The sequence below is a fragment of the Drosophila serrata genome, unplaced genomic scaffold (assembly GCF_035046125.1).
Source record: "Drosophila serrata isolate PLE 108 unplaced genomic scaffold, ASM3504612v1 contig_112, whole genome shotgun sequence".
Classification (NCBI taxonomy): Eukaryota; Metazoa; Arthropoda; class Insecta; order Diptera; family Drosophilidae; genus Drosophila; species Drosophila serrata.
In genome coordinates this window covers 26283-98371 of record NW_028257010.1, presented here as the reverse complement: position 1 = coordinate 98371, position 72089 = coordinate 26283, and the positions used below count along the sequence as shown (strand labels likewise).

The 72089-nt window shown below is 38.3% G+C and overlaps 3 protein-coding genes, 2 long non-coding RNA genes and 1 pseudogene across 33 annotated transcripts; 5 read left to right on the top strand and 1 right to left on the bottom strand.

Moving 5' to 3' along the window:
- The first annotated feature begins 7718 nt into the window (after positions 1-7718).
- On the top strand, positions 7719-10818 carry LOC147644699 (uncharacterized). The gene is made up of 3 exons (XR_015273559.1): positions 7719-10041; positions 10111-10295; positions 10355-10818. It is a non-coding gene; the product is annotated as an uncharacterized LOC147644699 (long non-coding RNA).
- Positions 10819-14696: 3878 nt separating this feature from the next.
- Ir40a (Ionotropic receptor 40a) lies at positions 14697-30193 on the top strand. 5 transcript variants are annotated; one of them, XM_086841237.1, is made up of 7 exons: positions 14697-15184; positions 15244-15815; positions 15879-16142; positions 16203-16632; positions 20623-21127; positions 28731-28993; positions 29050-29213. In XM_086841237.1, the coding sequence occupies exons 1-7, from the start codon at positions 15025-15027 to the stop codon at positions 29211-29213; spliced, it is 2358 nt and encodes a 785-aa protein (XP_086697363.1). In that variant the 5' UTR covers positions 14697-15024. The 5 variants fall into 5 exon arrangements, with proteins under 5 accessions (XP_086697363.1, XP_086697364.1, XP_086697365.1 ...); XM_086841238.1 differs by lacking the exons at positions 28731-28993; positions 29050-29213 and adding an exon at positions 29981-30193 and having other exon boundaries at positions 14699-15184; XM_086841239.1 differs by lacking the exon at positions 29050-29213 and having other exon boundaries at positions 14699-15184; positions 28751-28946.
- A 5123-nt stretch (positions 30194-35316) lies between these two features.
- On the top strand, positions 35317-40666 carry LOC147644698 (uncharacterized; annotated as a pseudogene).
- An 8504-nt stretch (positions 40667-49170) lies between these two features.
- Positions 49171-50252, top strand: LOC147644697 (uncharacterized). The gene is given in 4 exon segments (XM_086841265.1): positions 49171-49177; positions 49890-50039; positions 50042-50128; positions 50131-50252. Coding segments are annotated over 4 exon segments (366 nt in total).
- A 221-nt stretch (positions 50253-50473) lies between these two features.
- LOC147644696 (uncharacterized) lies at positions 50474-52363 on the bottom strand. The gene is made up of 2 exons (XR_015273557.1): positions 52292-52363; positions 50474-50622 (listed from the first exon to the last, which is right to left on the bottom strand). It is a non-coding gene; the product is annotated as an uncharacterized LOC147644696 (long non-coding RNA).
- Positions 51674-66983, top strand: LOC110185046 (lipase 3). Of its 25 annotated transcripts, none has more exons than XM_020953701.2 (5): positions 51674-52202; positions 52261-52293; positions 52384-52913; positions 65480-66208; positions 66258-66983. In XM_020953701.2, exons 3-5 carry the CDS (start codon positions 52800-52802, stop codon positions 66660-66662), a joined length of 1248 nt encoding a protein of 415 aa, XP_020809360.1. In that variant the 5' UTR covers positions 51674-52202; positions 52261-52293; positions 52384-52799; the 3' UTR covers positions 66663-66983. The 25 variants fall into 25 exon arrangements, with proteins under 25 accessions (XP_020809360.1, XP_020809357.1, XP_086697339.1 ...); XM_086841213.1 differs by having other exon boundaries at positions 51874-52198; XM_086841227.1 differs by having other exon boundaries at positions 51880-52198; positions 52395-52474.
- The last annotated feature ends 5106 nt before the right edge of the window (positions 66984-72089 follow it).

Below are 72089 nucleotides of genomic sequence, written 5' to 3'. Positions count from 1 at the left end.
CTCGAAGGTTAATAATTCTGACGTGAGTGAGGAGTCCGCCGCTATAAGAACTCCATACCCGCGTCTGATAAGGCGATCTAACCGATATACTGTGAACACAGCTGGAAAAACTTCTTACACCCTGGGTAGATATATCGATATACACGGGACTTTGAGGGGTCAATATTTGCGACCCCCCAGGGGACAAAACAGAAATCACCGGCGGTACGGCCACTCCCGCTGCACATTCGGGTACCGAATCTTTTCTAGCGCTCGATCTCAGCACTCTTGGAATTAATGCTGGGGTCGAGGGCTGTGCCGAGGGAGGCTGCTGCTGAGAGCCCGTTGCAGGTAGTTGGGGTCCGTCTGCAGGCTGCCCACCAATAGCAGTTTTTTTGCGCCTAGGGGACTCATTTAATAGCGTGAGGCTATTAAATTGGGTGTCCAGCGCCAAGAACATATCAAGAGTTTTACGAAAACTCGTTAAAATGGCCTTAAAACCGTTTTTGGTTTGCCGCATGAAAGACATCATTTCCCTTTTCACATCGCGACAGGTCTTACAAATACAGATACCAATACACTTGACGTGCATGATGTTATCGCACAGCTAGCAGCCGATTGTAGGGTCACCGTCAGAAATAGCCTTTTTGCAGGTTTTGGCGAAACATTGTAAGGACTTACCACTGTACTTGTACTTGAAAAAAAAGAGGAAAAAAAAAAACAACAGAGCTATGAAGATAAGAAGTGAAGAGTCACAGCGAGAGCGAGAGAGTGGGAGAGCGTGGGAGATAAATAGCAAAAACGTTTAGCTGTTGCGACGGCGCAAACAAAAGCTAAACGAAGAAGGAACAAAAAAAAAATGCAAAATATGCAAAAGCTAGCACTAGTAGCACAACTAAATTCGGAAATAAAACCAATTATAAACACAAATCAGAATAGATGCAAACACACGCGAAGTGAACGGGAAGTTAATAACACAAAATAGAAAATTTAAGTGGTTATTTTCAAACTTTAACACAAAACGAGAGCGCAAGAAAAAGACACGTCCGTTCACTTGGAAAGATGATTGATTTGTGACAATAACATGTCATCAGGGATATAAATATCTCCTAGGACTACCAAATGTTTGAAAGTCTATTAGAAGACTTGCTCTCCGTTTAATCTAATTTAAAAAGAAAATTGTTGTTCAAATAAAATATCATGTTGTGTTGATCGCAACGAAAAATTTTGGGTATACAACATTAGAATTGCAAATAAATTTTAAATCAAAATTGCAAATTAAAAATAGCAAGGAAAACAACGCTGTGCATGGGTGTGTTCACTAGTCTCCAACATTAAACTTGCTTCAAACTTATTTGCTTATTTACTGCCCACACCTCTATAAACTGATACTATCAAGCACACTACTCCAATACACCGAAAAAAGCTACACTGAAGATATCACTCAAATTTTTCAAAGCTTTTCTTGGTTAAGCGCACGCCCTGATGGCTCCAACTGTTCCCGTTCCACTAGTTACACAAGCTAAGAATCGCGAGAACACCAATGGCGATGTAAAAACCGGCGTAACCACCAGGAAAGGTGGTTTGGCAGCCAAGCTAACCGAGCTGATAAACCAGTAATTCAAGAAGCCGACTGACCTTATCACTGCCAGCAAGCGCTTTGATGAAGAGGTAATCATGACGGCGTCGGAAATCAAAGAGTCAACTTAAACTAGCTTGCTGGGCTTGGATTCGGAAGCTTCGCTCTATCTAAACGAGCAGCTGACGCGCCTTAAAGAAGCAATGAAACTTAAAAAGCTCAAACATCTGCAGGTTGCTTTTACGCGCAAAGGCGTTGTGCTCGTGAAAAACGGCGAGATTTACAGCATATCGGAAAAGCATGACCTATATGGATTTCCGAGAATGAGACAAGTTAAACTGCCGGAACCATCCGATGATGTCTCTCTTTTTTATATTTTGTTTTATGTTAATGTTAATTATTATTATCTCTCAAGTTTCCTATTATTAATTTGTGCGCTTTCATAACTCTAGTATTAAATTATGTCTTCTTTTACAAGTAGAAATTGGAAGTTGAAGGTTCAAAAAATTTCTGATTTTGACACTCAGTACTACGACTTAACTAACTAATCTACTCGCTTAAAAGACAGTAGATTGACATAATAAAAGCTGAATATTTAGACAATAATATGCTGACAAACAAATGCCCGAATCTTTCAAAGCGCTTTGTCTTGTTAACTCACTTGTCCCACTCATTTTAGTAACACAAATAACTCATTTCTTGTTGTCTTTTTTGTAAGCAATGCAACTAAAACTTCACTCTTTGACCAAGTTTCTGTCCCAGTTTTCTCTAAGGACGACCTGATTTTCATAACGTATTGAATTCCATTTCACCATATAAAACATGAACATGAAAACAGAGATTTTAAGAATATTAACAATTATGCAAAAAATAAAGCAAGCCAAATCTACATATTACAACGAAAAAAGTATTCAATACTTTAAATAGTTAAAACCTAGCTTAGTGATCGGTATGAGAAAACAGACTGAGAAAGTTAATGTCAAAATTGATGACGTAAACGACAAATCAAATTGACAAATCAAGTACCTGGAGCGACGGAAAATACGTACCTGAACTAATCCCGAATAAACTGCTACTGCTATATCTATCTCCAAATCGAGTTCGAATTACCGACCAATATCCATTCTCCCTTTCCTGTCAAAGGTTTTTGAGCAACCTATGGCCGAGCAAATAAATAAATTTGTAAAAAGAGAATCTCTTTTAAACTCCTATCAATCAGGCTTTTGCAAAAACTGAAGCTGCACCATTGCAGTAATAAAAATCAAAGATGACATTCGTGGGCAGAGTGACAAAATAATATTACTTTCCTTATCCTTCTAGACTTTAGCAAGGCCTTTGACTCTGTAAACCACGAGATGCTCTCCTCAATACATTAAAACATATAATTTCGAGTGATATGCCCTGAATCTTTTGACCTCGTACTTAAGTGGGCAAAGTTAGGCAATTGTGACTCAGTATGCGACATCAACGTTTCAGTCTCTAAAAAGAAGAATTTCCCAGGGATCTATTCTTTTTCTGGGCTTTTTTCATTGTATTTAAATTACCTTCTAAATGTATTGTAAAACGGTCTAGTTCATATGTATGCCGTAGACGTCCAAATATATGTAACGGACTGTTACTTAACCCCTTGAACACGAAGTGTTCCTGAACTACCAAGACACAAAATATATATATGTACATATGTATGTTGCAGCACAGCTGTTTTCCGACATCGTAATAGCACAGCGAGTTTCGGTTTCGCACACACGACGATCTATATATACGCAACTGCCTGCGTCGTCCTTTCGTCTTTCTATGCTTACCACCAAACCACACTCGGCGATAGCGACACTACGCTGTCGCCCTGCTAAAACGACGCTTCTTAAAGCGACAACATACACAAATCCAACCATAGCACAATTAGTGACTGATGCAATATCTCTATTATGATGAAATTAAGCTTCTATTCCAACAACAGCAAACCCATACACTCATACCAACATCCACACACTCTTAGTGTGCGCCGACATATACAATAATTATATAGACTATGTGTTAAAGACAGAAAATCTTGGTTTTACACTAAAGAGCACACCTCCACATAAATAAAACCTCAGACAGAACATACAGTGTCTTTAGGCACATGGGCCCTAATTCAGCAAACACACCTAAACCAAATAAATTTAAATAAAAAACAAGAAAGGAAACTTTGGCACTTCGATTACTATTTAAATTATATATGTCGGCGGCAAGGGTATGTCGGTCGGCGGCAAGGGTATTTTATCCATGTTGATACTTTTGATGATTAACGCAGCTGCACAGCGAGTTCCGATCGGTTCGAATACCCAAGCTCAACTTAACTGACCATTTCAGCATACGCGCTCATGTCATAAACTCACTCAAGTCGAGCGTATGCAGCCATCTCTGTCTTACTCAAGACTCTTGGTATCTTACCATCGAACCTCACTCAGCAGCAGAGCGTCTCTACTGCCGTGCTTTCGCTCAATATCAGCTAGTAAAGCAGAAGCAGGGAATTCCCCGAATTCCTAAATTACCAGAATGCTACATTTACTAGGAATCACACTGCGACACGGCCTTCCTGACCTATCACACGTCCTCGTGTGCTACATCCACCACCCATGTCCAAGTCACATACCAGACTCTTTTAATTATGGTATCCTTTGTTTTAATAACATAATTTTCTCTAACAATTTACAAACTTACAGAGCCGCTTACACAAGCATTAACTGACAATTTTTCTTATCTAGGAAACACAATTTCCTTTCGTTTACAAACATAATACATTTTCAACTTCATGATCTAATTCATATCATTTAATTCTAATCAGAATTTTCCAATAATTCAGATTTTACATAACTTAGATTTGTCTCTTAGTTTCTCAATTTAATTTGGTGTGCACACTTACACCCAATCACCTTGACCCCCGCCATAACACTTCTCATCCCTGTGAGACAGCCATCACTTAGGGCATCGAATTCTTCGTTTAATTCGTTAATTATTTGTCTGCTTGGTAGCGCTCTTAGCCACTCATATGAATATTTATACGTTCGCTTATTAACTAATGATTTTAGTTCATATCGATCGCCGTCTAAGACTTTGATCACCTCAAATGGACCTTTAAATTTGGGGTCGAGCTTTGTCTGATGCCGTTCTTCGTTTTTCAGCAAAACATGATCACCTACGTTATGCTTCATAATCTTTGCCTTATTTTTGTCAAATCTTTGTTTGTCATATCTTGCATTATTTTCCATGTTTTCCTTGGCTTGAATTCTAATCTGTTCTCTATCTACATTATTGTCTTCTTCGTTTATCGACAATAAACCAAAAGGCCTAGCTTCTTTTCCTATTATTAGCTCTAAAGCGCTAAACTTAGAGACTCGATTTGCAGTACAATTCATGGCCAGTTGTACTTCAGCCAATGTCTCCTGCCATGATCTCTGACTCGTTTCAACTGCTGTCAGCATTGTTTTGGGTGTGCTCATCACGCGTTCAACCTGTCCATTTGCCCTACTAGCTCCCGTAGCGATCAAATGCAGCTGAATCTTTTGAGCGGGACAGAAATTGCGAAGGCCTGAGCTAGCAAAACAACGACCTTGATCCGCTATTATTCTAGTTGGCAATCCAAAAAGCGCCACAACCGATTTCATAGCTTTAATACAGCTTTCGGTGTCTATATTCAGTGTGTAGTAAAAATAAATGTGATAAATGTGGTGAATGCATCTATTAAAACAATGACGTATTCCTTTAAGTCGTTTTTGACACTCATTTTACCCGCCATGTCGATGTGAACTCTGTGCCATGGTATCTCTATCTTAGGAATTGGATGCAATTCTGCCTGGACCTTTCCATTTGGGGGTTTTGCTAGTTTGCACGTGATACAATTTTCCACAAATCTACGTACATACTTGGTCATATTCTCGAACCAGTAATATCCATATACCTTATCTAATGTTTTTTCCCATCCCAAATGCATAACAGATTCGTGTACTTGGTTGATCACTGCCCTCCTAAACGCCCTTGGAATTACCGGCAAGCACCTTGTTTTACCATTCCTCTGTATTTTCTTATGCAATATACCCTTTCTTAATTCAAATGTTTTATTTAAATTTTCCGGTAACTCGTTATTGCGTAACTTGGATGAAATATTGATTATTTCAGGATCGCGCTGCTGTTCGGACACCAACCAATTGTCGGTCACTTCAGTAAGATTAATACGCTTCTCAATAATTTTATCCACACACTTTTTTCCTTCTGACAGTGGATTTCGGGAAAGGAAATCGACATGCGCCATTCGCTCCCCTTTTCTATATTCAAGATCGAAATCAAATGACTGTAAAAACCCCCACCATCTATGCACTCTTGGTGTTAATTCCATTTTGGTGCGGCTGGCCTTTAAAGAGTTACAATCAGTGTAAACGACAAATTTACGACCTTGTAAAATGCTTCATAGCATTGACAACTGCTAAAGTCTCGAGTTCGTACGAGTGGTATTTTGCTTCTGCCGGAGAAGTACATTTGCTATAACACTCCACTACATAGGATTTATTTTCGATTTTATGTAACAATATCGCCCCGTAACGAATGGAGCTGGCATCTGTGTGCAATTCTATTGGATATTGTGGATCAAATATAGTTAATACTGGGGCCTGTGTCAATACACCTATTATTTTCAAACGTATTTGTTCATGTTCTGACAACCAGACAAAATTAGCATTATTTTTTGAAGTAAGCGTAAACAATGGTTTTGATATTTCGGAAAATTTTGGATTGAATTGTCGGAAGTAAGAAGCTAAACCAATGAACTGTCGTAATTGAGTAACAGTTTCCGGAGGTGGCAACCCTATCGATGCCTGGATCTTTTGTGCATTTGGCCGAATTTCTCCATTCGTTATTTCAAACCCAAGGTACTAGATTTGAGTTTTAAGAAACGAACATTTCGTTATATTAAATGAAAATCCGGCTTTACTTAAGGTGTCCAACACTATCTCTAGTCGTTCTAACGCTTCATCTTTCGTTTTAGCTACTACCATAACATCGTCAATGTAAACAATTGCGAATGTGTGTGCCAACGGACCCAGGGCTTTTATTATTGCACGCTGAAACACAGAAGGTGCGTTCTCCAGACCAAAGGGAATGGTTAAGAATTCGTACTGTCCATCAGGTGTAACGGAGGCCGTTCGCTCAATTGAATCTGGGTGTACAGGGATTTGGTTAAATCTACTTGCCATATCTATACACGAAAAGTACCTTGCACCACGAAGACGAGCTATTTGATCCGAAATAAGAGGCAAAGGATATTTATCGGCAATTGTTTAAAACGCGGTAATCTACATAAAGGTGATCTGTGCCATTTTTCTTCTTAACCAGCATCATGGGACTAGCGAATGGTGAGCAGCTGGGACGAATAATTTTTGATGTAAGCAATTCATCAATTTTGCACCGAACGTGCTTCCTCTCATCTTCGCTAAGCCTATAAGGTCGGCCTTGCACAGTCTTTTGTGGATATATTAGCTTAATTTCTAATTGACCTGTCGTCACACGAGTCATTGGAATTCCGTCAATAAACTTATCAGAGTGACATCTCAACATATTGTTTAATATCGTCTTATCAGAATCGTTTAAATTGGTATACTTCACTAGGCTCAGAACATTTACTCTTTTTGTCTTATAAAAGCAAAATTTATCTGCATCAATTGATACACCAAAGCCCAGGCTTAAAACTTCACGGCCAATCAACACGTCATGCTTCAAATATTTGTCCATAACTACATGTAATAAAAATTCTAAACAATATTGTTCAATATTAATATTACTCAGAACTTGCAATGTGCTACAAATTGAATCGTTACTTATGCCATTTAAAGATACAATATTGTTAAATCGTTTTCCGGTGAATTTATCCTCAACACTCTCCTTGACCAGTGAACATTCGGCTCCAGAATCAAAACAATATGGAATAGACTCACCGGATTTGTAATTGTTCCTCTTGGTGGAGCTACTGTACAAACGTCAACTCGCCTCTCGTAGCTCTTGCTGTTTCCACAAGTACGATTTTTGGGGCATACAGAAGCCACATGTCCGTTTTCACCGCACTTAAAACATTTAATTTTTGATCGATCTTTCACTCCAGCCGTGCTGCTCACGCTATAACTCCTTTCTGTTGGGGCTGATACTTTCTCCATTCGAGAGCGGCATTCTGCATATTTGTGGCCAGCCTTTCCACAAAATTGGCACTTCACCTGCGACTGCATTCTTGTTTTCTTCTTATCCGGACCCGTCGAATATCCATCCTCCTCGTTGTTACGCTTCTTGAAAGCGTAAGCCTGTAGCTGCAGCTCATTACGAGTCGTCACATTCGTTGTAAACAGCCAACGCAACAAATTATTGTCAATTTGAGCCATGTGAGCTAACGCTACTGATACCGCAATCTCCTCAAAATTCTTTTCCTTCCACTTAGAGAGCAATAGGGTGACAATGCGACTGCCGTACTCAGCGAAACTCTCTCCAGTTTTGGGACGTCCGTTCAAAATGTTCATCAGTGTGGCAGAAGTTGTCTCAATGCCCACGAAACGTTGGATGAAGAGTTCTTTAAACTGCGGCCATGTGATGCCAGCGAAGCATATTTGGGACAGCCATTGCGATGCACTGCCTTCTAATGCTTAGCTTAACGCAATCACAAGCGCACTGCCTTCGAGAGCATTATCCGCAAAAATTAAGTCCACTGTAGTACACCAAGCTGATGCATCTGCTCCAGCGATGTCACGGCAAAACTTGGGTAGAGTGACGTGGAGTGCTCTCAAGCCTATTGCCGGTGCTCTTGGTGCCTGCATGGATTTTATTATTTCCATTAAATTGCGATTTTGCTCTTCTAAGGCTGCCCTATATAAGCTACAGCTGTCCTTTTTTGGCGGAGCCAATCCCACTTCTGATGTCGGCGGCAAGGGTATGTCGGTCGGCGGCAAGGGTATGTTATCCATTTGATACTTTTGATGATTGACGCAGCTGCACAGCGAGTTCCGATCGGTTCGAATACCCAAGCTCAACTTAACTGACCATTTCAGCATACGCGCTCACGTCATAAACTCACTCAAGTCGAGCGTATGCAGCCATCTCTGTCTTACTCAAGACTCTTGGTATCTTACCATCGAACCTCACTCAGCAGCAGAGCGTCTCTACTGCCGTGCTTTCGCTCAATATCAGCTAGTAAAGCAGAAGCAGGGAATTCCCCGAATTCCTAAATTACCAGAATGCTACATTTACTAGGAATCACACTGCGACATGTATAATTATGTTGAACACCAATGAAGTAATATCTGATTTCATTTCATTTACATATACATATTATATTTACAGTTTTACATTCACAGATTTGCATTTTTCCTATCATTTATATCTATCGATCGTTCCTATGGGAGCTTTATGATATAGTAGTCCGATTTTTTTAAAATTTAACACAAAATTGTAGAATGATATGAAATGGCTATATCTTAAATTTTATGAAAATCTGTTGACAACTGAAAAGTTCTAATTATACCCTTGCAGGGTATTATAATTTCAGTTAGAAGTTTGCAACGCAGTGAAGGAGGCACCTCCGACCATATAAAGTGTATATGATCAGGATCAACAGCCGAGTCAGTCTAGACATGTCCGTCTGTCCGACTGTCCGTTTCTACGCAAACTAGTCTCTCAGTTTTGAAGCTATCTGAATGAAAATTTGTAGTTAGCTTTCTATATACTCTCACTCGTATATAAGTCGGAAAGGGCCGGATCGGACGACTATATCATACAGCTGCCATAGGAATGATCGGAGATTACAAAAAAAAAAATGTATAACACTTCAGTTTTTAACAGATTTTCATTAAATTTTAGATATAGCCATTTTATATTACATACTTTACAATTTTGTGTAAAATTTTATAAAAGTTGGACTACTATATCCTATAGCTCCCATAAGAACGATTGAGAAATTATTTATTTTATTTATTTATTTGTAAAAATTAATAGCAATGACTGCCATTATTGAAATTATTATACCCTGCAAGGATATAACAATTACAGATCGTCGCCAAGTACTATGGTAGAGTTTATACCAAAAAAAGTACTTTTTTACCCATTGTGACATGGCAAAGTGTAATTGAATACCATTCTATTGTAAAGATGCTTAACACTGTAAGAAGAACTCTATAGAAACATTTGTATTTACGGAGACGGACAGGAGATTGAGATGTGTCCGTGGATCTGGATTTTGGCTCGGTACGAAAGTTGCGAAAAGCGGGTGTCTATACAGGACAACGGTAGACCGTCACCAGGGAGCCGTGCCCTCAGCCGGTGGGCGTGACGTCGTCGATGGCCTCCAGCGTACGATAGCGTTCGGTCAGAAACGTCTAGCTCGTTCCAAGTTGGAACTTTGGCCTTGTTATAAATAGATTGCTCCTACATGGAAAGCGTGGCTTTGGAAGCTTGGAGGAAATCATATACACGAGGTGAGAGTCTTGAACTTGAAAATAAAACATATCTAAGGCGGTCAGGTAATTTTGAATGGTGAATTGCAGTTCTTTCAAAGCGACTCCGGACTCTAGGGAGACTCTGGATGTTGAAAAGGATTTTCAACTGGCTGTTGACCAAGACCGCCGATCCTCGAAGCGGTCGGTGAGGCTTCGCCAAGCTGAGACGAACCCTTCATTGGTGAGAGGAGCTTTGGAATCAATGGCGTGCGCATCGCCACTTGTTTTGGATAGTAGGTGGAACAATTTCTCCACCGGGTTAAGACGCGAGCTGTTAATATATATATCGCAGTGAACAGGTCTCTGAACGTGGGCCAGAGAAGATAGTCACCAGTCCATCGGTGGCAGCCGACCCGCAGAAGGGGCTGGTTGAAAATTGTCGGAAGTCTGAGTGGACCTTCTCTGCTGCTTCTTGAAGTTGAGCAACACATCTTGAATAGACGGAGTAACAATCGTTGTACTTGGATTCAAACACTTTCGGGGTGGCCGTACTATTAGCGAAAACGGAAAGAAGTTCGGAGCAGCTCTCGTAGCTTTTTTTCACTTATTCCCATTTATTTTAGAATAGATTTAAATATAGATGGTAGCTCGGGCAAATGTGTGTTAATTTACGAATTTTAAATCGATGTATTTTTCCCTTAATATTTGATTTCTATTGCGTAGCTCGGACGTGGAGGTTTGCTTATATATTTTGCTCCGAACATTGGTCACAAATACTGGATATAACTTATAATAAATTAAAAATGAATTAATTAATTACTGATTTAGGAAAGTATTAATCGGAAGTAATTAATTATTGTCAAATTAATTTATTACGGAGCCGAAATTGTGGGAAGAAACCTTTGGCATCTATTCAGGAGAAAAAAACTCAGAACTAAACGGCAAGAACAAAAACACGGCCGCTGCGGCGGCTAAGTTGAAAAAATTGAGAAAAATAATCGCGGTGGCTTTCGTGCGGGTTTAAATTCAAATTCTGGACCTATTGCCAGATGTTGAACTATTTGTTAATTAAGAAAATTTTCAGCCGCAGATATTTAATAATTTCAGCGCCGGAAAGGTGGAATTAAATAACATCAGTTTTTGGTAGCGGAGAAAAAGTTCACTGGGTTATGCCGACGGCAAATGGTGCGTATGTGAAGGACCCAAAGAACTAAACGGTAATAACAGAAAAACAATTAAAAAACACTCATGTGTTCGTTTGGGTTGTATTGGTGATTGTTTTGCTCACTTTTAATTGTTAAATTATATTATCCGGATTTGTTAATAGAATCGGAGGCGAAAAATATATGGGCATGTATGTAAATAAGAACAATGCGTAAGGGCATGTATTAGGCACAGTGGAGCGTCGAGAAGTGGACTTTATTGAATTGCGAGAATAGTGGATGGACAATGAGAAAACGAAAGAAACGGCGAGAAGGCTGGCGGCGCACACATAACGGACACGGATGGAAATTTTTGACAATCGGAGATGAAGAGAAATATAAAATTTTCAACTGCTGTTGTGTCAGGAAAACTCACATTTGAACACATTTAAAATTCGGAATTGAGAAATTTTGACTTTGACAAATAATGAGAAATCTTAAAAAATCATAGGACCTTGTTTAAACATTTTTGCACTTTTAAATTAAAATATTTCGAAAGCCTGATCCATAAGATTTTTTTCGAGGCCAGATTCCATTTAAACTCATTAAAAACCTTCGGTAAAATATATTTCGGTTCTTGGCTCTCAGTTTTTTTTTTATTTTGCAAGAGACCCGAGTGAAATCAGAATTTTATTTGAATACTTTCTGTACGATTGTAAGTACATTGTAAGCATGTGAAACCTCAGGAGTGTTCCTTTTAGAATTATCTGTAATTCCGACAATTAGACAACCAAAACATGGTCCAATCCAACACACAGCTTTTAACAGCGACGATAAATAAATCCGCTAGGAAAACGGGTACCTGGAAAACATATGGAGCCCGCTGGACCCTTCGGGTTCCCAGCAGCCAGTGTCTCTTCACCTAGATTTGCATCCAGCGCGGTAGACCCAGCTGCCAGCTAGGACATCTGTATTTTCCTTTTAAAGGCTTGGGATAGTCTGTCTATGTCTATGAATTTTGTTGCTGGTTTGCTTGTTAGGAGATTGCTTTTGTTTTCTTATGTGCTGATTATTGGGGGAAGACCTTGGGAATATGGAGATTAGAATAAGGAAGTGGTCACTTCTTCTTCTAGGACCTTTCACGAGATTTCTTGGGATGTTTCGAGTGAGTGGTCAATATGAGTATGTTACTCTTCGTTGTGAAGTGTGGAGGGGACTTAACTTTAAGTAGTAAGTTCTGTCAATAAATTTAGGCTTAAGTTGATACTAAAAAAGACTTTAAAAATATTTTTTCGGCATCCTACCTTACTATTATATTAATCGACTTAAGCCTAAATTTATTGACAGAACTTACTACTTAAAGTTAAGTCCCCTTCACACTTCACAACGAAGAGTAACATACTCATATTGACCACTCACTCAAAACATCCCAAGAAATCTCGTGGAAGGTCCTAGAAAAAGAAGTGACCACTTCCTTATTCTAATCTCCATATTCCCAAGGTCTTCCCCCAATAATCAGCACATAAGAAAACAAAAGCAATCTCCTAACAAGCAAACCAGCAACAAAATTCATAGACATAGACAGACTATCCCAAGCCTTTAAAAGGAAAATACAGATGCCCTAGCTGGCAGCTGGGTCTACCGCGCTGGATGCAAATCTAGGTGAAGAGACACTGGCTGCTGGGAACCCGAAGGGTCCAGCGGGCTCCATATGTTTTCCAGGTACCATTGTGGAGTCAATAAAGACCAAGTGGCCAACTCTACTTGCTGCCATACACCCCCACACCACCACACTGCCACCACCGTGCTTAACTGTTGGAGCGAGCTTCTGCACATCAAGGGCTGTGCCAGGTTTGCGCCACACAAGTTTTCGCCCTTTTATGCCAGATAGGCAAAATTGGCTCTCATCACTAAAAATAATCATTTTCCCAAAGGCTAAAGGCTCTTGGATGAATTTTTTAGCAAAATCCACGCACTCCTATTTATTGACGGGCAATATGAGAGGCTTCTTCGGCGCAGCACAGGCATGAAATTCCTCCTTTTCAAAATTTTGCGGACTGTGTCATCATTTAAATCCTTCTTCTACTTCTCCTTTATATCCTGGCCAATTTTTGCGGCCGTTAACATAGGATTACGCCCACAGCCCATGATTTTTGGTTGCAACAGGATAATGACCCCAAGCATACTTCGCTTAGTTTGAAGCTATGGTTGCTTTTTTATACCAAAAATCAACTGCATTCATCGCCTCAGTCGCAGGACTTAAGCCCCATAGAGGATCTGTGGGTTTTTCTGGAGCGCAGGATTCGTCTTCGAACAATTACATCGAAGGATACGTTGAAGGATGTGGTTTTGGATGAGTGGAGTAAAATACCACCAGAATTTACCGAAAAATTGGGTAATTCAATTCCAAAACGCTTAAAATGGGACAATAGGTAGAAATGGGTATCATCCTTCTTACTAATTTTATCAATGCCTTAACAATAAATGGTTTTTTTTTATCTTGATTGAATTTTGTACGCACACTTTTTCTTGCCCGAAAACATGGGTATTTTTTGTTTTTTAATTTTAACTAAAAAAGTTGTGGACGGAAATAAAAAAAAGACTGGCTATAATTTTTAATAATAGATGTGTCGTTAATTTAAAAAAAAATTTAAGTCAATATCTTCCATAGAACTATTTTTATTTAACATCAAAGTTGCGCGTTAAGTTTGTACGCACACTTTTTCTGGTCAGTGTATATTAAGATTTTAAAGGCTTCAAAATAATTTCCCCAGAGTCGCTTGAGGTGTCAGAGTTGTGTTCATTTATTTTGGTGCTTCGCTATGGTATATTTTAAGAGTTTTTTCTTTGAAGATGTAATAGATGTCTTTAGTGGTTGAATTTGAATTGTAAGAGGTGCGTTGGTGTTGGTTGAGACGTTGCTGGTGTTAGTGTAGAGGTCAGCGTAGGAAGCAGGTGGAGGTCTGGAAGTAGATTATTTGGATTGGTGGCACCGAGTCAGTTGTTGAATTGTGCTTTCAGTTGTTGAGGTCCTATTGCTTTGCTGTATTGCTGCGGGTTTGGATTCTTGGCAATCGATGAGTATAAGTATGGTGCTTTGTTGGTGTTTGACTTGCAACTGTCTCTGCAGTTGAAATATATTTTGTTTGTTTATGCATTATTTATGGAGATTGCCGTATTTTATGTGCGTCCCAACAAGCATTGCTTTGTTGCATATTCGAGATCGCGGCGATGTGCGTCTCTATGACGCCAATTTCCGAAGCATTGTATTTGGTGAACGGCAGCCATGACATTTTAGCGCGGCATGCTAGCAGCTTCCAGGAAAGATTAACGAAAGAGCAGGAGCCTATTTTTTTTTTTAAAGATCTTTCGATGTTAATGGAGTTATTTTTTAAATTTTAATGAATTCTTTCCAGTATTTTCCTTATCGCTATAAATTGGTGGTTTTTTTTTGTATATTTATTAATTTTCTTAACTAACTTTACATTGGAAATGTATTTAAATTTCCATTAGACGTGCCGTATTTCATTTCATTCAGTCATTTTGGTCGCATAACCTATAGTGCTGTCAAAATGGTCTCACAATACAAATAGCTTTTTCCTGACAATTATATGTTGAAACTAAATCTAAATTCATTGATTGCTTATAATCCAATTTCAAATTGCAATGGTATAAAACAGTCCTCGTTCCGAAGAAAGCGTCTTTTTGTTTAACTTTTACTGTTGTCTGGGTTTATCTATTCCTGTGTATATAAGTGCAATTAATGAGTTTTTAAATCGATAGTTCTGTTTACGTTTCGACCTGTCCAAGCAGTCAATCGAATTTTGACGTGTGATATTTAGTTATTGAAGGCATAATTGCACATCACAGCACGTTGGAAATGGTATATAAGGTTGTTGCTTCAGCCCTTGACTATTACTCTTGGCCATGCGAAATGGTGAAGTTGCAGTCTGTTTTGGGCCTGCTGCTATATACGGTGTGTAGACCAGTAGAGACCAGGCTGGCATATCAAGCTTGCAACGAGCCTGATATCGCAATCGGTTCGTATGTTATTTATTACCGTGATAAAATTCAACCCAAGTTAATTAGTGGTCTGCAGGGCTGTCGCAAATAATCAGTGGCCTGCGACCACTCCCGCTCTCCATCTTGGCTCTGCCGGGATTGACTTTAAGTGATGGATACTGCCAAAACGATGCTAGTGGCATTCAGGTGAACGACTTTCTACAACAACTACATCGTCTCTACTACAAGTCGGTAATCTTCAATGACACGGAACTATTCTTTCATCATGTTGAGAAAAATCTCCATGGTGCTATTGAATGCGTCAACATGATTCTAGACAAACCAAAGGAGATATTAAAACATCTGCGACAGCGCCGCCTGGCCCACCGTCTTAGCCTGTTTATATTCTACTGGGGAGCCCGATGGCCACCAAGACCACACACTTTGCACTTCGAAGAGCCGATGCGCGTAGTGGTTATAACCCGACCCCGTCATAAAGCCTTCCGCATCTACTACAATCAGGCGCGTCCTGGAAGCGATAGTCAATTACGTTTGGTAAACTGGTATGATGGCGATAATCTAGGACTACAGCAAATTCCTCTACTTCCGGCTGCTTCATCCGTTTACGCAAACTTTGAGGGTCGTGTTTTCACTGTTCCAGTATTTCATGTAACGTAGCGTAATTTTCGAAATGATATTTTAAAGAAAGATGTTGGATGTAATTGCTTGCAGTCCCCGCCATGGTTCTGGGTTACATACGGTAATAATTCCAGCGATACAGACAAAGAGCTTTTAAATCTTGACAGCACGGATTATAATGAGATGCGAGTTACGGGCGGCCGAGACCACCGTCTGTTAATGCTATTGGCCCAGCATATGAACTTCCGGTTCAGGTACGTTGAAGCGCCCGGACGTACGCAAGGCTCATTGAGATTCGATGATGCCAAAGATTTGAATGACAGCTTCACTGGTGGCATTGGTCTGCTTCAGAGCGGTGTAAGTAGCTCGAGACTGAAACCGTGCTACCTGACGTTCTATCGTGATTTTTTTTTTCAGCAAGCGGATTTTTTTTTGGGAGACGTTGGTCTCAGCTGGGAGCGCCGTAAGGCTATTGAATTTTCGTTCTTTACCTTGGCTGACTCGGGAGCCTTTGCCACACATGCCCCTCGGCGTCTCAATGAAGCCCTGGCCATCATGCGCCCCTTCAAGCAGGACATTTGGCCATATCTTATCCTTACAATCGTTTTCTCCGGGCCCATATTTTATGGTATTATCACTATGCCATATATATGGCGTCGACATCATGTGAAATTAGATGAGGAACAGCTGGGGTATAACTGCATCTACATGACCTACATAAAAGAAATAACCCCAGGCCATGTAATGGTCAAGCTGAAGAAAATTAAAGTTCCGATTGTCCAACAAATGCCTAATCAACTCTTCGAAAAGTGTATTTGGTTTACGTTACGTCTTTTCCTCAAGCAGTGTAAGTGATTTACTACCCAAAGCCCTTAAGGTCTGCTAATAGCTATGCACTTGTGTTGTTTTATGCACAATACTTTTGGACCTGGTTGAGTATACTCGACTGTAGCGCTATTACTTGTGTAAAAAAAAATATTTAATTGAAAACTTCTTCATTGATAAAATATTTTATTACTGTAAGAATCAAACCAATTTTACCTAGAAAAAAACTCGGTCTTGATAAAACATCATTTTACGAAAAGTTGCAGGGTATTATAATTTTAGTCAAAAGCTTGCAACGCAACCATTTCCGATCTTATAAAGTGTATATATTCCTGATTACCACCAACAGTCGAGTCAATATAGTCTTGTCTGTGTCTGTGTGACTGTCCGTTTCAACCCAAACTAGTCCTTTCCCTGCAGTATCGCATGTCATCAACCCGCCGACTGCGACTTCTACCGAGGCGATGCTCTGCCGACTGCGACTTCTACCGAGTCGACGCTCTGCCGACTGCGACTTCTACTACGACGCTCTGCCCACGATACAGTTACGGCGGTAGTCTAGACGGCGGTCGTCGACAGTACCATGGCCCGGCCGTTGAGAAATTTGTTGATGACACATCTATGATTTGTTGATGAAACATCGATGAATTGTTGATGAATAATCGATGAATTTATGATGAATTTGTTGATGAATCATCGATGAATTTTTTAAGGTTTTTTTTTTATGACAGCGTAGGACATGCTCATGTTAAATTCCATCATCCATCAACAACACCGCCTTGACTGTTGATGAAACGTTGATGAATTACTGATGACTGGTACTGCAGGGTTGCTATTATCACTAAAATGTATGTGTGAACAGGAGAATACAACTTATAGGAAGGATCGGAAAATTAATAAATAAAGAAATACAAAGTACAGCTTTGTTGTTTTTCAACAAAGTTTAATCTATTTTGAGACAAGACACAGTTTTTATACACTTTCAGGGTATTATAATTTCAGTCAGTAGTTTGCAACGCAGTGAAGGAGGCACCTCCGACTATATAAAGTATATATATTCTTGATCAGGATCAACAGCCGAGTTGATCTAGCCATGTCCGTCTGTCCATTTTGAAGCTATCTGAATGAAACATTTAGTTAGTCTTCTATATACTCTCACTCGTATATATGTCGAAACAGGCCGGATTGGACGTCATAAACCTGCAATAGAAATGATCGGACGTACATCATAAACCTGCCATAAAAATGATCGGAACATTTTTACAAAAAAAATTATAACATATTCGGTTTTCAACAGAATTTAATCAAATTTGGGATATGGCCATTTCTATTATTCTACAATTTTAAATTCTAAATTTTATGAAAATCAGACAACTATATAATATATCTCCCATAGGAACGATCGAGAAATTAATAAAATTAAAAATTTAAAGGTTTTCAGTTTTCATCAGATTTTCATCAAATTTGAGATATAGCCATTTTATATCAGTCTTAAATTCTGTGTCAAATCTTATAAAAATCCGATGACTACATCATATAGGTGCCATACAAACAATCGTTAGATGTGGAGCAAAAATGCAAATCTGTGAATGTAAATGTGCAAATATAATTTGTATAGGTGAATGAAATGAAAGCAGGTATTAATTCATTGTTTTTGAACATAAATATATATAATTTATATTGTATGGATTCCTAGTCATCGAAGTTCTATCTGCAAGGGTATATAGGCTTCGGCGTGCCGAAGGTAGCTTCCTTTCTTGTTTATTTTAGAATTTAAGTAAATTAAAGTTGATTTAGTTGATTTTCAACATATTTCCTTTATTGGTTAAGAATTACGATTATAATTGCATGTATATATTCAGTATTTAAGGGGTAATTTTGAAAGAGCTTTCCTACTTTAAAAAGAAAAAAAAAACATCTAAAATTCATAAAAATTAGTGAAATCTTTATTTGAATCGATAGTATGGTGAATATAATTTAATGTTTAAAGATAATTTCATTTAAGGTTTGCCACGACTTCGCCTTAAATACTCCTCCTTAATTTTGGCATACTCTCCAACATTTTTGCCGGTATCTCGCTCATGAAAGCTTCAATGTTAGCTTCCAATGGTCAATTTGCTGCGGGCTTGACCCTATACACATGAGCCTTGACATGGCCCCACATAAAAAAAATAAAGGCGTTAGATTATACGATCTAGGCGACCAATTGACAAACTGTTAACTATAAAAACTAGGGCTGCCAAAAAGAAAGTTGCTAAAAAATCCCCTTATATAAACTGCAGATACATTTAATATGTATGTATAGGTAAATGCAAGTCTATATTAGTTATTAGATATATTTATTATTTTACGAATGATCGAAATCGGATTATTATATGTTATATAATTGTTTTATATATGTACCTTATATTAGTTTTTATTTTCCTTTGACTACAATGTATCCATTCTTAACGAATGAACTTTCGCTTTTAAAGAAAGGTTATAAAATCGCGGCATGCCGATGTTTCCTAAATTTCTTATTTTCTTTTTTCATGCTTTACAGCACCTTTGTAGATCGGTTATTTCTCCATGTCAACATGGTTTTATTAAGCGAAGATCAACAACAACAAATCTTTTGGAGCTCTCTTCCTATATTATAAAGGGCTTCCATAATAATTGTCAGACAGATGTAATCTATACTGATTTCAGTAAAGCATTTGACTCTGTTAATCATTCTCTCCTCGTTAGAAAACTCGATTCAATGGGTTTTCCAAGTGATCTTCTTAATTGGATCTCTAGTTATTTGAATGGCAGGACGCAAAAGGTCCTCTTTAAGAATAATTTATCCAATATTCTAAGGGTTACATCTGGCGTCCCGCAAGGAAGCCATTTGGGACCCTTATTGTTTACATTGTTCATAAATGACCTGCCCAAAGTCTTGACTAACTCCAGAGTACTTATGTACGCGGATGACGTCAAGCTTTGCGTGCAATACAATGACGTTGCCTGCCAGTCGGATTTACAAACAGATCTTAATAATTTTCAAACTTGGTGCCGTGTAAACTTATTAAACTTAAATGGCTCGAAATGCAAGCTAATGACATTCTCTCGTAACGCTCCTAAGCTTGCTACTTACACGCTGAACGGCTGCTCTTTGGAAAGGATTATTACAGTTGACGATTTGGGCGTCCGCTTGGACCCAAAACTTGACTTTATTGATCATATTTCGTCTATGGTGAATAGAGCCAGGGGTGTGCTTGGATTTATTAAACGGTGGTCGAAGGAATTCAATGACCCCTATGTTACTAAATCCTTATATACTTCCTTAGTTCGTCCTATCCTAGAATATGGATGCTGCGTTTGGAGCCCTCAGTACGGCGTCCATAGTAAACGCATTGAGTCGGTTCAAAAGAACTTTTTACTTTTCGCTCTACGCGGTTTAAATTGGGATGCAAACCAAAGATTACCTTCCTACTCTAGTAGACTCCTATTAATAAACTTGCCGTCCTTAGCCAATCGTAGAACGATGCTAGGGATAACCTTTATTTTTAACCTTATCCATGGTGATGTGGAAAGTGCTGACTTGTTGAGTCAGGACCTCCTTTGAACTGCATGAACCTTTAAGAGTGTTATGTGCAAATTATAATGATTTGTACACACTAATCTCTAACGTAGATTCCCTTCCCAAATTAAAATCTTTAATACTAACACACTTAGTAAGCATGCAAGCTAACAATCTGGCAGCACGCCGGTAGTCAATTTTCCTCGTATTCTGTCCTATATTTTCCATCGCGCCTACTAAACCCTAACCCAAACAGGCACGTGCCTGGTGTCATACGGGCCACTTGTATGTACTGACCTTAGTGCATCAACGTCCAAAAAGGAAAAAAAAGAAGCTTAGTTTAATGTACAATATGTACAAAATAGCGTTCATAGGAAAATAGTCTCATCTAACAACAGTGACAAGTTACCGCAAGAACAACGATTGTCGATTAATTCAAACTTTACGCTCTGCTCAATCGTTTATTTTCAGCATGCCAAGAACTTTATCATGGCTATCGAGCCAAGTTTCTGACAATCGTTTACTGGATTGCTGCAACCTATGTCCTAGCTGATGTATACTCAGCCCAACTTACAAGTCAGTTTGCTAGACCCGCCCGAGAAACGCCAATCGATACACTTCAACGATTACAGGCGGCAATGATTCGTGACGGATACAGTTTGTACGTGGAAAAAGAGAGCAGCTCCCTGGAGATGTTGGAAAACGGAACTGAGCTTTTTCGGCATCTGTATGCGCTAATGAGGCAGCAGCAACCTGAGGGACGCCAAGGTTTCCTCATTGACTCTGTGGAGGCGGGTATCCAGTTGATCGCTAAAGGCGGTGAGGATAAGGCGGTACTAGGAGGCCGAGAGACGCTCTACTTTAATATTCAACAGTATGGTGCGCAAAACTTTCAACTGAGTCATAAACTCTACACGCGGTATTCGGCTGTGGCCGTTCAGATCGGCTGCCCCTTTCTGGATAGTTTGAACGATGTGTGAGTAAAATTGTAAATCTTTTTCTTTAAGCAGCAAAAAAAAAACAAAATTAATATCGAAAAATTCATAAATTATTAAAAGATGCTACTTTTGAAGAGTTTAAAATATGTTGACTGAGAAGAGTTTGGTTTTTAATGGGTATTTTTTTTCTTCTTACTAAATTCTTTTTAAAATGTCCTCTTCATGTTCCTAAGCCAAATTTGAATTTAAACCCAATACTGGTCAATAAATAAAGCAAAATAAAAATTCAACAACAGCAAACAAGAGTAGAAAAACAACAAAACCCAGGTAAACATAACAGAAAATTTGAGTTAAAACGAAGAAACATCGTTGAAATTACATTTAATATAGACTAGGTCTAGCTGTAATATATTTTCACAAATCGGAAAGTGTGTAATAGTGAATGGCAAGATACTTTCCATATTTTTGGGTCTATCGATTGCAATGAGAAAATTGGTAGTTAATTGCTATGAACACTTTGAACACACGAACACTTCGCCACAAACTTAAATTCGTTAACCTTTAAAAAAAGAAATAATTTATTTTTAGAAACCGTTGCATCGTCAAGGGTTTTAAGAAACAATTGACCACTCTTAAAATACGCAAGTTTCTAAGAAATTTTAAAATAAGAGCGTGGGATAACTATCATGAATATGTTTTTCAGATGCTATAAATAAAATAACAGCACTCCTAGATCACAAAACAAAACAGGTAATTAGCTATATCGTTGATATTTTGAAGGTGCGTGATGACTTAATTTATATAGTACAGAACCTTTTAAAGAATTTAGAAGTCGATTTAGCAGATAGGGTGACAAGATAGGGTGACCACAAAGGAAAAAAAAACATTGTATTAAATGTGGATCCGTGGACCGCAGTTAAGTATAAAATGCTATATTTCTAATGGATCGGGCCATATTGTCAGAAACAACAAAGCCGAAAACAAAAATTTAAATGTAGTGTTAAAAGATCCCCAGGATTCCCTCTAGATAAATACTGGGACAGTAAAGGGGGTATATCAAAATTGATCGATATTTGTCGGGACTGCAAAATGCTCGTGGATAGTACTGTAATAAGAGTTATGTTACGTAACTATCTTTGAACTTCACGGTGTTTCTAGTCGTTTATAGGCCGGATTCCGTAGGCGTGATTTCCGAGGGGTCGCGCTGGATCGGCAGACCAACTACTAATCATGTCCTGACTGAGTGATAATGATTGGTGTTCTAATTGCGATCCCAGTCTGTCCTCAATGATCACGATCAGGACGGCACCAAATGTTTTCCACGTGAACTCCTGTCGTTCGATTACCGACCTATATAAACGCAAAACGTTTGGACGAACCTGTTACCACTAATACCAAATCTTTATGCGTCTGCGAGCTCAGGATTGCATTTCTAAAGCTTAAAGTAAACTTGGCGTATTGCCTTACAGCGTGTTTTTTGAATTAAGCGATCTGAAGCACAGGATTTGAAATAAAACTGTTCTTTTATTTTCAACTTATATTTTGTCCAATCTTAAGCCAGTTTTAAAGAATACCAATATTATTATTAGTATTTGGTCTGCCGATTCAGCGCGTCCCCCCAGAAATAATTTTTATTCATTTTGCGGCGGAGCTGCCAAGTGCAAACCGAGAGATCCGACACTGCATCGGTTTGCCTTTGCTTTCGGATCGTGCTTCTTAGTAAGGTAACTCTACGTCGGTTTGTCCTGCGTCCAGGTGCCTGGATTTACGGTGATGGGCTTTGTGTCGTTATATAATCGTACAATGGCGGTGGGGATGGCAACGGCGGCTGGTGTTGGTTGGGGCAGTTTTATTCTGTTCCATAGTATATGGAGTCTGATGTGTTCTCTTAATGCTCCTTGAGAGGAACGTAGATATGTACCTAGAAATAGTAAAAAAAAGATATCCTCTGACGTTGGCGGATATCTCATCTTCGCGTCCCTAACATGGGTGAGGTGTAGGGTGTTTCAACTTATAGCTCGGAGCAATCTAGTCGAAAAATGTTTTGGGTAACTTTGGTTGTCTTCCTTGTACTACAAAATCAGGATTAAACCCTGTCGTTTCTGAGTTCGAGTTCATATCCAATTCCGACAAAAGCTTCTGTTATGCTCAGATCCCTATAAATATAATTCCAACATTCTCCGATTTCCCCTCTCCGTTAGTTTTAAAGCCATGTGTATTTGATTCCTATGTTCTTACAAAATGCTTGATTACCACCAACAGTCGAGTCCATATAGCCTTGTGCGACTGGGTGAATGTCCATTTCTGCAATTCCCGCACACGATGGTATAAGGTATTCTGAAATGACTCAAGATCCTATTGCTAAATTAAATCTCTGGTCGCTGCCCGGAGTTAGACATAGTCTACCCATCCTCATATAAAGTTCTACCGCACTCCGTCTAGAAATGGCGGTCTTCCCGTTTTTTTAATTAGTGACTTCTAATTTAACTTACATGTATTAGTTCCGATTTATGTATATTCGAAACTAAATTATCAGGGGATTCACAATGCGACTGAATGACTGACATTTTGGTTCCCTCCTATATAATCTAAATTAAACTTAAACTTAAACAGCTGCTAATATTTTCAGTAATTCAGTCTGAAAGCGAGTCCCCCTAATAGGTTAAGTTAGTTTAAACCGGACGGCCCTCCTGAGGGCGCCAATCATAGGCCAGTATGGCCCTTATTTATCTGGATGTTGTTTTCACATGGTAGTTTGCGGTAGTTTTTGCAAAGGCAAGTAGTTCACCTGGCGACCTCTTGGAGGCATCTACTAGTGATGCCAGTACTGGGGCACCTAAGTCCTTTACTCTTGCCTGCGTTAGGGCTGGGCACTTACAGATGAGATGCTCCAAAGTTTCGGTTGCCTCAGATTCATCGCATTTCCTGCAGTTGCCGCTATTGGTGATGCCCAGCTTGACTGAATGCGCGGCAGCCAGGCAGTGACCCGTAAGCACTCCCACTAGTAGTCTGCAGTCTTTTCGGGATAGATGCAGAACGAAGTGGCTGAGTTTGTCATTGCTCTCTTTGCACATGCTTTTAGTTGTTTTGCAAGTCGCAGAGTTTCCTCTCCACCTACTTTTTGCTCGTACGTCCGCCCGCCTCTCTAGTTCGTTTTGGAGCATTCTTAGAGAGACTGGGACGTTTTCTGTTCTATCAACAGCCAGTCCGACTTCTTCCTTTGCCAGTTCATCTGCGATTTCGTTTCCCTCTATGCCCTGGCGGCTGGGAACCCAGTAGATTCGCACTGACATTGTCGTGCTCAGGATATCTAGAGCGTCCCTGCATGCCAGTACATTTTTGAAACTGTCCGCTGACGATTGCATGGATCTAATCGCCGCCTCATATGGGCGGGCTACTTCCTGCGCAAGCTCTGCCACCTTCCTGATGGCGAAGACTTCCGCCTGGAATATGCTGCATTGACCTGGTAGCTTATACGACAACCTCGTCTCGGGGTCTGTACAGTATATGCCCGGTTCAACTCCTCCTTCCATCTTAGAGCCGTCAGTGTAAATATTGAGGTATCGAGCGTGGTCCTTCAGGTCCCATAAATGTTGATGTTTTCACATCCGGGCAAGTTCTAGGCGTCATGTAGTCAGATACACTGCTCATGGTTCGACCAATTGAACTGTGTGTGTATCCTTTTGTTGATATACTTCCTGGCGCTACTAGGCACTGTGGATCAATTCCAAGTATCGTCTTTCGAGCTTTTGTGGGGGTTGACCTCTCTCCATAAGCATTTTGAAGATCCTCTTTGCCACCACACTAAGACCCCGTATAGCAGAGTCGGACGCACCACCGATATGTAGACCCAGTGCATCAGAGCGGGTGAGGCCCCATGTGCTGCTGAGCATCTTCTTGGATGCATATAGCGCTGGTGGCCTTTTTCACCCTCTCTAGTACATTGGCTTGCTGTCCATGCCAGCTTACTGTCCAGTACAGTGGCCAGGTATTTAACTTGTGTTTTCGGGGTCAGCCTGGTTGACTTTATTTTTGGGGGGATCCATGGCCGTACCTTGTATCTCTTTGTGAAGAGAATGAGGTCCGTCATATCCGCATTGATATTGAGTCCTACCTTGTCCGTCCACTTACATATCTCCCTGAGTGTTGATTCCATGATCGAGCTAAGGGTCGATGGACATACTCCCGTGATAATTATGCTTATGTCGTCAGCACAAGCTGTTATCTTTGGCTGTTAGGAGGGGCGATAGGACTCTCCCTTGCGGCGTGCCTCTGTGCGCTCCTTTTACCATGGAAGCGGTGCCCCAATCCGATTGTAGCCGTCGGCAACTTAATAGATTTCCGATCCAAAAGTTGATGGCGGGGTGCGTGTTAGTCGCTCCTGGGTGCTCCATTATTGCGTTTGTGCTTACATAATTGAATGCCCCGGATATGTCTACGAAGACTCCAAGCGCATATTCCATGTTGTGCAGGGCTCCCTCAATGGTGGCTACTATTGAATGCAGCGCCGTCTCCACTGATTTCCCTTTTGTATATGCGTGCTGGTTGGTTGACGGTGATCTGCCCACATCGTTTCTGGTGTATAGGTCCAGCAGCTTTTCAAGCGTTTTGAGTAAAAAGGAGGTGAGGCGAGAGGTCCTTGTTCCACCAGGGTGGTCTGGTCCTTTTCTTGCTTCTTGAAATCGGGCATGATGCGTGATATGCATCCAGTAATTCGTTTGAGAGGGTCCCCGGGATGGCGTTTTTTGAGGCGCAGGTATACGCTACCCATGCCCCACGCTAACTTCCCGTATCTGGGATACAGGATGTCCTCTGCTCCTTGTTAGTCTAGAGAACTGCGCATTGGCTGCCCTCTTTGTGTAACGGCTGACCCCATTGAGCCACCCGGCACCATCGAATGTGGGCATGGGCGCTATAGGGTCTTCCTCCATCTGTGTGACTAATGACTCCACGAGCCGCGCATGCACTGTCCTCCACCGCGCCTCGGTCATCTTTTCATTCTCATCGCTCCTTTCAATGAGTGCCACGATCAAATGTCGCTTGGTCTCCTCACTGGCCTTCGCGATTTTCCTTCCCTTTTGGGGTTTCGCCTCCAAGGGCGGGGCTGCTTCCTTGGGCACACGTTGCCGCTTGCTCGCCGGAGTGTTTTTTTGGCACTCTCGGCAGAGCGTTGCCGCTTGGTTGCAAGCATCTCCTCCTTCTTCCCCTCGCTTAAACGCTTCGGCCCGTCCCTGCGCGGGGAGCTGGTGTCTGGTTCTTTTCTTTCGAAAGCTCCACGCTCTCCAGGTCCGAGTCTGTATAGACAACGGCACCCATGAGGCTTAGCCTTCTTTTTGTCGTTATTTTGGCAGTACCGTTACAACTGACTTGACCTGCTCCCGTCAAATCTGAGGTGTGACCGCTGGCGACACGCAAAAAGGATTGCTCCCCTCCGTGCCTGCCGGTTGTAGCAGTCACGCCTTCCACCAACGTTTGGGCTGACATCCCCACCCCGGTTGCCTCTCCTGTCTCCATCCTGTGAAAAATTGGTTTATTTCCGGGGAACCACCCACTTGCGTTTTATGCCTGCCGCCAGGCACCTTTCATTCATTCATTTCCTCCGGCGTTTAGGCGGGAGAAATTGAATCGAAGCTTTAGCCTTAGACTCTGCATTACCCCGGCCCGAGCATGCGCCACTGCATTACCTTTGTACTGGGTAATACAGTGCCCATTGCCCAGTCGGCTCCCTCGTGGAGGGTTAAGCTGGAGGATTTTTGCAAGCCGAGTCCCCCTAATGTTAAGGCCCCTAAGGCCCGGGACTTTTCAGCCGATTTGTTATGATATATAAAATACATACATAAAATGTTACACAAAAATGTAACGTAATATAAAATGGCTATATCTAAAATTTGATCACATTCTGTTGAACACTGAAAATGTTATAATTTTTTTTATAAAAATTTTCCGATCATTCCTATGGCAGCTATATGATATAGTCTTCTGATCCGCCCCGTTCCGACATATGTATATACGAGTGAGAGTATTATACGAGTGAGAGTATATAGAAGACTAAATACATAGTTTCATTCAGATAGCTTCAAAACTAAGAGACTAGTTTGCGTAGAAACGGAAAGAAGGACAGACGGACAGACGGAAATGGCTAGATCGACTCGGCTGTTGATCCTGATCAAGAATATATATACTTTATATGGTCGGAGGTGCCTCCTTCAGTTCGTTGCAAACTTCTGACCGAAATTATAATATCCCGCAAGGGTATAAAAATGATCGTGACGTTTATCTGCGGGCTTATTAAAATATTTCTCATATTTAGTCTATAATCGTTACTTGATAAAACTTTAATTTCTGGGTAAAGATAAAGATACCCAGCCGAGTCCCCCTAATGTTAAGGCCCCTAAGGCCCGGGACTTTTCAGCCGATTTGTTATGATATATAAAATACATACATAAAATGTTACACAAAAATGTAACGTAATATAAAATGGCTATATCTAAAATTTGATCACATTCTGTTGAACACTGAAAATGTTATAATTTTTTTTATAAAAATTTTCCGATCATTCCTATGGCAGCTATATGATATAGTCTTCTGATCCGCCCCGTTCCGACATATGTATATACGAGTGAGAGTATTATACGAGTGAGAGTATATAGAAGACTAAATACATAGTTTCATTCAGATAGCTTCAAAACTAAGAGACTAGTTTGCGTAGAAACGGAAAGAAGGACAGACGGACAGACGGAAATGGCTAGATCGACTCGGCTGTTGATCCTGATCAAGAATATATATACTTTATATGGTCGGAGGTGCCTCCTTCAGTTCGTTGCAAACTTCTGACCGAAATTATAATATCCCGCAAGGGTATAAAAATGATCGTGACGTTTATCTGCGGGCTTATTAAAATATTTCTCATATTTAGTCTATAATCGTTACTTGATAAAACTTTAATTTCTGGGTATCTTTATCTTTATCTTTACCCAGAAATTAAAGTTTTAACAAGTAACGATTGTAGACTGAAAATGAGAAGTTTATATACCCTTGCAGATATTACTTCGATGAATAGTATAAATTATATACATATATTTATGTTCAAAAACAATGAAAGAAAACCTTTCATTTCATTCACCCATTCATATTATATTTACAGTTTTAGAATCACAGATTTGCATTATTCCTCTATATCTAACGATCGTTTGTATGGCACCTATATGATATTGTCGTCCGATTTTCATAAAATTTGACACAAAATTGTAGAATAATGTAAGATGCCTGTACCTCAAATTTTATTAAATTCTGTTAAAAACTGATATGATATAGTTGTCCGATCCGGCCCCTTCCGACACATATACGAGTGAGAGTATATAGAGGGCTAACTACAAAGTTTCATTCAGATAGCTTTAAAACTGAGAGACTAGTTTGCGTAGAAACAGACAGACGGACATGGCTAGATCGACTCGGCTGTTGATAATGATCAAGAATATATATACTTTATATGGTCGGAGGTGCCTCCTTCACTTCGTTGCAAACTTCTGACTGAAATTATAATACCCTGCTAGGGTATAAAAATAGTTTATAACATTTTTATACAAATAATAAATAAAAAAAAAAGTAATTTGAATAACTCTTCTGTCATACTGGTTCAAGCCTCATGCATTTGTTTGAAGGTGGTATTCTCGAAAAGATTACGAGTGCGGAATACGCTGTGCAGTCCCGGAAGATACCCAAGGACAAAAAACAGCAGTCCATTGAACAGGCGACCGTGCAGGGCGTAGCGGACACCGCAAATGAGAAGAGCAACGAGATTCGGAATCATTCACCCAGTCAAGGCAGTGAGGTCATTAGTCCGCTCAACCTACGCATGCTCCAAGGCGCCTTCATCGCACTGGGAGTGGGCTCACTGACTGCAGGTGTCTATACTTATAAATGATTCTTGATGTCTTAGCTGTACTTGGTGTCTTTTCAGCTTCAATATTTCTTCTAGAGATTCTTTTTTGCCGACTCGCCCTTGTTCAGAAAATTAATAGCTTGTGGTTTCGCTACCATCGCAACTGCTTCAGACTTTGGGGACGATTTCACATCTGGACTATGAGAATATTTGCTACTCATTTCCGATTCATTCGAAATTGATTTATACTTTATAAGTATTATTGTTTACTTATATTTCATAAAATAACTATAGTTATACAATACAATAATTATAATTATATAATTTCATAATAAAGCTTCTTAACGACTTTCATTATAATATAACTACCCTAACCAGGGCCATATACAAGTCAGTGTTGTTAATATATCATCGATCGTTTCATGCCAAATTACTGATTATATTATCATTACTATGAAATCAGTAAAAAAATAATGTTTCATTTAAATTGTAAATCAACAATTATGCAAATAATTTAGAAATTATTTATCAACATGTTTTCTGGTTAATAATAGATGTTTCATGAACGATTTTATTAACAAAATCATTACCTATTGAACAACATGTCTTCGACATCCCACCAATAATTCATAATCATATAACCGATCACCAATTGATCAACATTTCATAAATATTTAAACAACTATTTATAAACAAATTCATCAATCGTTCATCAATTAATTATCTATTACCTTACCTATTCCTCAACAAATTCATTAACAGTTCGTCGATTAATTTTCACCTCTTAACCAAAATTTCAACTACTTCATCACCTCTTAATAAACATTTCACCGACAATTCATCACACTTTTATCAACATTTCATCTTTTTATCACTCATCACCAAATTCATCAACCGTTCATCAATTATCCGCCACCTATTTATCCACAAATTCACTTAAAGTTCACCGACTATTCTTCACCTCTTCATCAACATTTCACCGACATTTCATAACCTTTTTGCCCTTAAGGCCGTCTTCGAAGGCGCCTTACGGAGAAACCCTGCGCCTGGTGACTGGGTTCCAGGATGAAGGTGATAGCTTAGAAGTTCTCCACGGCATGAAGGACAGCAAAGAGACAAGGCCACAAAATCGCAGAGTGCAGACGCATCCTTAAGAAGCTGAAGGCAACCAGGCCGACAGCTGACCGCTCTCCACCGAACCAGCCCAAACTGGACAACCGACGCACACTGTGGGATTTTTACAATTTAGCTATACAAAAGTAAATTTTTCAACTTTCACCAAATTCGCCCAAATATTTTTTTTTAATACTTAATTAAATGTATATAATTATTATATAAACAATTTTTCTAGTCGTCGCACTATATTTAAATTAAAAATACAAAAAGAAGGTACTGAGCAAAATCTGTTTCTCACTCATTGCAAAACTGTAAAATTCCGTTTTATTCAAGTACTGATATTCTGCGAAGTTCGAAATCAAATTGTTTTTTTCTGCATTTCTTTTGTTCATAATTTCATGAAGGTACGCTAAGCAAAATTAGAGCTTTGTTCAAACGGTACTTTAAGCTCAATCCTTATCTAAGCAACCCATCTTTTTCGTTGGTTTTTTTCCATTGACTTTTGTGTTTAAAGGAGAAAAAAAATAGTTTCTTATTAAAGTTTGAGCTCGAAACTTTCAGAATAAGTAGATTGTAGTGCTGGCTCTTACATTCAGTTGAAAAGTCGTGCGTATTTTTGCAGCACCCATACACTTTTTTTTATTTTTCAAAATGTCTACCGAACTAACGAAAAAAGAAATTTGTGATATTTGGATTAAAAATGATAACAACAAGCGTTTGGATGCAATTTGTGGTTTTTTTTTGGATTATCATCCTTTAGTTGCATTTTCTGAAGGCTCTAAAAAAGACTTAAAGGCTTTTCTAAAAAATCTGTGTCTACAATTTCAAACAAAATGGAATCAATCTTATCGTAATGAGGAACGGATTTAAAAAAAAATAAATTCTGGTTAAATGGTAATTTGAATTTACCATACACGGTATTGGAAGAAATTTCTCTTTCGTCTAAGCCTGGGAGACCACAAAAAAAATTTGAGGATTGCTGCGATCGCACCAAAAGAAGAAAGGTACAAGAGCTTATTGATTCTACTAACCCTGAAGAAATTGCAGTTGCAAACCAAGTTTACCTATTTAAGGAAGGTAAACGCAACTCTGCTGCAATTGTTAAGGAACTGGCATTGAATTCTTCAAATAAAGGAACCCAATTAAAAAATGTTCAAAATCAAAATTTTACTGAATCATCTATACCTACTGAAGAAGCGTTGAGTATGATTCAAGATGCTAATTTATCAGTTCATCAATATGACACAATACGTCAAAGGATTAATAAAATCGTTAATAATCTTTTACCTTCCTATGATAAAATTAAGGAGTGTAAAAAAGAATGTTATGCTGAAGTGACTGTAACAGAGTCCTTAGCATCCTGTAACGTTCAATCCTTGGTTGATAATACTATCCAGCGATTATGCCTAGCTCAAAGAGAAGCACTGAACTCAATACAGCATCTTAAAATGGGTGGAAAGGAGCTATCGTTGTTAATAAAATGGGATTGTGATGGAGCGCAGCAAAAAAAATATAAACAGAAATTTTCATCATCAGACGGTAATGATGAAAACCTATTTAGCACTTGTATGGTGCCTATTCAAATGAATTATAATGTTGATGGAGGTAAAAAAATCATAGTTTGGCAAAATCCAGCACCTTCATCTACAAGATACTGCCGCCCAATTAGGTTAAACTTTAAAAAAGAAACCACGGAATTGATAAACGAAGAAGTGACTTTGGTGAAAAAGGAAATTGAAATGCTTCAACCTGTTAAAATTAAAGTAGACAATTTCTATGTAATGGTGAAACCAGTGTTTATGCTGACCATGATAGACGGCAAAATTTGCAGTGCTTTATCTAACGTAGCGTCAACTCAAACATGTTACATATGTGGCGCCAAACCTTCGCAAATGAACAGACCAGAATTAATTTTAAAAAGCCCTTTAAATGATCAAGCCATGAGCTTTGGATTATCTCCTTTACATTCATGGATTCGATTCATGGAATGTTTACTTCATGTAGCGTACAGGCTCGATGTAAAAGTGTGGCAAGTCAGAGGTCATGAAATAAAACTACAGGTTAAAGCAAGAAAGGAATTAATTCAAAATAAATTCAAAGAAAAACTAGGTTTATTGATAGACGTCCCAACCCCACAGGCAGGTAACACTAATGACGGCAAAACCGCAAGATGTTTTTTCAGAAATTCAGATATTACTGCTGAGATAACAGGTCTTAATCTGGAACTTATTCACAGATTCCACATAATTTTAGAAACTTTAGGGTCAGGGTTTCCTATAAATTTAGCTGCTTTTGATGAATACACCAAAGAAACCAGGAAATTGTACCTTAAAGAATACTCTTGGTACAACATGCCCGTCTCTGTCCATAAAGTATTATATCATGGAAAAGATGTCATAGCATCATGCATTCTCCCAATTGGACAGCTATCGGAAGAAGCGCAAGAGGCAAGGAATAAGGATGTAAGAAGATACCGGGAAATGTTCACACGGAAAACATCAAGAATAGCTACCAACACCGATCTTATAAATAGATTGTTAGTATCTTCGGATCCATTCCTTGCCAGCTTGCGAAATGATCCCAAAAGAAGTCGGAGTCCACTAGAACATGACGTTTTATTATTATTGGCCCTACCAACCGCAAATTAATAAATACTTTTTATTGTTTTATAATTATTATTTTAGTATTAGTTGTTTTGGATTAAATTGTACTTCCAATATAATAATTTTGTATCTCCAATAAAAAAAAAAATAAAATAAAAATGATAAAAACCTCACGTTTAAGTTAAAAAATAATATATTTCATTCAAATAAATATCGAAATAATTAAATCCCGCTAAATTTTGATTTCCCCACACTGTGCGACGGCACGGGCAAGGCTGTGTGGCGTAGGAGCCATTTGCTTGTCCAATATTCTGGCCTAAACGGTTCGTGCGAGCGATGGTAGACACTATAGATTAACCGGTTGTCAACTTTCACCCCAAACAGATATCAGAAGATTTCATGCGGCAACTACGGCACTGAGGATTACTCTATCATTCTGGTCGGGACTTTTTGGGGAACTGTTTAGCAGATAGCTAGTGGCAGGCATTTTCTCGACGGGGTGGAATCTGGTTGGTGTTACTGCCGGAACCCGCAAAGCCTCCGGAAGACCCGTTGTCGTTTGGGACATTCTTCCTTCTCGTCGGTGCTGGTTCGGTGCTGCAGCATCTTATCTCTAGTCGACTGGAGAAGGCAATCAGAGAGGCAGGCGACCTAACCTATTGGTTAACATCGCCAAGTCTGCAATAGCAAGCAGAATTACTTAATCGTTACTCTGGATATCCGCAAGGCCTTCAACACGACAAGATAAAGATTATCATTGAGGCGCTTTCCAATTTCGGAGTCCCCTATGATGAGCTTTTATTTTTGGAATCGGCCAAGGAGCTGGGTCGGGGTCATTAGCTCGTTGCTATCCAGGAAACGGAAAGCGTCAGGAAAAAAGGCAGAGGTTGCCAATATCATGATGGATGGAGCGTCGATAAGTTCGTATAAAGCACCTGGCTTATATCAGCCCCGAACCTGAACCTTTAGCGGAATTAAGATGCTTGTGTCCAGCATGACGAGAGCAAGCTTTCTGTATGCTTCCCCAGTGTGGACGCACGCTCTTATAGGCCAAATTGGATGCCTGCAAAGTTTTCAGCTCTTGGAATGTGTGCTCCTGCCTCTGTGTGTGTCCATTCCCTTTTTGATGGGTTCCACAACGTCGGCGAAATTCGGAACAAAGCGGCGGTAACAGAATGCGATTCCCAGATTCCCACATCTCCCGAGTTCTTTCAAGTTGTTGTTGAGTTTTTTATGGCCACACTGACTATCACGGCGTTGTGGGCACTCTTCGACAGTTCGATGCGTCCGTTAAAGAGAAGCTCGTTAATGTGCTGGTCTAGGATGGACCTCATGGTCAGGTTCCTTGGATGATTGGCCTGCTGTTGCGCTTGTCTATTTGGGATACCCCCAGATCTGTTAAACAGCCGTGGCAACAACAGCGGGTAAAACTTGGCTCCAGTTAGACGGTCGCCGCGGTGGGCGTGTCTAGCTCCAGGGTCAACCCATTGCCGCTGAAGCTGTGGTTAGCTCCGGTGGCATCGAATTTTCGTGTCTACATGTCAATGGCTGAGCGGATGCGCCCTTGATCCTGGGTACGAAAAATTTACAATGTCTGGGATCTCGCGGTTGTGAGAAACAACCTTCGACCGATAAGTTAATAAAGTTCATCCTGCCTTACAGTCCTAGTTCGAAACCGCGTTTCCATCGAGCGACAACGTAGCTCGAGCGATCACCAACTCTCTCATACAGCTTTATATTTAATCCAAGTCAAGTTCAGAAAAATACGTGAATTAATAAAACTGAAGTCCACTCGAATATAATCGAATATGATATGATAACTCTCTCATACAGCTTTATATTTAATCCAAGTCAAGTTCAGAAAAATACGTGAATTAATAAAACTGTAGTCCCCTCGAATATAATCGAATATGATATGATAATATAATATATATATATATATCTTCTATTTGTGCATGTTGTGGCTAGCGGATAAAATGAAAGCATTGCTTCATTATTCACCAGATATTCATAAAAATTGAGATTGAGCAAAATTATATCATTGTAGAATTTCGATTTAAATTTTATGTAAATCGGACTACTGTATCATGAAGCCTTAGAAACGATCGAAAATTAATACAGTAAATATTATAACTTTTTCAGTAATCAACACATTTTTTTTATCATCATATAAGTTTTAATAATTTTATATTATTCTATATTTATTTTTTTTTCAGTGAAAATTGAGAGATGATATAATGTAGCTGCAATAGAAACTAATTGTTAAATGTATATAAAAATGCCAAATGGTAAATGTTAAACTGTAAATATATTAAGCAAAGGTAGGGATTATTTGTTGTTTATACTCTTGCAAAGTATTATAATTTTATTCAAAATTTTGCAACTCAGTGAAGAAAACTTATCTGATTCTATAAAGTATATATATTGTTGATCAGCATCAACAGCTGTTGATCAAGACATTTCTTCTTTGTCCGAAGAGCAGCGTCGCCAAGCCGCACTAAGAAGAAGCCGCGCCCAGTACGCTCGAAATGCTTTACTGGTTAGAGCCCGAAATGCTGAGCACAATGCGTACGGGATGCTGCTGCGCATGCAATCGCAAGACAGAGGACGACAGCAGTTGTGAAATACTGCGGATCACGCACTTGCCAAGGCCTATTCAGAAGTGCGACGACGTCAGGTGCAAAACACTGTCAATCGCTCTAACTGGAGAGCACATAACAAAAACCGGAGCAGCGTGCACGAGACGCCAAAGTCCACAGGATCACCAGGAACAAACCAATAACTCGGGCACGGGAGCAACAAAGGAACACTTTGCATCATCGGAACACTTGACTTCAGCGGAGACTTCGCGAGCAGCAAATTCAGGAAATGGCTGAGGAAAGACTTCTCGCATACAGGGAAAGGGAAGATCTACGGGAATGTCAAAGCCAGAGGAACCGAGCCACTGCAAGGAAACAATATCAAAGGAAAATCAAGGACGGACCAACTGAATTCTGTGGAAGATGATGGTTGGTGGTGGTTTAAGTGGTTTGAACAAAATTTCTATTTTTGTTAGGTTTCCCAATTTAAATGTAGATAACGCATTTTATCTAAGTAGAAAATTTCCGAATCCGCCCGGTAATATCAGTTTTGCAGCACATGACATCAGAGTGTTTTAAAGGGTCGGTTACTCTTGGACGTTGATGCACTAAGGTCAGTACATACAAGTGGCCCGTATGACACCAGGCAAGTGCCTGTTTGGGTTAGGTGTTAGTAGGCGCGATGGAAAATATAGGACAGAATACGAGGAAAATTGACTACCGGCGTGCTGCCAGATTGTTAGCTTGCATGCTTACTAAGTGTGTTAGTATTAAAGATTTTAATTTGGGAAGGGAATCTACGTTAGAGATTAGTGTGTACAAATCATTATAATTTGCACATAACACTCTAAAAGGTTCATGCAGTTCAAAGGAGGTCCTACAGTGGCGCAACACTAATGGGATATAGGATCTAGTGGTTCTACATGGTACATGGAAATTAAGCTGACTCAACAAGTCAGCACTTTCCACATCACCATGGATAAGGTTAAAAATAAAGGTTATCCCTAGCATCGTTCTACGATTGGCTAAGGACGGCAAGTTTATTAATAGGAGTCTACTAGAGTAGGAAGGTAATCTTTGGTTTGCATCCCAATTTAAACCGCGTAGAGCGAAAAGTAAAAAGTTCTTTTGAACCGACTCAATGCGTTTACTATGGACGCCGTACTGAGGGCTCCAAACGCAGCATCCATATTCTAGGATAGGACGAACTAAGGAAGTATATAAGGATTTAGTAACATAGGGGTCATTGAATTCCTTCGACCACCGTTTAATAAATCCAAGCACACCCCTGGCTCTATTCACCATAGACGAAATATGATCAATAAAGTCAAGTTTTGGGTCCAAGCGGACGCCCAAATCGTCAACTGTAATAATCCATTCCAAAGAGCAGCCGTTCAGCGTGTAAGTAGCAAGCTTAGGAGCGACACGAGAGAATGTCATTAGCTTGCGTTTCGAGCCATTTAAGTTTAATAAGTTTACACGGCACCAAGTTTGAAAATGATTAAGATCTGTTTGTAAATCCGACTGGCAGGCAACGTCATTGTATTGCACGCAAAGCTTGACGTCATCCGCGTACATAAGTACTCTGGAGTTAGTCAAGACTTTGGGCAGGTCATTTATGAACAATGTAAACAATAAGGGTCCCAAATGGCTTCCTTGCGGGACACCAGATGTAACCATTAGAATATTGGATAAATTATTCTTAAAGAGGACCTTTTGCGTCCTGCCATTCAAATAACTAGAGATCCAATTAAGAAGATCACTTGGAAAACCCATTGAATCGAGTTTTCTAACGAGGAGAGAATGATTAACAAAATCAAATGCTTTACTGAAATCAGTATAGATTACATCTGTCTGACAATTATTATGGAAGCCCTTTATAATATAGGAAGAGAGCTCCAAAAGATTTGTTGTTGTTGATCTTCGCTTAATAAAACCATGTTGACATGGAGAAATAACCGATCTACAAAGGTGCTGTAAATGAGGGGTGATAATATTTTCAAATAATTTTTGGATGGCCGACAACTTAGAGATTCCTCTATAATTGCTGGCATCCAATTTGCTACCTTTTTTGTGGAGAGGAATAATAAACGATTCCTTCCAAATAATGGGAAAGTGGGAGGTTTCTAAGGACAAGGTAAACAATTTCAGAAGGGGATAGCACAGGGCGTCGGCACAATACCTGAGCACACAGCCAGGAATTCCGTCGGGACCTGGCGAATAAACTGGCTTGACACGATGAAGATCTAAAAGGAGAGAGCTCTCGTTTAGGCTAGGACAGAAAATTAAGTTCGATTTGGGTATGTCGTAGGAATAAGTCTGGTATATATACGAAGAGCTATAATAGGTTGTTTGAAAAAACTGCGAAAATAGATCGGCTATTGCCTGATCATTATTTGCGGTAGTATTTTCAAATGAAAGCAAGGAAGGATTTGTTTTAGGTTCACGTTTAGTGTTAACAAAATTATAAAACTGTTTTGGGTCCTGAGAGAACTGGGCCCTACAACGAGTTAAATAGTTTTTATAACACTGCGCGCTCAGCACGGTAAAGTTTGGCCGAGCTGATAAATAAAATGAAAGGGCAGATTGAGAACCGGTGATTTTAAATTTAGTATACAAAAAATCAACGGCAACTGCCATGTCAGTGCACATGTATAGATTGGACCAATTGAACTCGTTTATAAAATTATTCAGCCGTTCAAAGTCCGTATTGCGAAAACATAGGACTTTATTGGCTGGACGGTCAGAAATATTCTGTACGTCACACCCAATATCAAGAGTCACATCGAAAGTTGGATGATAGGGATCTTCGGGCTGCGTCAGAGGCGCCACCCTTGCTAAACTGACTCTCGCAGGATCAGAGACGAAGCAAAGATCTAGCAAGCGCTGTATGGAATTTCGCACATGGTTGACTTGAGACAGCAAAATGTTAAACATGCCAGCGATAAAGTCATGTTGTGTAGGTGTATTGAGAGTATTGGTGGAATTATTCGAGCACCAAATAGCACCAGGGATATTAAAATCTCCAAGAACTACCAACTGGTCTCTATCCAAAAGTCTACTGGAAACCATCTGAATAGCGGAAAGGTGATTCCAATAAATAGGAAGTTCCGACAGTGGAGGTATGTAGGAACAGGTAATAAAAATTGAGCTACCTTTGATAGATAGCTTCACACAGAGGAATTCAACATCGTTGCATTCCTCGAAGGTTAATAATTCTGACGTGAGTGAGGAGTCCACCGCTATAAGAACTCCACCCCCGCGTCTGATAGGGCGATCTAGCCGATATACCGTGAACACAGCTGGAAAAACTTCGGAGCTCAGAATCTCCGGCTTTAACCAGGTTTCTGTGAGCACAATAACCTGAGATGCAAACGAAAGGCTATCAGAATACAAGTTAGGAAGCTTACTGCGTAAGCCTCTTGCATTCTGATAGGAAATACCTAGGGAGTGGGTTAGTTTTTTGGATCGGGATTGGAAGACGTAGAAGGAGCAGTGGTATGATCAGGCCTGGGAAGAGTTATTCCTACAGGCCGCTTTTTCTTTTTCTTCGCCTCGAACTCCTTAACAACTATGTACTCTGGCCAGAAGTTGGGAGAGCAAATAGTGTTAAAGAGCTCGTTAGGGACATTTATTTTGAAAGATGAAATATCCCTTGCGTAAGAAAATTTGAACTTTTCCACCTTTATCTTAATTTTTTTGGCTCTGGTTTTGCCATGTATAAAGGCGAGAACATCTTCCGATGTTTGGTCAGGGGAGAGTCGCGAGACAAAAATATGTCTCGTTGGTGGAACCGCTATAAGGGCTTTTGGCAAGGCAGAATGGTTATCTGCCGTGCCATTGTCGGCCGGTATTCCGGGCCTAACACCCTGGGCAGATATATTTGTGTGGACGGGACTTTGAGGGGTCAATATTTGCGACCCCCAGGGGATAAAACAGAAATCACCGGCGGTACGGGCACTCCCGCTGCACATTCGGATACCGAATCTTTCCTAGCGCTCGATCTCAGCACTCTTGGAATTAATGCTGAGGTCGAGGGCTGTGCCGTGGGAGGCTGCTGCTGAGAGCCTGTTGCGGGTAGTTGGGGTCCGTCTACATGCTGCCCACCAATAGCAGTTTTTTTGCGCCTAGGAGACTCATTTAATAGCGTAAGGCTATTAAATTGGGTGTCCAGCGCCAAGAACATATCAAGAGTTTTACGAAAACTCGTTAAAATGCCCTTAAAACCGCTTTTGGTTTGCCGCATGAAAGACGTCATTTCCCTTTCTACATCGCGACAGGCCTCACAGCAGTAACGCAGGCCGATGTTTTTCCTTACATCGTCCACCGTCCGAGCTGCAACTCCAATACACTTGGCGTGCATGACGTTGTCGCACAGCCAGCAGCCGATTGTAAGGTCACCTGCAGCAATTGCCTTTTTGCAGGTTTTAACGGAACAGACAATATTTGAGGACATTATAGCGACTTACCACTGTACTTTCAATTGAAAAAAAAACAACAGAGCTATGAAAAAAGAAGCGAGAGCGAGAGCGAGAGAGCGGGAGAGCGTAATAGATTAGATAAGATAAGAAGTGCAGCGGCACAACTTAAGCGAGAGAGTTGGAGAGCGTGGGAGATAAATAGATGAAACGTTTAGCTGTTGCGACGGCGCAAACAAAAGCTAGACGAAGAAGGCACAAAAAGGAATTCAAAATATGCAAAAGCTAGCACTAGCAGCACAACTAAATTGGAGAATAAAACCAATTATATACACAAAATTAGGATAGCTGCATGCACACGCGAAGTGAACGGGAAGTTATAAACACAAATTAGAAAATTTAAGTTAACCCCGGTGGTTAGATTGAAACTTTAACACAAAACGAGAGCGCAAGAAAAAAACACGTCCGTTCACTTGAAAAGATGAAATTGAGCACCATCCCTTTGTCTCTCTAATGGGTTTGACTTTCCAGACATCCCTGAGTTTTTAAAAAATTTAACATGCCTTGAGGAGTGCCTAATTTCTCCGCGAATTCCTTTTATGCGAATTATAAGCCAATGTGGAATTAGACGTGCAGTAGTAAATGTTCCAATTTCAGTACCTGATACGGTAAGCGCACAGGTTCACCTCAAAAGAAGGTTAGAATATCCCCACACTTTCATGACTAAATCTATTTGACCAGCTCAAGTCCTTGAAGCTGTCAGTTACCTAGTTAACACTGAACATTACAGAAAGCACAGAATAACTTTTACTGTTGGTTGGATTACTCAAATGGGAGATCGAGAAGAAATCCTTTTATAGCAGATAAAGTTAACCGAGAGGAAGTGGAACAGCTCCTACGCCAATTGCCAAATTCCCAATTAAAACGGCGAGAAGAAGACTTAAACCCAGGTGGTCATGAAACCCCGTTTAGAAAATAATGACACTGAACTTCATAGCATAGCTTTGGCCCCTGAAAAAGACCGCCTCCCAACTAATTTAACCCTTGATGAAGATGTAGAAGAACTTTCTTTCCCAACAATCTCTTGCGGATCTAAATTTAAAGCCAAAAGCACCTGTTTGGAGCAGACCGCTAGTGCCTAATTATGCGCGCATAGGTGTATGTCTGCACCTGCGGCGCTCTTAGCTCTTCTCTTTTCTTATCTATTTCTCTCTCTCTTTTTCTTCTGTCGCCTTATCTTTTAAGCTAAGCTACATTGTAAGCATATTATATGTATTGAAGCTAAGCACTCGATCGGTTGATGCAGCTCCGACAAGAGAATAAAAAACTAGAAAATAAATATAGCATATAATCGACCTATTGGTGCGTTAGTTATTATTGCTCAAGGGTGGCAAATTCGTTGTCTTCCCCATAAACAGCACCTATGCAAAAAATCCAAGGTCGCAGATTTGCTTTTATGACTGTCGTTGTGCAGTAGTACATAAGGTTCTTTATATGTACAAGTTTTATAAAATGCAACGTATTCAAAATTTAATCTCCATTATCCTACGGAAAAAATCAGGTGCGGTAAAGTGCGGCAGTAGTGTTTTTTTTTGTCCTGGCTCTTCCCGGTAACCTCATCTTAGCACCTGTCGTAAAATGTTATTCGGAAAAATATAATTGTAAAATTTTTACTAAAATAGCAGGTTGGAATTTCAGCTATCAAAAATGAGGCAGAGTGCCCATCAAGTGATTTTTTGTATTGCAACTTGCGATCTTAGAGTTTTGTGATTTCCTCCGCCTCCTTGACTCCAAATTTCAGTAATTTTTTTTGTAAATTTTCACAGATCGCTGAAAGCCAGGGAAAATGTTCGGGAAGTCTTGCTGGCCGTCCATAATAATATTTGAACACATATGTATCCACATGTATGCAGATGCACACGGAGAGGCGCCAGCAATTGCGAACTTGGTATATATATATACGTAAACGTATACGTATGTTTTTTAAAAATACAAAAGATTGAGCGATATATTTTATTCTTTCACGAATAATTAACGGATAATTAACGGCAAATTCTGACATAAAAAGATTTAAGAAATGTGAAGGATTTCAGGAGTTGTCCTGCTACTTTAAAATTTACTTAGCAGGGCAACTTTGAGTTTTAAAAAAATATAAAAAACGGAGCAACAAATTTAATTCTTTCACGAATAATTAACAAATAATAATCGCCAAATTTTGGCAAAAAAAAGATTTTGGAAATGTGAAGGATTTCAGGAGTTGTCTTGCTAACTTGATACCAACTTAGCAGTTCAACTTTGAGTTAAAAATCTATATATATAAAAATGCTCTGTTCGTGTCTACTTCCTTCATAGACTTAAAAAGTTCTGAACCGTTTAAGCCCAAATATTTACACAACATGCGTTGAGGTTCCAGCTCGGTTATTGTCTAATTTTGATGTTGATAGCTTATCTGCATTTGCGGATATATCAGTTTTTTCCCGTGCCCCTACTGCTGCGCCCTCTACAGGCAGCCAGCTGAATCAAAGCAATTCCTGTCAAACATTCAAAACATATTGAAAGAAGAAATTGGAGATAAAAATGTTATTTTTTTGTTCAGGTTCAGTAAGAAACGAAGTAATGCCACCCAAGAAGTCGAGTTTGGGTCGTCGTACTCGCAATACAGAAGCAAAAAGACGTAAAATTAGGAATATGACTGACGAAGAACGGGCCTTCATCCGAGAGACTGAGCGGCTGAAAGCAATGCAGATGCACAACGAGGAATCAGCAGAAAGACGAGCAGATAGGCTTGAGAGAAAACGATTGAGAGTTAGGCAGTCGCGTTCTGCAGCAATGGGTTTGATTCACTCTCAAAATAATGAACGCGACAGGGCAAGGGTAGCTGAAGCGCGTTGACAGCTTGCAGAAGATCAAAACCTGCAATACAATCGTCTTGCATTCAGATATAATCCAACTGTTGATTACAGCTCGAATCGCAATGTCGTTATTGGCCGGATGGCCAATATGGCTCTCAAATTCAAAAACGAACCAAAAGGATTGTGTTGCGCTTCCGGAAAAGTTTGCCTCAACTTGAAGCAAGACCAGAGCCTCTGCACTCTCTATTCGCTGGATCCACTGCTGAATCGAAGCATTTCCTGTCGAACATTAGGAAATACAACTCTTGCTTTCAAATGACTTCATTTGGTGCGGAAATTATAACTGCGCAATTCATGCCAACTTTTAAAATCAAAGGACAAATCTATCATAAAGCCGGTTCCCTGCTTCCGTTCCCAGACAGCGAACACAAATTTCTTCAAATGTACTTCATTGGTGATGATGGAGATGAAGTAGATGCACGTTATGGAATCAATAAATCGCTGAAGAGGCCCATTATTTCTCAGCTACAGAAGCTTTTTCACGAACGGAACAATTTGGTGCGTTTATTCAAAACAGCAATCGATATGATGCCTTCGGATACCCATAAAATTGTCATTCATGCAGACAAAACGCCTGCTGGAGAACATATCAGGAGATATAATGCTCCAACTATAGACGAAGTGGCAATTGTCATAGTCGGGGATCCGTTTCAACCTCGAGATATTGTTCTCCATCGACGAAACGATCGATTGGTAAACGTCGCAGAAACTTACCGTTGTTACGATGCTTTGCAGTATCCACTAATCTTCAGGGATGGTGCCGATGGATACCATTTCAATGTGAAGATGGTAAATCCAGTCAATGGTGTAGAAACGAATAAAAAGTGCAGCGCGATGAACTTTTACTCATACAGGTTAATGGTTCGGAGGACCGATTGCAATCATATATTGAAATGTCGTCAGTTGTTTCATCAGTACATTGTCGATATGTATGCAAAAATTTAAACAGAACGTTTGCTATTCCTCCGATTGAATCAGACAAAACTTCGGTCAGAGGAATATATCCATTTGCGGGATGCTGTGATGAATGACCGTAATACAACCAACGTTGGAAAGCTTACGATTTTTCCATCCTCATACATAGGTAGTCCACGCCACATGCATGAATATGCTCAAGATGCCATGGCATATGTTCGTTGCTACGGCCGTCCAGATTTATTTATCACCTTCACATGCAATCCAGCTCGGGACGACATAGTACAGCTGTTATTTCCTGGACAATCGTATAGGGATAGGCATGACACCACAGCACGTGTTTTCAGACAAAAGCTCAAGTCACTGATGGATTTCATTGTGAATCATGGAGTTTTTGGATCTGTGCGGTGCTGGATGTATTCAGTAGAATGGCAGAAGAGAGGATTGCCGCATGCGCAAAGTATATTTAATGGGGGAATTAGAACTTAAAGTAAATAATGCCCAAATTTTTACACAACATGCGTTGAGGTTCCAGCTCGGTTATTGTCTACTTTTGATGTTGATAGCTTATCTGTTTTTGCGAATATATCAGTTTTTTTCGCGTTTCCCCGTGCCCCTACTGCAGCGCCCTCTACAGGCAGCCAGCTGAATCAAAGCATTTCCTGTCAAACATTCAAAACATATTGAAAGAAGAAATTAGAGATACAAATTTTATTTTTTTGTTCAGGTTCAGTAAGAAACGAAGTCATGCCACCCAAGAAGTCGAGTTTGGGTCGTCGTACTCGCAATACAGAAGCAAAAGGACGTAAGATTACGAATATGACTGACGAAGAGCGGGCCTCCATCCGAGAGACTGAGCGGCTAAGAGCAATGCAGATGCACAACGCGGAATTAGCAGAATGACGAGCAGATAGGCTTGAGAGAAAACGATTCAGAGTTAGGCAGTCGCGTTCTGCAGCAATCGATTTGATTCACTCTCAAAATAATGAACGCGACAGGGCAAGGGTAGCTTTTAGCACGTTTACAGCTTGCAGAAGATCAAAACCTGCAATACAATCGTCCTGCATTCCGATATAATCCAACTGTTGATTATAGCTCGAATCACAATGTCGTTATTGGCCGGATGCATCAGGTCTGCACATACTGCCAGGCTCTCAAATTCAAAAACGAACCAAAAGGATTGCGCTTCGGGGAAAGTGAAATTGAGGAGAATGGAGAAACGAAGAATATTTTATACCAACAAGTATTACAGAATTAAATGAATTTGAAAATTATTTTTTTTTGTTTGACTTATTTCTTATGTGTGCAACCACAATATGCCACAGAGAAACGTGGCAGGGTACAGCTAGTAATATATATATATATAAAATATGGAGCAACAAATTTAATTCTTTCACGAACTTAGCAGGCCAAATTTGAGTTTTTAAAAAATAAAAAAATTATGTATAAAAAATTGAGCGACAAATTTAATTCTTTCATATTCTGAGCAAAAAAGTTTTTGGAAATATTAACTTTTCAGGAGTTGCCCTGCTAAGTTAATATCAACATTAAAAAATGTAGGTAAAAATTAACCGTCAAATTTTTTTCTTTCACGAATAATTAACGGCAAATTATGGTATAATCAAAAAATTTATTTTCCAAAGTTGCTCTGCTAACTTGATGCACATCGATATTTCAATGTTATGTTTCGACAATTAATGAAATCCTTCAAAAGCTCCGACATTTTTGGCGAGAATACCCTTGTCCATTACTATTGAAGGATCGAGTTCCAGCACAGAGGATCACCTCACCCTCATGGCATGTACTAGTTTTCTGACGCTCCGAAGTTGGAACGACCAGCAAATTTCGATCAAGTTGACCGTTTCATTGATCGTTTTATTACAACCACCGGAGAAGATCCTACATTACAAGGAGTGATTCAATATCAGCGCCATAAGCATAGATCTTTGTGCTTCAGAGAACTCCGTGGAAATAATTTTCGATATCCTATCAAGCTGAAAAAAACCTTAGGTATTTCTCGCCGCAGATAGACTGGTAAATGCTTATAATATGGATACCCAAGGCCTACATAGGGCCAACATGGATATACAATTTTTATACCCTTACAGGGTATTATAATTTCAGTCAGAAGTTTGCAACGCAGTTAAGGAGGCACCTCCGACTATATAAAGTATATATATTCTTGATCAGGACCAACAGCCGAGTCGATCTAGCCACGTCCGTCTGTCCGTCTGTCCGTTTCTACGCAAACTAGTCTCTCAGTTTTGATGCTATCTGAATGAAACTTTGCAGTTAGTCTTCTATATACTCTCACTCGTATATATATCGGAACGGGCCGGATCGGACGACTATATCATATAGCTGCCATAGGAATGATCGGAAAATTTTTACGAAAAAAATTATAACATTTTTAGTTTTCAACAGAATTTGATCAAATTTATATATATATATATATATATATATATATATATATATATATATAGATATAGCCATTTCATATTATTCTACAATTTTGTGTAAAATTTGATGAAAATCGGACGACTATATCATATAGCTCCCATAGGAACGATCGAGAAATTAATTCAATTAAAAAGTACAACATTTTCATTTTTTAACAGATTTTCATCAAATTTGAGATATAGCCGTTTTATATTATTCTACAATTTTGTGTAAAATTTTATCAAAATTGGACGACTATATCACATAGGTGCCATACAAACGATCGTTTGATGTGGAGCAAAAATGCAAATCTGTGAATGTAAAACTGAAAATATAATATGTATAGGTGAATGAAATGAGAGCAGGTATTACTTCATTGTTTTTTTTTAACATTAATATATATATTTTATATTGTATGGAAGGAATCCAGGAAGTCATCAAAGTTCTATCTGCAAGGGTATATAAACTTCGGCGTGCCGAAGTTAGCTTCCTTTCTTGTTTTTAGATGCGTTTGCCTGTTGTAGTTATATAATTAATTGCATAAATAAGTCTAACCGGGAGTGTCGCAACTGCTTCGGGAAGCCATGACTGAACTTTGTCATGGAAATATTTCAGTTAAACGAAAGCTGCAGCATCTCGGGAGCAAGATTATTAATGCTACGGAAATATCACCCCAAGCAGCATACAATATCTTAGGACTACATACATATGTCTGCGGCGAGTGAAATAATAAAGAATTAGAGTTGGGAATTCCTGGGAATTCAACTGATTTTGTTGAGCAAAATTTACTTGATTGGTACGAGCAACGGCGTGGTGACTTGGATTCAATATGCCTTGCAGAATTTGCAGCGTGGTACACATTTTTCAATACAATCGCACGATCAAAACCGTCAAACAAAGATTATGATGAAGTGATGTCGAACTGGACGAAGAAAATCCCATTACTGTGGGTTCGATTCAGCTTTAACTCTTCTCCTCGAACTATAATAGAGAGCACATAATGATTTTCTTCCCTTAAAGAAATGAAGAGACTGAACTTATTTCGAACGACAATGAAATGACATTCAGAAATATTTATGCAATCATAAAGCAAAGATATGATATGTTTGACGATATGAAACAAGAGAGAGTTCTTGAAGATTTAAAAAATTTTAACAGGGAAGAACCTGCCTCAAAATATTTAGATGAAGAATATAGGGCATTGGCAGTACCAAACGTCGGACAAAACGAAAATGATAATGCTATAAATAACCCAGAAGATGGCGAACTTTACCTTATTAGAATTCCCCCTTTGGTGTCTGACGACAACCTTTGTTCTTTTTCCAGGTCGCTTAACTTTAAGCAACGCCAATGCCCACGTAACGCATAATATAGGAAAAAAAAAACTTTATATGAATATGTTGGCAGAGGGGAGGAGGCAAAAGCAGCGTGATTTCAACACTATATATCAGTCTATAACTTGGCGAGCTAATAAGATACCGGGAGCAACCGATTCTACAAAGGTCTTACTTTGTGCACCATCAAGCTCCTTAAAACCCCGAAGCAATGACTCTTTAATCACGATACATTGTAAGCTAAAAGACGTAATTTTAGGGGGTTAGTCAATTATTGTGTTTGGAGATCTGATGCAGCTTATCCCAGTGGGAGATCGGTGGATATTCTTAAAAAATTCATCAAATCCCTATAATATTCTGGCTAAAATAACCGAATAACCGAAATAATGCGCCAAAGGACGATCATGCATTTGTTTTGGCGTTGAATAACATATCTGAAGCCAATATGACAGATGCAGTTGTGAAGCTTTTTAGGCAAATAGTTGTCCCGCCATCCGAAGTTCCAGCTGACGCTACATTTGTAACAAATTTTTGGAATAAGTTTCCAGATCCTACAGTTGGTGTCATGGCCAAGTCAAAATAACGGAGAATTGTTCACACAGATTGGACTCAAATTCAAAATACAGCTCGAGTTTTTCAGCTCAGCTCAGGGCATTCTTCGGTTGATCAAAAGCAATTCCCAGTTGTTCCTGCTGAGGCTATAACCTTTCATAAAAGCAACAAGCGCATCGGGTCTTTTCCTTTTAGGAGACTTTTTTCCTTCAACTAGATTAGCACAGAAAAAATTCCTGCAGTAAATCCAATCAATTCTGCAGTTAAATGTCCTCAAACCAAAATCTTGTGTTGGATTCACTGTGAGCTACAGTAAAACCGACGTAAAGCATTACGTTGTATGACTGCTTAACAGTCGATCCTACCACGATTCTGCAGTAGAAATTGTTATATGTTTGTTATGTACCCTGCAGTACCGCATGTCATCAATAGGCCACTGTCATCAACGCGCCGACTGCGACTTCTACCGAGGTGGCGCTCTGCCGACAGCTTCTACTTCGAAGCTTGGCCCACGATACAGTTACGACGGTAGTCTAGACGGCAATAGTCGGCAGTACCATGGCCCGGTCGTTGAGAAATTTGTTGATGTATTGTTGATGATTCATCGATGAATTATTGATGAAATTGTTGATGAATTTGTTGATGATTCATTGATTAATTGTTGATGAATTGTTGATGATAGCCTAGGACATGCCCATGTTAAATTCATCAATAGTTTGTATGGCCATTCATCAACAACACAGTCTTGACTGTTGATAAATCGTTGATTAATTACAGATGACTGGTACTTCATGGTGTTTATGCATGTACATATTGTGCATCGTGCTCACAGAAACTTGCAACAAATTGTACTTACCGAGAAGAAGTGGCAATATTTCCACTTCTGAAATACATCATAGAAATCCGCTTCCTGCCGGTAGCAATCACAGAGTTAAATTATTTTTCACTTCATTTTATATGACTTTTATTCATATTTCCACAATTAAACTTTCCGAAATAAAATGCGAAAGAGCTAACCGTCTTAATGCTATTAGGAAAACCAATTAAATACCAATCATTTGCAATAAAAAAATCAGACTTTATTTTAGTAGGCAGAAAATGATTTGGATTTTATTTAAAAATAAATAAATTGTTTAAATTTATGGCTCTGGCAAGTAATTTATTTAATACTCTCCTAGGGAATACAAATATATATACCCTAGAGCAAACAAGAACAAGAAATACTCTACATTCTGTACGTAAAACCTACAGTAACTCGACTGCATTTCACAGTCATTTTCAGTTCGCAAAGCCAACAAAAAAAAAAAAACACACGCATAATCTGATACGTAATGATACGTAAGGGTTACTGTATTTGACTGTCACTACAATTTCGGGCAGTCCCCAATCCAACAACAAAATACATTGACTGCAGCTTTACTCTAATTCGACCCAACAAAAATTGTAGATTCAACCCACCAGATTTTTTTCTGTGTATTTATTATAAGGAAGCCATTAGTGTTCATATATCTATTAATTTTTTTAATAAAGACCACGAGTAAGTATGCTACTCTCCTTTATTCACGCACCCTGAATATTGGCATAATTTTGGAATTGTTCAGTAAAATAATAATAAATAAATACGCAATGAATGATTGTTAGAATATTTTGTATAATAAAAAAAAATTAGTCTTATGTATTCGTACATACATGTAATTTTTTATGTTTATGGGAACTTGCCGACCGAACGAAACTGAAATGGTATACAAACTGTGACTTTTAGAAAAATTTTTTATTTATTATTTCTAATTTAAAAAGCTAGAATAAGAAGCAATACCGAGTTAAATTTGAAATGTTCTAAAATCTCTTTAAAGCGTCAATAAAAAGTGACCTCAAAAGTCACAAATGTGCATGGGTGCATTAAATTTTTAATTGCCTGTCAAGAAAACATAACTGTAGTCAATGAGCACCAAAGACTATAAAGCAAAGCGATCCGTAGACGCATTTGCAGTAACGTGATAAAATGAAAGCCTTGGTGGCGATTATTCTTGTCATCATCGTTATGTTATAGCTCAGCGAGTAGCCGAGTGGTCAATTTTTCTTCTAGACAAAAAAATCGAGGCTTACAACACATTAAAAGTCCTGCAGGAGGCTAAGGAGTTCCTTATGCCAATTAAAAGTATGATTTATTCAAAAAGGTCATCTGAAACTTCCGATTCTTCCGACTCTTCCGATTTCAAAACAAAATACTGAAACTTATAAAAAAAAAGCTCGGAATATGGGATAATTTTACTGCCCGCGTTTTTAAGGCAATTTCAGAGACGAGAAGCAGCTTAAGAAGCTAAAAATGAAACTCGACGAACTGGGAAAGGCCGACATGAACTCGAACAGCGATTCATTGTGGGATTTTAAGCCAAATCTTCTGTTAAAATGAAATGTTTATTATATATTTAAATAATTTCCTTTTATATAGTACAATTAACTAATTGTATAATAGGATTTCGCAAAGTTCAAAATTCAATTCTGTCATATAAACAAAGAACAAGAAAAGAAACTAATATCGGCACTCCCAATTTTGTATACCATCTCAGATTACTATATTATAAAATAAAATTTATATATATTTATGTTCAAAAACAATAAAGTAATGTCTAATTTTGTTGCATTCACATATACTTTATTTTTACAGTTTTACAGTTAAATGTTTTAATTTACAGTTTGATATTTTCCTCTACATTTAACGATAGTTTCTATGGTAGCTGCATGATATAATTTCCCGATTGTCATATAATAAATCCGAAAATCTAGAATTATATAAAATGGGTACAAATGGCCATTAAGAAATTTGAAAAGTTATAAATTTGCAAAAAGTTATAATTTTAAATTAAATTAATTTCTCGATCCTTCCTAAGGCAGCTACATATGTATATGATAGTATGGTCCGATGTTCATAAAATTTAATACAAAATTTGATGAAAATATGTTTCAAACTGCAAAAGTTATAATTTTGTTGTAAAAATTTTCCGCTTATTCTTATGGCAGCTATTTAACATAGTAGTCATAGTCTTCCGATCCGGCCCGTTCTGTTTAAGATTGATAGAATTTAGAAGACTAACTACAAAGTTTCATTCAGATAGCTTAAAAACTGAGAGACTAGTTTTTGTAGAAACGAACAGACGGACATGGGTGGCCGACTCTGCTGTTAATGCTAATCAAGAACATATTCTTTATAGGGTAGGAAATGACTCCTTCATAGCGTTCCAAACATCTGACTGAATTTATATGTAAGGGTATAATCACTAAGCAAGAAATACATAGAGGAGTCAAACAGTACCAAAAAGTACTATCACAAAAACGGCTGAGCCTGGAACCCCAGGCTGTCATCAATAAAAATTCATTACCAATTCATCTATGATTCATCGATCATTCATCAACAGTTCATCGATGATTCATCAACAAAATGACTTTTGGGAAATATATTGTCAGGAAAAACAAAACTTGAATTAAAATAAGTAGTAATTATAGTGAAATAACTTAAATAATTTGTCCCCCAATGCAAGCGTTAGCCGCTAAGTATTGCTGTGACGTCATAAGCAAGTGAGCCGCCGCCGCGGCGCACTGGCTGTGGCCGTCCAAAATCTTTGAAAAAGACTCTGCATGCAGAAATTTGAACACGCATACACAGAAACGAGAGCACAGCGCAAAGAAATGCACCCCTGCTCATCGTTCCACGGTCGATCTGCCACTGAAAAGTGAATTCTTGTTGTGCTCGGTTTCGAACAAATGCTTCGAACTCAAAAAAGCCGAACGCACTCTGGGGCATGTATAATTGTATCATGCTCTGGGGTTCTAGACATATCGTTCGGGTGCTCTGGGGTTCCAGGCTCAACCGTTTTTGTGATAGTACTTTTTTGATACTGTTTGACTCCTCTATAATGAACTCTTTCTGTTATGTTAAGCATACCACAGCTTCGACGATCACAAACACAAGCTTTTCACATTTCGCGAGCTTTTCGGGTATATGCTTACCTATCTCACTATCTCGAGGCGAAGCTAGTTTTAGTTGCGCGCATAAGGCAAAACCAATAAGAGCGTATCGGCGCCACTCGGTTTGGAAATAAATAATGTAGAAAAATATTATGTAATATAATGTCAAATATAAATATATAAAAAGGCAGGTGTTAGTGGTATTCACAAGCGGACTTAAAACCTAACTACTTTTAACCACGATATGTGCTAAACATCATAGATGTACATATGTTCAAACTGCTTGCACCATCTTATCAGAAACTAAGTTCAATGCCAAGTTAATTTTAACAAACCATGACATGATTTGGATACTTGAATAGCTTGATTAACTCCATATATGTACATATATATGTAAGTAAGTATATTTTCAAATGTATGTGGTCGTTTGAATCTTACAAACGGTTGATTTGCAGATCAGATTTGCTAGAGGTAAAGCCTACTTACTGGTATGTGCAGAAATACTACGCATGATTAATTATAAATAACAATTGACAGCTTATACTATATATTCCAATCTCATTCAGATTAAGTATCAGTTTATTTGCAGGGATGGACTCCATCATACCGATGGAGCGGAGTCCAACTTATCAAGCAACTTATGCGATTAAGAAAAATTAAGCAATATGTGTAAGTGAAATCAAAACAAGCAGTGCACAAATAACTACGGGCTGCAATAAATTATAAAAAGAAAAACAATAACCAAGATATTGACAATAAAAACAATCGAAAAAAGCCAAACAGTGTTTAGTATCAATTCGAAAGGCTAACGAAGCAGGCCAAAAAGCGGCGGCCGAAGGCTTAGGTAACTGTGCCGTTCGACAAAACAGCGCGACGGACCAAGCACAAATACATGACGTACAAACTGTATTAGTGTCTAAATAACCATTACGTAGTATGTTCCCACTGCCAGTCCAATTAAAAATAATAGTAATTAAAAAAGATTGCACACAAAATGTTCGCCAGTAGGCACATCTGCTACTTAAATGTGTCCAAGTTACTGTCATTATTTTTAATACTATTGCTGCCCGGAGGATTGACGAAATTGGTATCTGGTCATAAGCTGACGGTAAGTTGATGTATATTATAAGTTACATACAGAGTACTGGATGTTGCAAATTCTCAATACCAAATGTTGAAAACTGTTGGTAAATACGACCAATAACCAGAGAAATCTGGTGTTTTCAGACAAATGGGACACAAACCAACTGAAATCTAACTACACTGAAATAACACAATATACAATTTATAAATTTGCCTTAAAAACCAAAAGACTTCATCGAAAATGAAAAATAAATTCATTAAATTTGTTGATAAACATACAGAATTTTGGGTGCGTATCAAAGATTGTTGTTTAAAATTGTCAAATACTTTTGATGTGTTCTAAGTTCTTGGATTCTCTGGTGTCGAATGCGACATTCGTACGCATTTAAACTAAAAAAACAATTGCCAAGACTTTATTTTAATTTTACAAAATTTGAAACGTATAGCTCTTGGTTAGCACTATAATTGGTGCTAAGATCGATTTTGGGCCCTTGTTCGTTTTCAAGATATTCACTAAAATGTACTGCATTAGCACGCGACAAGAACTTTGCAAAAAACCAGTTTAACCTCTGATTTCAGCGAAACATGTTGATAAATTGTAATGCAATCAATTTTAATTAATTATGCAATGAATTATCTTAATAATGTTTTTAATGTTTAAGAGATTGGCATCAAAACAAAACATGCCCTTTTTTTATAAAAACAACATTATTTGCGTTTGCGCGTGTTTGAGATCGATTTTTTATTAAGTTTATTTTAGAAAATGAAAAATTCTCTTTCTTGATCAATCTGACCAATTTTTAAAAAAAAAAAAAAAAAATACAAAATTCTATTTTAATAATAAAATAAAATAATTTTTAAAGGATACAATTTGTGTCCCTCGGTAAAACTAAAAAGATATCAAAATAGGTTTCAGTTCGAGCTGCTTAATATAATCCAAGCCGTTCCAGGCAATTGGTTCTTACATAAAAACAACAAGAAGGGAAGTTAACTTCGGCACGCCGAAGTTTATGTACCCTAGCTGATAAAACTTCGATGTCTAGAAATCCATGCAATATAAAGAATATATATTTATGTTAAACAAGTAAGGAAGCTAACTTCGGCACGCCGAAGATTATATACCCTTGCAGATAGAACTTCGATGACTAGGAATCCATACAATAAAAAATATATATATTTATCTTAAAAAACAATGAAGTAATACCTGCTTTCATTTCATTCACCTATACATATTATATTTGCACTTTTACATTCACAGATTTGAATTTTTCCTTTTCATCTAACGATCGTTTGTATTATATTTGATGAAAATCTGGTGAAAACTGAAGAAGTTATAATTTTTAATTTTATTAATTTCTTGATCGTTTCTATGGCAGCTGTATTATATGGAGTTTCATAAAATTTGACACAAAATTTTAGAATAATATAAAATGGCTATATCTCAAATTTAATGAAAATCTGGAAAAGTTATAATTTTTAATTGTATTAATTTCTCGATCGTTCCTATGGGAGCTATATGATATAGTAATCCGATTTTCATAAAATTTTACACAAAATTGTAGAATAATATGAAACCGCTATATCCCAAATTTGATTAAATTATGTTGACAACTGAAAATGTTATAATTTTTTTTGTAACAATTTTCCGATCATTCCAATGGCAGCTGTATGATATAGTTCCGACATATATATGAGTGAGAATATATAGAAGACTAACTACAAAGTTTCATTTATATAGCCTCAAAACTGAGAGACTAGCTTGCGTAGAAACTGACAGACGGATACGACTAGATCGACTTGGCTGTTGATTCTGATCAAGAATATATATGTATATATTATTTATATGGTCGAAGATGACTTCTTCACTGCGTTGCAAACTTCTGACTGAAATTATAATACCTGGCAAGGGTATAAAAAGAAACAGACCCAAAGAACAACATTGCTTTCTAACTTTCAAATTGTTATTTTTTTCCCCTAGCATAAAGTTATTATATTTCATTTGTGTATTGCTTTTTACAATTGGACGATCCTAAGTTTGTTTCGATTCTGCGTATATGTATGTACATATGAATATCATATACATACATATGTACACATATGTATATGTAGTAGTTGACTCGTAGTCTCGTAGTCATTACGTGGACGTACGTCTTCAGTGCTAAATCGGCAGCCATCACCTATACTATTAGCAACAATCAGCTGTTCTGATAAGATGGAATGGAATGGTTCACTAGCCAAAGAAAGAAAGCTAGCCAAATCGTAATGTAATCGGCATAGGCTACTTGCACGACTTCACGAACTTTTATATTATTTCGATAAAAGATCGCCTTCGCTGTGTGACGCATTGTGTGTTTGGACTTTGGCTAGTGACATACGGGTGCTGAAGTCTATAGGTACACTTTGTTTTTCGTTTTCACTGGCGAAAAATCGAAGGGTAAATATAATCTCTAACCTCTTACACTTTCTTGCATAAATCTGCGTACACCCAAACAGAAAGTTTTTTTTCCATTTAACATTCAGAAGATTTCTTTTTATTTTATTTATTATATACATATACTTTATGTAACCGATTGCGATTATTTCAATTCTTAAAGAAACAGAAGTCAACATTTGTACACATACAAAGTCAGATTTGCTAATCAACAAAGAGAAAAGCTACAGTCGAGTGTGATCGGCCGGTTTTCCGTTATTTTATAACAAAGATATGACTAACTGAAGAGAAATGTTAATAAAATAAAAACATGTGCGACCCTCCCAAAGAAATGCAAATGTTTCAAGGAATATGTTGAGCAATTCCGCTTTGGAAATGCCAACACAAATTTAATTTTTAGTTTAGTTATTGTAATTCAAGACTTGTCACTACGGAAATGGGTTTTGCCAAATTTTAAAACAAACTTTTTCTGCTTGTATCAGGTATGAATTTTGTCAACAAATTTTGTAGATCTAGAATATATAATTTATGAGATCTGTTGCTTCGCACGACCAGACAGACGGATGAATCGGCTAAATCGGCTGATGATTCTTATTAAGAATTTATTTATATATTGTGCAAAGTCCAAGATAGCCCCTTCTATATATCCTTGTGCCTTGCTTCTACTCTATATATACCAGGTACAAAAAACCCATGCAATTTTATGCAGAAATACATACGGCGTTACATACAACATTTTAGGTATAGCCATTTTATATTAGTCTCAAATTGTGTCAAATTTCATGGAAATCGGACGACTATATCATATAGGTGCCATACAAACGATCGTTTGATGTAGAGGAAAAATGCAAATCTGTGAATGCAAAACTGCAAATATAATATGTATTGTAGAATGAAATGAAAGCAGGTATTACTTCATTGTTTTTTAACACAAATATATATAATTTATATTGTATGGATTCCTAGTCATCGAAGTTCTATCTGCAAGGGTATACAAACTTCGGCTTGCCGGCTTGCTTCTTTTCTTGTTCATTTTAATTTTCTTCCAAATAATTTTGAAATTTACATCTACTTAAACTAACTAACTTAAAAAAATTATTTTAACATAACCACTATATGGATTAGATAGCTTATTTATTCAGTTTTAAAATGCTTTCTTAAAATCCTAGATACGATTATTTTTTCCGTAAATAACGTGCTTTGAAAGAAAAAAATAACTTTTTGTGTTTGATTATCAATATCTCTGCAACTAATGATCGCACAGAAAGATTAAGGTGAGTTCTAAAAACTTGAACAAATTTTCGACAAGAGCAAGTCGTTGTTTATATTTTTTATTTTTGACATGTTTTTGAATATTGAACAAATATAGGGTTTCTGGTGGGTACAGGGCAAATCAAAGATATGGACGAAACCCCTATTGTCTCTGATGTAAATTAAATTAAAAAAAAAAAGGTTTATTTGCACAGTGTGGAACTTTTTTTTTTTTTTTTTTTTTTTTTAAATCAAGTTCTGAAATGCGTAAGAAAGGAAGAATTCAGTTAGGGGTATCAATTCTGTTTAAATTTTATTGGAATGAGATCAATAAAATGACATGATTCAGTTACAAAATTCCAATGATAAGGTGCTGTTTCCTTAAATTTGTTGAATCATTGAAAAAAAAAAATTTGAGCCACAGTTCAGGTTCCACATATTGTTTTATTTTTTATAAAATCAAACGTTTCCGCCATAATGGCGACCTGCTTCAAGGACACAAAGTTCAAGTAAAAAAAACTAACTTCGCCACGCCGAAATTTTTACACCCTTGCAGATTGCAATTCGATCACTAGGAATCAATAAAATACATAAATAATATATATAATATACTACCTGTACCCTGCCACGTTTCTCTGTGGCATATTGTGGTTGCACACATAAGAAATAAGTCAAACAAAAAAGAATAATTTTCAAATTCATTTAATTCTGTAATACTTGTTGGTATAAAATATTCTTCGTTTCTCCATTCTCCTCAATTTCACTTTCCCCGAAGCGCAATCCATTTGGATCGTTTTTGAATTTGAGAGCCTGGCAGTATGTGCAGACCTGATGCACCCGGCCAATAACGACATTGCGATTCGAGCTATAATCAACAGTTGGATTATATCGGAATGCAGAACGATTGTATTGCAGGTTTTGATCTTCTGTCGCCCTGTTGCCCTGTCGCGTTCATTATTTTGGGAGTGAATCAAATCGATTGCTGCAGAACGCGACTGCCTAACTCTCAATCGTTTTCTCTCAAGCCTATCTGCTCGTCTTTCTGCTGATTCCGCGTTGTGCATCTGCATTGCTCTTAGCCGCTCAGTCTCTCAGATGGAGGCCCGCTCTTCTGTATTGCGAGTACGACGACCCAAACTCGACTTCTTGGGTGGCATGACTTCGTTTCTTACTGAACCTGAACAAAAAAATAAAATTTGTATCTCTAATTTCTTCTTTCAATATGTTTTGAATGTTTGACAGGAAATGCTTTGATTCAGCTGGCTGCCTGTAGAGGGCACAAGCAGTAGGGCCACGGGGAAACGCGAAAAAACTGATATATTCGCAAATGCTGATAAGCTATCAACATCAAAAGTAGACAATAACCGAGCTGGAACCTCAACGCATGTTGTGTAAAAATTTGGGCTTAAACGGTTCAGAACTTTTCAAGTCTATGAAGGAAGTAGACACTAGACTCCTGCATGAATGCATGCAAAACGGCAAATGAATCACTCAGTCTAAAAGTGGGCACACTTTTTTTTCTACACAGTATATTTGGGTGTGAGTGAGTAGGGTAGTATTGTCGGTTTCGATTGACAGTGTTCTCACTCATTTCATAGTTGTACAGCTGTTGACGAGTTCATCGAAATTGGTGTACAGTAGCAAGGCACTGTACAGTGTTTTGGTGTCCAGTTGACTTACTGTACAGTATCTTGCAGTTAATTTGATACAGGAAAGGAAAACGGTCTTTATTAATTGACCACCACTGCAGAACATCAAAATCTTCACTGTAAGCTTTATTTATATTTTTATTTGTTTAAAGTTCATCCTGAATATATTGCAAAATATTAGTTCTCTGAACAGGTTCCGAATAATCGGCAAATATATTATCTATGACTTGTGCAGGCTTAATTAATTTTTCATAATTTCATCTACATACGTCTTTAAAAGTTTGTTCCTTTTCTAATTCAGAGAATTTAGTTAAGTTAACTTAAGTTAGTTTATTAGTGGGTGGAAACAAAAACAGGGCAATATTGTGATATTTTTTTAAATTTGTCTATGACTATTGAATCTAAGTACTCTAAAAGCGAATGGTTGCATTTTTTAACTATTTCTATGTCGTTTTCATTTGCACTCATCTGACAGGTGTACGCAGTCAACTAACAGCTTGTACAGCTGTACAGCTGATACAAATACACTACTCACTTACGAAGAGTACAACCATTTACTTCTCTCACTCGGAGTGAGTACACTGAAAATGTTGTGCTATATTTTTCTGGCCTACTGAGAATACTGTACAGTAAGAAATGAGTGCAGTATTTTTCAGAACACTACACTACTGTACAGTACTGTTGTGCTGCAAATGAGTACATTTATGCAGAAGTCTTTAGACACGAACAGAGCATTTTTATATATATAGATAAATTATAATTATTTGTCAAAAACATATTTACAGTTTTCAGTTACAGTTTTACAATCACAGTGTGCGTTTTCCTCTAAATCTAACAATCGTTTGTATGACAGCTTATGATATAGTAATCCGATTTTCATAAAATTAAAACCGAAATTCTGGAATATAAAATTTAAAATTATATGAAAATATATTGAAAATTGGAAAACTAAGATTTTTTTATATTGTCTATCACTTCATAGCGAACGGTCGTGTTTTTGTATTGCGCTCCAAATATTTGTGTTTATTTGTGTTAAACCACAGGGGTTTCTTTCAATTCTTCATTAAATATTATTAATTACATTTGTTCACCGTTTAGCTACATGTTCTTTTCTGTGTAGTTTATATCTACAGGGGTGGTCAAAAGTATTCTTATTGTTGTTGACCCATTTCTTTGAAATTTTGATCTATTCAGATATAAGCAGAAAACGAAAACAAAAGATAATGGTTCGTATGACAATATTAAAAGATGAGAAAAAATTTGTTTATTTTCGATATAACCTTCATCGATACCTAAACAAATTTTTTTCAACTATTAATTAAGTGACTTATGAGATTTTCGCTAAAAAACAATATTTAATTTGAATAACATTAAACTTAAGACGAAAACAAATTATGTGAAACTATTACACTGTAGCTGCATCTATTCTTTTACTTATAGCATTTTTCTATGAACCGTTAACTTTCGAATTCCTTTTTGGCTTACTTCTGCATAGATGAATCTTCGCGATAAATAAAATTTCAGGAATATCAGACAACAACAACAAGAATAACAACTAGAAGAAATTGGGATGTGAAAATGAACGTTGTGTGAATACATTTGACTACCTTTGTATTTATAACTACTATTGGTTTTGTGCAGAGACGGTTTTCATACTTTTCTTTTATTCTCAACCCGTTCTGTGTTTTCTTCCCGCTTGAGTGTCGTGCTTTTGATCTGCTACTTGTTCTGTGCTTCGTTTCTTATCCTGTAGGCGTTAATCTAATTAGAGTTCCTCCATTGACGCTACCTGAAGATCCTTAACATCCAGCTTTCGCAGTGACTATCGATACGGGTAATATCATAGAAATTAAACCTAATCGAAAAGCTGACAAAGTCCGCTGTTTTCGAAAAGCTGACTACCAAAAGCTAAGTACTTTAATATAATTTAATTGGTCCGATCTGTACATGTGCTCTGACATGGCAAACGCCGTTGACATTTTTTACAGTGCCATGAACTCTTTCTTTTCGTTAAGTGTTCCGGTAACCTATCCGTTGGTCTCTAATAAACCGACTTGGTTTAACAAAGACCTAACACGCCTAAAAATTTAAAGTCTAAACTTTATAATAAATATAAACTCACCGGTTCTCACACTGTTCCCTCTAGTTATCTAAGAGCTCGGTCAAACTTTATCGTGCTTAACGCTTCGTGTTATAAAAATTATTTATCTCGTTGTAAGGTTTAGTTTACAACTTTGTTAACACTAAGCGTTAACCCAATTTATAACCTTCCTCGCGTACATTTAATAATACCTACCTATTTTTAAATTATCGGCAATCCCTAAACTTTTCGAGAATGTAATCACTGCCCTCTCCCCCCATTTCTCCACATCAGCATGGTTTTATGAGGCGAAGATCAACCACAACTAATCTTTTGGAACTTACCTCATTTGTTATAAGAGGCATTCAAAGTAACCTTCGAACCGATGTGATCTAGACGGACTTTAGTAAATCTTTCGACGCGGTTAATCAGTCTCTTCTTGTTAGGAAACACGATTCTATAGGGTTTCCTGGTGATCATCATAAGTGAATTTCGAGTTATCTTAGTGACAGGACTCAAAAGGTTCTGTTTAAAAATGCTCTATTAAATAGCCTCAGTGTCACGTCTGGCGTCCCACGAGGCAGCCACCTTTGTCATTCACACTGTTTATCAATGACCTGCTGCAGGTTTTAACAAAATCTAGAGTACTTATGTATGCTGATGACGTTAAACTTTGCGTGCAGTATAGGGATAGTTACATGCGTTGAGTCACGCTAACTCTTTACATCTCAACAGTTCTAAATGCAACCTGATGACATTTTCACGAGTCTCTCCTCTGTTTGCTACTTATATGCTTAAAGACTGCGCTTATTATTAAAAGGTGGTCGAAAGAATTCGATTCTCCTCATGTAACAAACACGCTTTACTCGTCATTAGTTCGCCTTTATTGGAGTATGGTTCTTGTGTTTGGAGCCCTCAATTCGGAGTCCATAGTAATCGCATTGAGTCTGTACAAAAGAGCATCTATCTGCTTGGTCAGCTCAATTTCCATGTTCCCCGACTAAAACCTACAACGTTTTTCCCTCAGTAGTACATCACTGTAAGAGAGAGTTTGAAGTACATGAACCCCTTAGAGTTTTATGTACCGATTACAATCGCCTCTTTGAATATATTGATGGCATTGAAAGCCTTTCTAAAATAAAAACTTTATTACTTGAAGAATTAGCTCGTAATGTATACTAATTTTCCTTGTTCTATTACCTATTTTCCTTCTCTCGCATTTATCTAGTACGTAAACGTGCCGTACGTCACACGGCTGCGCCCCTCTGTCGGTTGGGTCGAAGGTGGTAGGCTTAGGAATCGGGTCAAAAAATAAACAAAAAAATTCCATAGTTCCTATAGCAACTAATTGATATAGTCTTTCGATAGGGCCCGTTCTGACATATATAGGAGTGAGAGTATATAGAAGACAAACTACAAAGTTTCATTTGGATAACTTCAAAACTTTGAGACTAGTTTGCGTAAAAACGAACGGACAGACGGGTATGGCTAGATCGTGATCTTTATATGATCGGCCCCCGGGCCATCAAAGTTGTCGGCTAAATGTTATTTTACCCACAGCTATTTAAACGAGTCTCAATGAGTCAGTTAGTCTTCTACATACTCTCACTCTTATATAAGTCAGAACGGGTCAGATCGGACGACTATACCATATAGCTGTCAATGGAAGGATCGGAAAATTAAAAAAAAAAAAATTTTACTTTTCCAGTTTTAAACAGATTTGCATATAATTTTGTTTAAAGTTTTACTAAAACCGAACTGCTATATCATATAGTTACACACACAACAAAAAAGTATATGAATAATCAAGAACATTTGGCTTGATTTACCGATGTGTGGTGCCTTAAAATTTTAAGTACGATTCGGTTTAAATGGTCAAATTAAGCCCGTATCAGGATTAAAATTAATTTAAATCTCGCACATTTTTATACCCTTGCAGGATATTATAATTTCAGTCAGAAGTTTGCAACGCAGTGAAGGAGGCACCTCCGACTATATAAAGTATATATATTCTTGATCAGGACCAACAGCCGAGTCGATCTAGCCACGTCCGTCTGTCCGTCTGTCCGTTTCTACGCAAACTAGTCTCTCAGTTTTGATGCTATCTGAATGAAACTTTGCAGTTAGTCTTCTATATACTCTCACTCGTATATATATCGGAACGGGCCGGATCGGACGACTATATCATATAGCTGCCATAGGAATGATCGGAACATTTTTACGAAAAAAATTATAACATTTTTAGTTTTCAACAGAATTTGATCAAATTTAAGATATAGCCATTTCATATTATTCTACAATTTTGTGTAAAATTTTATGAAAATCGGACGGCTATATCATATAGCTCCCATAGGAACCATCGAGAAATTTGAGAGGAATGAGAATGGCGGTGGCTGTTGTCGGAAGACTGACAATCGCGGTGGCGATAACATTTTTAGTTTTCAACAGAATTTAATCAAATTTGAAATATAGCCATTTCATATTATTCTAAAATTTTGTGTAAAATTTTATGAAAATCGGATTACTATATCATATAGCTCCCATAGGAACGATCGAGAAATTAATACAATTAAATTTATAACTTGTTTAGTTTTCAGCTGATTTTCATCAAATTTGAGGTATAGCCATTTTATATAAGTCTTAAATTTTGTGGCAAATTTCATAAAAATCGGACGACTATATCATATAGGTGCCATACAAACGATCGTTTGATGTAGAGGAAAAATGCAAATCTGTGAATGTAAAACTGCAAATATAATATGTATAGGTGAATGAAATGAAAGCAGGTATTACTTCATTGGTTTTTAACACAAATACAGTCGAATCCCGATAATTCGTACCCCGCTAAATCGAAAATCGCGATAATTCGTAAAAAATTCTGTCCCCTTGAAAAAAACTCGTTAATTCGTAAAAATTCCATACATTTTGGTCCCCTCGTTAATTCGTAGTATTTGGCGCAACGCAAAGAATATTGAACCTCTTATAAATCGTAATTTTGTTTCGAAACCTCTTATAAATCGTAATGCGATGCGAAATATTTTGTAGTTAAAGCGACGTTAGATTTTGCAGGCATCAGAACGGAGAAGAAATTTTATAGAATTTACAAACCAGAGCATTAATTCCTCAATTTAAACATTATTTTTCGACTCATGATGTGCCAAATAGTGTGTTTGACAACCTAATAGGTTTAGAAAACGCAATGGAAAAAATATAAGAAAAAAACACGAAGCAATAAAAAATTACCAATTATTTTAAATCTTGAATTTTCATTTTTAATAATTTAATCTTTCTGCTTAATTTTGTTTGTTAATTTTTTGTTTGATTTTCCTTTAATTTGAAAAACGTACAAACGAATGTACATATTTATTATGTAAACATGATGTGAAATGTAAAAACCCCGTTTATTCGACTCTTTCATTTTTGAGCCCCTTTAAATAGAAATCTCGATAAATCGAATTCCCGTCTAATTCGTAAAAAAAGTGATCCCCTTGCCATTTCGAATTATCGGGACTCGACTGTATATATAATTTATATTGTATGGATTCCTATTCATAGAAGTTCTATCTGCAAGGGTACATAAACTTCGGCGTGCCGAAGTTAGCTTCCTTTCTTGTTTCATATGACTCCCAAGTGATTCTAATATCCCTGGCATGAGGTTACGGTTGCCGACCAACTCTTAGATAAGTACATATGTATGTATGTTCGCAACGACATCTGCAAGCAAAAACAAAAAACTCATAAATATGATAATTATTAATATAGACATTAGACTTAACATAATTAAAATTAATGTTAATCGCAAAACTATAAAATATTAATTTAAGAAAATTTCAGCACAGCAAATCTAAATTTAATCGTATTTGGGATTAGAAGTGTAAAGAAGTTTGGGGATTAAAAAAAAATTCTTGGTATTAAAATATTTAAAAACGGTGATAATTGAATTAAGAATTTTTTAGATTAAAAAATCTAAGAATGGTCGAGATTAAATCAAGAATTTTTGTTATTAACATTCGAAATAGAAAAAATTAATTTAAAAAAATCAATGTCAAACACGCGCAAACGCAAATAATGTTGTTTTTATCAAAAAACAGGCATAAAAAATGGCATGTTTTGTTTTGATGCCAATCTCTAAAACCGAAGCATTTTGCTTTGACTTTTGGTTTCTAATATGACAAAAAAAAAACCCAAAGAGTCAATATAAAATGCAAAAGGACATATGCGATTACCAATAGTCGTACAGTTTTAATTTAAATTATCGCTTTCCAAAATTTCGCGTGCGCCCGGGACTAAAATTGAATTTAAAAAATAACTACATAATATTTAAAAATCGAACAAAATACATTATTAAGAGAATTCATTGCGTAATTCATTAAAATTTATTAAACTACAATTTTTCATCACGTTTCGCTGAAATCAGAGCTTAAACTGGTTTTTTGCAAATCTAACTTCTGTTTTTGTCGCGTGCGAACGCAGTACATTTTAGTGAATATCTTGAAAACAAACAAGGGTTCAAAATCGACCTTAGCACCATTTATAGTGCTAACCAAGACCTATACGATTTAATTTTTACAAAATTAAAATAAAGTCTTGGCACATGTGTCTTTTTAGTTTGAATGCGTACCAATGTCGCATTCGACACCAGAGAATTGCCCATATAAATTAAATATGGATATGTTTTAATGAAACAATTGCATTTTAGAAGGGTATAAAAACTTTGAGGCTCGGGAGCTAGCTTCCTTTCTTGTTTCTCTTGATTTCAGTGTGACCCACCGTTATCTTTCGCATACCCTTTAAGTTTGCTTCTGTATAAATCAAGACATGCGTTAAGATCTACAAATATATTTCGAAGAGCCTGATAAATGGCGAGAACAAGAACGAAAATTACTTTTATGTGTAAATAATTATACGCTAATCCTTTATTGCGTTTATGCGTTTCAGTCTCAAAATTTAGAGATTTAGGAAATTTTTCTGGTAGTATTAAAATTTTTAAGTTTTTTTGTATAATTTAAAAGATTTTTATTTAGTTCTGTATAACCTAAACAAATGATGGTAAAAAAAGACCGACTAAGATAAATTTTCTCGGAATTATATGTTAAATGTTCTCGGAATTATATGTTAAAAACTAAATGTTTTTTATAACTTTGTCATTTCTTTCATTTTTATGCGGACAAATCTTTCAGGCTTTGCTTATAACGAACCATAACTACCCGGTGGAAGAGCACATAGTGCACACGCTGGACGACTACATCCTCACTATTTACCGCATACCCACATCACCAAAGCATCATCAGTCAAATGGCTCCCATAAAAGACCTGTTGTTTTTCTGCAACATGGCATCCTTTGTGCCTCCGACGACTGGATTATCAATGGTCCAGAAACGTCTCTGGCCTATATGTTTGCGGACGCCGGTTACGACGTATGGCTGGGAAATGCTCGAGGCAACACCTATTCTCGTCAGCATAAACACATCCACCCGGATACGTCCGATTTCTGGCGTTTCAGCTGGCATGAGATTGGGGTCTATGACCTAGCTGCCATGTTGGACTTTGCCCTTGCGGAGAGCCACTCCAGCTCACTGCACTTTGTGGCACACTCGCAGGGCACAACAACGTTCTTCGTTTTGATGTCTTCTCTGCCTTCGTATAACGAGAAAGTACGGTCCGTGCACTTATTGGCACCCATCGCCTACATGCGCAACCACTCTTTCATTCTGTCGAAGTTGGGGGGCCTCTTTCTGGGATCACACTCGTTTTTAAGCTCCGTTCTTGGAAGCATGGAACTGCTACCCATTACAGGCGTTCAGAAGATGATGTGTGAGCATGTCTGCTCTGTGGGCTCAATGTTTCAGTTCTTGTGCTCTGGGCTGCTGGACTTTATCGGGGGCTGGGGAACTCAGCATCTTAACCAGGTGAGTATGGTTTTTATTTCTGTTTTTAGGCTAATTCATTTCGTTCCAGACATTGCTTACAGACGTGTGTGCAACCCATCCGGCTGGAGCATCCACCAGTCAGATTATCCACTACCTGCAGCTTTACACCTCAGGGGATTTCCGGCAGTATGACTACGGGCGTGAACAGAATGAAATAATCTACCAGCAACCTACCCCACCTTCCTATAATGTTCAAAACATCAAAAGTTGCGTAGACATGTATTACAGTGACAATGACTACATGTCTGCGGTGGAGGACGTGGAGTACCTAGCTACATTGTTACCCTGCGCTAAACTTTATCGAATTCCATACTCTGACTGGAACCATTATGACTTTCTATGGTCATCTAATGTGAAGGAGGTAATTAATGATAGGATAATAGAAAAAATGCTTAGATATGACCTGGAACATGTCTTGGACAAAAGTTTCTAATATGTATGATCTCTTAATAACGTTAATGGAAACAACTACAAATTTGTTGCTATATATGAACATATTAAATACTTCAGCTTGTAATACCAATGCCTGTACGTGATATTTTGTTTGGTAAATGACTTGACAAAAAAAAAATAAAAAAAAAAGACCAATTTTGTAGTAAATGAATTTTTCTGGACAAAAAATATAAAAATAATTCTGTTATTTATAAAAATACATAACATGTTATTTATAAATTTATAAATTACATAAATATACGATTTTAAGACAAGGTTAATAAAGAACGGGAGACTAATATGATAGAATGCTATAACACTACAAGCCTACCTTTATATATACGAACTGGCCAGATTTATATAACCTTATGCGAATGATCGGTTAACTAACTAAGCCGTCAATGCAAGAGTTAAAAAAAAATTTAATGTAATTGTAAAATTGCCAATTGAAGTGACCAACTATTTAAATGGACGTTGATAATCTACGTTAATAAATTATCTAAACATTCATTCAATTCTATGAAGACATTAAGCTAGCTCTCCATATCCGAACGGATTGTTTACATATTTACATATATTGCCATTACACACTATCTTTCGAAGGTTAACTAAGAGAAGTAAGACGAGACTGCTAACAAAAATTAAGTAACCCTAGGGCGAACTAACTAAATACCTAAGTCTTCGTAGCTTAGGGATCAACCAATTTCTTCGAGCTCTTTTAACCGGACGGCCCTCCTGAGGGTGCCAATCATAGGACAGTACGGCCCTTATTTATCCAGATGTTGTTTTCAAATGGTCCTGAGAATCTTAAGCGGTGTTGAAATCCTTTAGGATCGCGGTAGTTTTTGCGAAGGCAAGTAGTTCACCTGGCGACCTCTTGGAGGCATCCACTAGTGATGCCAGTACTGGGGCACCTAAGTGCTTTACTCTTGCCTGCGTTAGGGCTGGGCACTTACAGATGAGATGCTCCAAAGTTTCGATTGCCTCAGATTCATCGCATTTCCTGCAGTTGCCGCTGTTGGTGATGCCCAGCTTGACTGAATGCGCGGCAGCCTGGCAATGACCCGTAAGCATTCCCACTAGTAGTGTGCAGTCTTTTCGGGATAGATGCAGAACGTAGTGGCTGAGTTTGTCATTGCGCTCTTTGCACATGCCTTTAGTTGTTTTGCAAGTCGCAGAGTTTCCTCTCCACCTGGTTTTTGCTCGTACGTCCGACCGCCTCTCTAACTCGCTTTGGAGCGTTCTTAGAGAGACTGGGACGTTTTCTGTTCTATCAACAGCCAGTCCGACTTCTTCCTTTGCCAGTTCGTCTGCGATTTCGTTTCCCTCTATGCCCTGGTGGCTGGGAACCCAGTAGATCCGCACTGACATTATCGTGCTCAGGATAGCTAGTGCGTCCCTGCTTGCCAGTACATTTTTGGAACTGACCGCTGACGATTGCATGGATCTAATCACCGCCTGACTGTCTCCGAACAGGTTTACCGCCTCACATGGGCGGGCTATTTCCTGCGCAAGCTCTGCTGCCTTCCTGATGGCGAAGACTTCCGCCTGGAATATGCTGCAATGGCTTGGTAGCTTATACGACAGCCTCATCTCGGGGTCTGTACAGTATATGCCCGGTCCAACTCCTCCTTCCGTCTTGGAGCCGTCAGTGTAAATATTGAGGTGTCGAGCGTGGTCCTGATCCCTTTTCAAGTCTTTAGGTCCCATAAATGTAGATGTTTTCATATCCGGGCAAGTTCTAGGCGTCATGTAGTCAGATACACTGCTCATGGTTCGTCCAATTGAACTGTGCCCGTATCCTTTTGTTGACATACTTCCTAGCTGTGCGTGGATGTCCAGGGGATCAATTCCAAGTATCGTCTCTAGAGCTTTTGTGGGGGTTGACCTCAGCGCCCCAGATATGCAGAGCATTGCCTGCCGCTGGGTTCTCCCTATAAGCATTTTGTAGGTCCTCTTTTCCATGGCTTTCCACCGCACTAAGATCCCGTATAGCAGAGTCGGACGCACCACCGATATGTAGACCCAGTGGATGCATATAGCGCAATGGTGGCCTTTTTCACCCTCTCTAGTACATTGGGTTTCCATGCCAGCTTGCTTGGGGGGATTACCATGGAAGCGGTGCCCCAATGCGATTGTAACCGTCGGCAACTTAATAAATTTCCGATCCAAAAACTTGATGGTGGGGTGCGTGTTAGTCGCTCCTAGGTGCTCCATTATTGCGTTTGTGATTACATTGTTGAATGCCCCGGATATGTCTACAAAGACTCCGAGCGCATAAATATTGTTGTGCAGGCAGACGGCGAATACAGCGCCGTCTCCACTGATTTCCCTTTTGTATATGCGTGCTGGTTGGTTGACGGTGATCTGAAGTATAGGTCCAGCAACTTTTCTAGCGTTTTCAGTAAAAAGGAGCTGAGGCTTATCGGCCTGTAGTCTTTTGGACTGACGTGGCTGCTCTTCCTGCTTTTGGCAGGAAGACAATCCTCGAGGTCTTCCATTGGGCAAGAAGTGTATATTGCGTATAGCCATGGAAGCCGCGAAGGAGTCTATAGCCCAGTAAATTCTTTTAGAGAATATGAGTTAATTTGAGTGATGCTCTTCCCTGGTTGCTAGTACCTGGTGCTTGTTAGCATCGCTGATCTCTGTGCAACCTGGGAAGTGCTCGTGCATTAGTGGTGTTAGGGCCTCTTCGCTGCCCTCAGTCCACTACCCGTCGTCGCGTTTGAGCCGACTCTGTATGGTGGGTTGCTTTAAAAGCAACTTCCGTAGTCTAGCCGCTTCTGAGGCCGTCTCTATGTTAAAGCAAAAAATCCTCCGAGAGCTTCTTTGTACCCTGAGTATTTCCTTCTAGTAGTTCCTTTGCAGGATTTTGTATACTCGTTGATTATATCATCCTTAGCCTGCTTGGCGAGTATGAAGAATTCTCTAAGGTTATCGCGTTGGAGCGAGAGGTCCTTCTTCCACCAGGGTGGTTGCGAGTTAACGAGAGATTATAACTTGAAACTTTCCCCAATTAGTGTTCCGGGGGTTTCTAAAGACTGCTGGTTTTGGAGAGTAATCGAACTCGCATTGGAACTGTACGTACCTGTGGCCTGAAAAGGATGGTCTCTCCAGTACCTTGATACCATGATACTTTGTCCCGCTACAAGTGTTTTATCTAGCACGTTGGACGAGGTGGGACCTACAAAGGTGTATTCCTCCCCCACATTTGCTTTATATAAATTGGTAGAGAGAATAAAGTTTAAAAGGGACTCGCCTCTGTCGTTTGTCTGGGCTTCCCCATACGCTGTGGTGCGCATTGGCGTCTGCACCCACGATCAGTTGCTGGTCCTTTGGGCCGGGATCTACCAGACTCCTGAGTTCTTCCGGTGGAGCTGGCCTATCGTGTGCCATGTAGCAGGAAGGTACCATTAGGCGCTTCTTCTTGCTTTCTAGCACACACATAAGGTTAGCTTGAAGACCCTTCCGTACGAGTACGGCGGTTCTGTTCCTGCTTACCGATGGTGTATAGAACGCGTTGTAGTTTAAGGACTTTAGTCCTGCGACGGTATTTCCCGAGGCAATCCATGGCTCCTGGACTAGAGCTACATCGGCAGACCCGTGCTCCATGGCAATTAGGAGATCCGCCGACGCTACCTTGCTCTTATGGAGATTGAGCTGCAGCACCCTTAGCGACATGGGTACTGGGCTCAACTCCACTCGACGGGTTGACTATTATCGTCAGGTTACCGTCTTCTTCCTCTTCGGATTCATCCAGCGTTAGTTCAACCATTTTTAAACTTGAATAGTCTGTAATGAACGTGAAGTGCATTATCTCCGCTCACGGACGAAACGCTGACGAACCGCCTGCAAAAACACGTCCAAATTCTTTCAAAATAATTCTCGAATCCCAGATTAATCCCACCAAAATCCGGTTATAGTCCCGCCAAAATCCCACCTTAAATTCCACTTCCACGCCGGTATCCTATATTTTCCATCGCGCCTACGAACACCTAACCCAAACAGCCACGTGCCTGGTGTCATACAGGCCACTTGAATGTACTGACCGTAGTGCATCAACGTCCAATAAATCCTGCTCAAGTCAAGCACAAGTACCATTTAAATACCGGTAAAATCCCCTCAAACTCCCTCTTAAGTACCGAACAAATCCAGCTCAAAAACTATGAAAATATTATTCAAATTCTGCCTAATACCACCCAAAAACCCAATTAAATCATGCGAAAATCGAATAATAGTCCTAATAGTCCAGATAAAATAGTAATGCCGATCAAATACCACCCAACAAAATACCAAGTTTCGAATTCCTAAGCACATCTTAAGCTTGGTACTAACATAAGATTCAATTTAATTTCACTTTAAAAAGTTGGTTTACAAGAAACAGGGTTCATCTGTCAGTGTGATTATTTTCACTAATTTTCTTCAATTTCTTTGGTCACGCTGATTACCGAGCGAAATATATAGCGATTTTGGTACCTACATTCTTCGAGAGTATGTTAATGCCAAGCTTAAAGTTCAAGTCCCGCCAAAACTCCGCCCAAATGGGGATTAAGTGCACTATTAAATTTAAAGCTATATCGCCACAAAACAGCACCTAATCTCGTTTTTCTTAAAAAAAAATAACGTCATTCAACAACCCAGGCCGACAATATAAAAATGTTGAACCTAAACGCGAATACTTCTAAAAAGTCCCCCGCGTACAAATTTTAAGAAAATCACGGTCAAAACTGCTTGTTTGGGCACTCTTCAAAGCTAAAACTAAATTCAAACAATTAATAAAAATAATAACAAGAAAACAATGTAAAGTCTTAAAGGATCTAAAAACTAAACAGCTGAGTTTTAGAGAGATTAATAAAGTTAAAAACAATGAAGTAATGCCTGCTTACATTTCATTCACCTATAATTATTATATTTACAGTTTTCCATTCACAGTTTTGCATTTTTCTCTATATTTAATATCGTTTGTATGTCAGCTTTATAATATAGTCCAATATTCATAAAATTAAAACCGAAGTTCTAGAATAATATTAAACGACTATATCTTAAGTTTGATAAAAATATGTTGAAAACTGAAAAAGCTTCCACGCAAAACAGTCTCTCAGTTTTGAATCTATCTAAATGAAATTTCACAGTTAGTCTTGTTTATGCTCTCACTCGTACATAAATATGTATGCGGAACGGGCTGGATCGGATGACAGTATCATAAAGCTGCCATAGAAACAATTAGAAAATTGTTAGAAAAAAATTATAACTTTTCAGTTTTTTGTCAAATTTGATATATAGCCATTTTATATTATTCTACAATTTTTTGTAAAATTTTAAGAACGATCGAAAAATTAATACAATTAAGAATTATAACTTTTTTAGTTTTCAACAGATTATCATCAAATTTAAAATATAGCCCTTTTATATTATTCTAGAATTTCAG

Coding starts and splice junctions, on each gene's coding strand:
- LOC110185046 (XM_020953701.2), top strand. CDS start 52,800: ATGTTCGCCAGTAGGCACATCTGCTACTTAAATGTGTCCAAGTTACTG. Junction 52,914..65,479: donor TATCTGGTCATAAGCTGACG/GTAAGTTGATGT, acceptor CAAATCTTTCAG/GCTTTGCTTATAACGAACCA. Junction 66,209..66,257: donor GAACTCAGCATCTTAACCAG/GTGAGTATGGTT, acceptor ATTTCGTTCCAG/ACATTGCTTACAGACGTGTG.
- Ir40a (XM_086841237.1), top strand. CDS start 15,025: ATGGTATATAAGGTTGTTGCTTCAGCCCTTGACTATTACTCTTGGCCA. Junction 15,185..15,243: donor CGAGCCTGATATCGCAATCG/GTTCGTATGTTA, acceptor AGTGGTCTGCAG/GGCTGTCGCAAATAATCAGT. Junction 16,143..16,202: donor TTGGTCTGCTTCAGAGCGGT/GTAAGTAGCTCG, acceptor TTTTTTTTTCAG/CAAGCGGATTTTTTTTTGGG.